The sequence below is a fragment of the Tachypleus tridentatus genome, chromosome 2 (assembly GCF_004210375.1).
Source record: "Tachypleus tridentatus isolate NWPU-2018 chromosome 2, ASM421037v1, whole genome shotgun sequence".
Classification (NCBI taxonomy): Eukaryota; Metazoa; Arthropoda; class Merostomata; order Xiphosura; family Limulidae; genus Tachypleus; species Tachypleus tridentatus.
Window position 1 is genome coordinate 91,663,171 of NC_134826.1, and position 52,105 is coordinate 91,715,275.

Below are 52,105 nucleotides of genomic sequence, written 5' to 3' on the forward strand. Positions count from 1 at the left end.
TACATACATATACACAAACACACACCACCATACCTTGCAAACGAAACATTTTAATTGATATTCAAGAAAAAATATGGCTCACTGTCAAAATTTAATAACGTTACGTGAACTGTGCTATAATGATCATATTCACGGTGAAAATCAGTTACTGCAGACTTTTGCTACGCATTTATTTTCATTAGCCCGTTGCTGATTTGAGTTGAGAAGTCTGTAAAAGTATATATATATATATTTTAAATGCAACAAATCAATAAGAAGGTGGAACATAAAATATAGATTTGAAATGCTGTCTTATATATCCCTAATTTGAAATTCGTAATAGAGTAATTAATAGGTGTGTGGGAAAAAAAAAAGTTTTAGCGTGATTTTTAATCACAAATATAAATGAACTACTAATTAGTAATTTTATTTATGCTTAGTTTGGACTAATTCTAATATGCTCAGAAGCAATATTAACTGACAAAATAATATTATTTTAAATAGTGTCTCATTAATTTTGATGCAGATTTTTGCTCTTTAAGTATGGAGTTGCAAACTTTTACAAATATTTTATTTAGATTTAAACCTATACATAGTGTGTTGCGACTTATTTTAGAAATCAACTTAGAAGCAAATATAAAACTTTTTTTAAATAATCATTTGCATGTGAGTGATTGTAACGCAGTAAAGCAATAATTATATTGTTTACAACTTATGAGATGTTTATTACATAATAGCCTTCCTTACCCGGCGTTGCCCGGGTATTATGTGTTTTCATATTTTGAAACAGAAAGTATCAACAATTTTCATATAACTATACATGTCAAATGCATAAGTGTACTATTACAGAAAAGAAAGGGATATTGCTTTAAAGCATTCTGTGACTATGAATTAGTACGATTAAACATTTAAATATAATCGTTTCCGCCACTGATATGAATTCTAACTTTTTATGTTTTTCTAAACTATTATTATTATTAAACATGTATACCCTAACAATTTGTTATACCAAGCGACAGATGGCACAATATAACTATTTCCTTTTTATTGCTTGAGGGCTATTTTCACAAAAAAATAATATCAATGTTAAAACCTTCAGAATTTTCTTAGGATGTGTGAAAGGTTTCTGGGATCTCAGTGCTTTCCTCTTGGAGTTATGACGCTGAATGACTGCTACACATCACATGTATGTAAGAAAATTAAGTAACCAAACTTTGTAAACTCTTATCTTCTTTAGTATTATTAAGAAGTGATGATCTTACTAGTTGATTAGACTATTAAGTCTAATCAACCAAAGCGTTGCGACTTTAATTATTTAATAAAAAATCTCATTGTAAAGTTGTCACGATATTTTAAGTTCTAAGTTTTCAGAAATAACGATACGTCAGACATTTTTGACGTTAGAATGACGTATTATTGATATATTGTGTTATCTGTCGTTTAGCCAATAAAATGCGTTTAAACTAAAAAAATATTGAAATACTGTTAGAGAGAGGAAAACGCACGTGATCACTGACGTCAGGTGTAATAAAGCAACCAATCATTCGTTAGATGAGAATCCTGACGTCATTTGCTTAGAATGGGAGGTTGGGTGTCACAATAATATTTGTTTTGCAAGCTGATTTTTAGACAATTTTTACTGGGAAGAATGGCACCAACAATTGGAGTAAATTTACGAGTTACTGGGCACTGTAATCAGGGTGGAAGAAAGTATATGGAAGATGCATTTGTTGTGGCTTATCAACAAACTGAAGATGAAAAAGACCTCGAGTACGGCTATTTTGGAATTTTTGATGGACACGGAGGACGCGAAGCAGCTCTGTATGCAAAGGAGCATCTTATGAATCATATAGTGAATCAAAAGAATTTTTGGTCAGATAATGACGAATTAGTATTAAAGGCAATCAAAGATGGTTTTCTAACCACACATTTTGACATGTGGAAGGAAGTTGGTAAGTTATGTACTATACTTGAAACCTAAACCTACTCGTTCTAATCATTCTATGGGACTAACAGAATGTGGTAGCGTTAGCTTTATTCATAGTCGTTGCTTTGGGAACAACGGAACCTATAAGCCTGGGAAAAATACCCACAACTCAACGCGTGTCCTGTTTTTGTTCGTAAGTCGTACATATGTTTTTAGCCTCTCGGAGCGACGTCGCTAAATAAGAAAATAAACGTACAAAAGTGATTACAATTTTTACGAAAACCTTTTAAACTTTCTTGATTTAATTTTTCTTATGGATATGTATTCCGTTTTTAGTTTTACGCCATATCCATTGCCCTATAGCATAAAACTAACATAAACAAAGCTCGACTGTTACAAAGTGTCACAATTAATTTTTATTAATATAGTGATCACATGCTATTCTTGACAAAATTGACAGTAAACTTTGTTTATTGTATTATCGCGTACTATTTAAAACTTTTAATGTTTGTTTGCTTTAACACTTTTAACGTGAAGAACAGCAGGAAAAGACAGTACAGGAGACCATTCAACTCTTCATATGCATGTTTTTTTTTACTAATGATTTACTACTGCAAACAATGTTTGTATAATCAGTGATGTCGAGAAAACCCACTTGTAGAGAAATATATATGTAAAATCGGCTCGTTTGGGTTGAGAAAATTTTTTACATAGATTTTGTATAAGTCATGAGTTTTGGATTTCTGTCAAGTAACTATACTAAGAGCTGCACATTTCATTGTAGAAAATACAGTAACATGGGTTTTACTTTTAATATAGAAAAGCAACAAACAGTTTGGGAACTTGCTAAATGTATCTTAGAATTGCCATGGTTTTGTATAGAATGATCAGAAGTTATTTATATAATAATTTTGAGCACTGAAATGTACATTAGTGTACTTTGAGACTTAAAGTTTCTAGATGATGCATTTATTATATGATATAGTCTTTTTTGTTTCATGTGTTGTCATGAAGCATTCGAACAACCTTTGATGTTTGTTGAGTTTTAGTAAATCTGAATTTAATATGTTAATGCTGTTCAACCTGTTTTTAAAACATTTTTCTAATTTTGTTTAGTACTGAAGATATTTATTCTTTATAATATGCAATGTTTTCGTAACTTTTCTTAATATGTTAATTTCATTACCATTTTACTGCTTCTATAAGCTGAATAAAGCATTCTCATGTAATCGTTTGTTTTTTTGGGAAATTTTATACACAAAAGACAGAGGTCTTGTAATGGATCAAGATGTCTTTAAGTAAGTTTAAAGAATTTTTAAGCTAGTATCCTAAACTGGTCAAGGCTTCAGTGTCTATTTAAACAACTAGATCATCATAGAAATTTTCATGTACATTTGTCCTATAGCATCTTTTTATTTTAATGTAATCTAAACAATTTCATGCATCTTTAGCATGTGTTGCACATGTTGATTGGTAGATAAAATATTTAACTTTTTCTGTATTTTAAAGATAATTGGCCAAGGACATTTTCTGGTTTGCCAAGTACTTCAGGAACAACTGCAAGTGTGGCTTTCATAAGGCATGGAAAAATGTATGTAGGTCATGTAGGAGATTCTAAAATTGTTTTGGGATGTCAAGATAAAGGTAAGTTTGTTTTTTCTTATTTTAGAAAAATTAGTAAGGAGCTAGGTATCATAGTGATGTACAAATGTTTAGAAGTACAATACTGTTTTGTAATGAGCAAGTATGGTTTCTGGATGTTTAGGGTAAATTTGTAATTACATAACACTGTATTTTATATCCCTTTTATGTATGAATTTCTATGTATCATAATAACATAGTTCACTGCATTTATTTTTAAGTGCCATAGTTTTTGGTATAAAATATCCTTAACAGTGTGTATTTTTTTCATTACATATTAATATATTAAGAGTGATATTTTCTCTTCCATGTTTGTTTTTATTTAAATCAAAAGATTTCAAAAATTCTCTGCAGACTGAAACATAAATTCAGCCAAAGAAACTGTAATAGTAGCTTGTAAAATTAGGAACTACTAATATGGAAGAGAAAAACTTACTTTTATGTGTTGGTATACACATTTATTAGCCATTTTATGAGTATATATTCAACTGATATGTTTGTATGCTTCCTCAGACTCTGATAATTGGATTGCTCAACCCCTAACTAAAGACCACAAGCCAGAATCCCCAGCAGAAAGAGAACGTATCCATAGTGTGGGAGGTTCTGTGATGAATAAAGCAGGTGTTGAAAGGGTTGTGTGGAAGAGACCAAGCATTGGTCACAAAGGACCAGTCCGTCGAAGCACTCACTTTGATCGTATTCCATTTCTGGCTGTTGCCAGGTCACTTGGTACAGTACTCGTGTGTATATATATTGTTTTTGTTGTTTTGGAAATGATGTAATTTTTTGTATTTCTTTTAAGTAATTGAATGCTATATTTATGGAAATATTGTTGAATTTATTCCATTAGCTACTGTTTAGAGTTTAACTTAGCCTTATAAACCTCATAATTACAATGCTTATATGCTAATAAAAACCTAACAGGCAATTTGTTTTTCTCGTAAAACATCATGTTGAAAGTTTTGAACACCATTTTGGAGATATGGATGAAACTTTACAAAAGTTTAATGATATTTGTTTTTCACACTTCTTCTGTTCAGTTTCTGGTAAAGCCTGTACTAGTATAATTATTTTGTTATTTAGGAGATTTATGGAGCTACAATTACTTTCAAGGGGAGTTCATTGTTAGTCCTGAACCAGATGTAGCTGTTGTTACTCTGGATCCAAAGAGAGATCGCTGTATAGTTCTTGCATCAGATGGGTTATGGAATATGATGACACCCCAGGATGCAGTGAGAATTGTTGAGGAAGCTGAACGTGAAAATGAACACCTCATCTTGGAAGCAGGGCAGACATTTTTAATGGTTGGTATTATAACAATGAAAATTTTTAAACAGGCTTTGAAGATTTTTTCTTTATCACTAAATTCTGTAGGACAAGTGGACCTAAAATTTCACTCATCCTGCTTTAATTCATACTGTTTTTATATTTCCAGTTATTTATAGTATTTTAAGTGATAATATAGTAAATACTGTGAAATAGCAGGACAAGTAATTCAGCAAAGTACTAAGACAGTGATAAAACAAAGAATATGTGTAGCAAAAAACAAATTTTCATTTTTCTTAACTTCAGTATGGTCTATATAAACTCAATTTTTTCTTGAAATTTCTTTCTTGAATATGTATTTACTTAAATGTTTACGAAATCATGAGCATTTTAGTCATATCCACATAACTTGCACTTATTTCTACATATAACTTAAACAGTTTCCACTGACTCTGACTCATTTTTTCTCAGATATATACTTTCTTCCAGCTGTTTGATGCATTTATTTAGAAACAGGGATATGTGGCCTTTAATCAGTGATGACGAGAAAACCCACTTGTAGAGAAATATATATGTAAAAACGGCTGGTTTGGGTTGAGAATTTTTTTTTATGTGGAGGAGCGAACAATGTTTCGACCTTCTTCGGTCATTGTCAGGTTCACAAAGAAAGAAAGAGGTAACTGACCGATAGCTAACCACATGTTTGAAGGGGGCTGTGTAACTGAGTATAGGAATGTAGAGGGTGTGCTTAAATGTTTGATTATATTATATTATTAATACAGGTATAAAAGTGTTCCTTTCTATTGGTTTATCTTGGGCTTGAGTTGTTGTTTAAGTAAGGCTTCCTTAATTTTGCATTTGTTTATGTTTGTTTCTTTATTTAGTATTTGGGTGTTTTCTATGATTATGTTGTGGTTATTTGATTTGTAGTGTTCAAAAATGTGTGAAGGTGACTTTTTGTGTTTTTTTTAATCTGGTTTCCATTTTTATACTTGTTTCTCCAATATTGAAGTCGTGACAGTTATGACATTGTATTTTATAAAAAATGTTGGTGTGGTGTTTGTCAGTGTATAGACCTTAGTTTTGTGCCTGGTTTTTGAATAAATTTAGTATTAACTGGAATTTCATGTTTTGTTATTAGTTTTTGCCAAATGTTGGTTATTTTTCTGCTGATGTCAGGTATATATGGTATGCAGCAGTATATGGTTTCGTGATTTTTTAAATTGTGGGATATATTTACTTTTGTTAGTTGATTTTGCATGTTGTCTAGGTGTGTGCTTATAATGTTTTCTACGGTTTGTGGAGGAAACTTATTGATGTTGATGAAATATTGTTTTATATTGTCTAATTCGTCATTAATTTTATCTTGTGATTATAGTTTTATGGCTGTGTTTTATTTGGTTTCTTAGTATGTTGAATTTTTGTTTTGTTTCATGTGCTTAGTCCCAAGGAATGTATAGTCCGTATGGGTGATTTTTCGGTAGATTTCTGTTTTAAATTGTGTATCAGTTCTTGTAATTTTGAGGTTAAGAAATGATATTTGTTTGCTTTCTTCCTGTTCACATGTGAAGTTAATGGTGGGATGTATAGAGTTAATGTGATTGAAAAAATTAAATGTGTGCTCTGTAAATCTGAATCCCGCAATCCTGTCATCTACGTATCTGTACCAGTATAGTGGTGGATGTCAGGTTGTGTTAATTGCTTGTGTTTCAACTTGTGTGATAAAAATATTGGTTAGAATTGGTGATACTGGGTTGTCCATGCTTAGGCTATTTATTTGTCTACAGTTGTGGTTGTCGAACATGAAGTTTGTCTTCATCGTGGTGAATTCTATGAGGGTTGCTAATTGGTTGCTGGGAATGTCTATAGATGGGTTAGGTTCTCGGATATAGAGTTCTAAGGCTATCTTGCAGGCTTCAGAGGTTGTAACTTCTGTAAAGAGGGAAATAACATCAAAACTGGCCATTAAGGCTTTATGATTATGTTGATTTAGATTAGACTTGAAATTAAAAGAGTCTATGATGAATGAGCTGGCTGATGTTATATATTTAGAGAATGCCCATGCTATGTATTTGCCAAGATTGTAATTAAACAATTCATATGTAGACATAATTGGTCATATTGGACAATCTTGTTTATGAGGCTTGGGGTGCCGTATATTTGTGGTGTGAGTGAGTCGATCTTGCATAGGTAGAAATAAAGTGTTCCTGAAATTTTGTTGGCTTTTTTCATTTTTAGTATTATTTTGTTTAGTTGCATTTCTTGTGTCTTTGTTGGATTTGTATGTATTGGTTTAAATTTGTTTGTGTCTGTTCATTATGACTATAGCATTTCCTTTATCTGCTTTTAGAATTTTTATGTTTTTGTTTTGTTTTAGGTTTTTAATGGAATTAATGTCTCTTTTTGTGAGATAGTTTTCTGTTTTGTGAAATTATGTTGGTGGTTTTGTGTGAAAATTCTTTGAAAAAAATCGTTTAAGGTGTAGTTTTTAGGTGTTTCTGGAAAATATAAATTTTTAATTTTTTCTGGGAAGTTTGGCTGTTGAATGTCAATAAAATTGTTGAAGTTGTCTTCTTTCTGTTGGTTGTTTTCTTGTTTTATTTTTTTGTGTGGAAAGTATCACAAGTCTCCTGGCTAGGTCTTTTAAACATGTTTTAATTTCTAAGGTTGGAACATACCTAGGTGCTATTGCGAAGTTGAGTCCTTTGTTAAGTAGATGTATCTGGTCTGTGTTTAATTGTCAGTCGGATCTGTTAATTATGAGGTTAGTCAACCGTTTGTTGTGTTGGTGTCTTTTCTGTTGTTTGCATCTTAGTTTTTCTAGTGTTTTGTTGTGGCAAATCGTTTTTTCCATGTCATTTCTAGTGTTGATTTCATTTATGTTTCATTGTATAAGTCCATAAATTTCTGGTTTAATGCAGGATACCAGTTGATGGTCTAGGTTCATTTTTTGTTTTTGTAAGTCATGTAGTTCTTTGTATTTTGTGTTCAACATGGCTTTAAGTAGTTTTTTCTGTAAATTTTGGATAATGTTTGTGCATTGATTAAAATTTTTTGATAGTTTTACCTTTACAAAATTAGGGGTTATTTGTTCCTTTCCACATTGTTGAATGAAACAGATGACATTTCTTCTATTTATAATTCTTTGGTTTAAGTTTCTTAGTTTCTTTACGATTGTATGAGTGTACTGTTAGTAGTGGTGTAAGGTACGTTAGGTCAGACATAATGGTTGAATAGATAAGTACAAATACATAAAGACACACCAAGACTTCTACTACTTTCATATGCATTTATTACAGGTCTGTTAAGATTTTTAGAAATATAAATTTTAGCATGTTGGCTCCCACATAACCCACTGGTGAGTTATGCTTTATTTTCCCTTTGAAGGGCCACTTATTGACTGATACACAATGGCTACATACACACTCTTCCTAAAAATAATAATTGTAAAATGAACAGTAGAACCCTGAAAAGTATCTGCAAAATAGGCCTGGGAGCAAACATGTTAAAGTCCAACCTCTCTATCAAATGTATTTTCCTTTTCTTCTTCTTCTGACAGTATTGATAATTTTTCATATCCATAGTTTCTGAATTCTTGACTGTTATCCTTCCTTGGTCCCTCAGTGTGGTTTCCTGTAAATGTTGAGATTACTACATTCTCATTCAGACAAACTTTAGGGCAAATGTCTCCTTTTTTTATTCATAAGTGACTAGAGGAACTTCCTGGCTCTTCTAACTCAGTCAGAAAGCTTTGCTCTGGTGAGATATTGGTGGAAACATCCACTCCTAAACATAGTTTCTGAATTCTTGACTGTTATCCTTCCTTGGTCCCTCAGTGTGGTTTCCTCTTGCACTTGAAGGCAATTGGGGATATACCCATTGAGATTACTCCACATGCTACTTTGAATTTGTCAGAAGGAGTTGTTTTTGAGAGGGATTTGAAAAACATTCCTGAGTCAGAGATCCTCACTGGTTTCTCCACCCAAGGAGTTTTTGCAGTGAGGCGTATCTCCACTCGCAAAGATTGAAATATGATGCTTACCAGTGTCCTCCTTTTAACATTTACATCATCACATTTACCTGCCACCATCAAGGCAGGTTATCTTAATTGCAAGTTAGGGTCATATATTCCAAACCCTCTCAAATATTTTCAGTGTCAGTGGTTCAGTCACCCGAAGACATTATGTTATGGTTCCTTGACATGTGCTCATTGCTGTTGCAAGGACCACGATGCCTGTGAGTGTGAAACAGACCCTGATTGGCTTAATTGTAATGGGTCTCACCTATCCTACTTTTGTTTTTGTCTTAAGTGGTTGGAAGAAAAAGAGGTACAGCATTTGAAAATGGTTCAAAACATTACTTACCCTGAGGCTTAAAAGTTACTGTCCACCACTTCACCTCGGAAGTATGTTGCTGTACTTTGTTCCACTACTACAGTGGGAGTGCAGACGGATTTCAACCTAGGGCAGGTCAATGGACATAATCCACTCTGGGGAGGTACTGATATTGATGGGAGGGGTCACTCTGTAGAAAGTATGTTCTTAGATCACAACCTTTCTCTCTTCAATACTGGTTCTTATACTTATTTTCATGTGCCTAGTCAGTCTTTTACTGCTACTGATCTCTCAGTTTGCCCCCTTCACTATTCTTCCACTTTTCATGGAGGGTTGACAGTAACCTACGAGGTAGTGATCATTTTCTTGTCATTTTTGGAGAGACTGGCCATGGTTGATGCCACCTAACCCGTGTGCCCCAGTGGAAGCTGGATCAAGTCCACTTCCCCTTTTTCACTGCTCTTGCAGACCTTGATCCTGCCATTGATAGACAACTGCTTGTCAGCAGTGACTGACTGTATTATACAGGCAGCTGATCAGTGTATTCCTAAAATCTTGACACATTTTCATGATATCCTCATATGTGGTGGAATCTTTGACCATGAGCTGACCTTTATGCCACACGTTGAGCAGCTAGGAGTCAAATGTACAAGAGTGCTGAACACCCTCCGTGTACTCTTTTTCACCACTTGTGGAACAGATTGATGTTGTATGCTAATGATATATCTAGCTCTTTCATTTGAAACTAGACTATAGGTTTCTGGTTTATGGTTCTGCCAGAACCTCAGCCTTTAAGATACTGGATTCTGTTCATCAGCATCGATCGAAACTAGACTATAGGTCTCTGATTTATGACTCTGTCCCAGGGGTTTATGCACTTCTGCATTTCAGAGCATGTACATTGTCTCATGAACCTCCTCTACACTTCTGCCATTTGCAACTGTCTTTACTGTATGATTCAAAGCTTTGATTCTTACCACAACATTCCATCTGGGGATATTTTTCTTCCTCAGTGGGCTATGCTTTTCAGAACAGATGATCCACCATTGTTCCTTTTTGATAACATTGCTATATCCACTGGTCAGTCCATTCCACCATGGCTTATTACCATTCCAAATTGTGACCTTTTTTTAAGTCATCTGAGAAAAGCAGATACTCCTGATTGGAAGTACTGTCTTTTATTTGCTGAACATCGTTTGAACCTTCCCTCCATTCCCATTTATACAGATGGTTTGAAATCAGGTAACTGTGTGGATTCTGCCATGGGTTACTGCTGTTCAGTGGTTATACACAGAATCCCCTCTACAGTTTCTGTGTTCACTGCTGAATTATATGCCATTTCTCTTGTCCTGAATCACATAGAAGCTAAGCAGTACTCAAACTACACTATTTATACTGACTCGCGTAGTTCTGTACTAGCCCTGGAATTACTTCACGTTGGTTCACACCCTGTTCTCGCCAATATTCAAGACCAACTGGCCCATTTCTCTTTAACATCTACTTCTGTCCTGTTCTTCTGGATACCAGTATACGATGGTGTTTGCTTGAATGAGCTTGCCTACATTGCAGCTGAGTCTGTCCACTCTGGTGTTATCACTGCTGTGCCTGTTCCATACATAGACTTAGTCCTGTATTCAAGACTCGGTGCCCTGCCAGTTGGCAGTCAACTTGGGGTGAGCAATGTGAAAACATGCTTTTCCAGATAAAACCCTCTATTGGACATTGGCCATCTTATTTCTGTAAGGATCAGAAAGAGGAAGTTGTCTTAATTAGTCTACTCATTATTAATGGTTTTTTAACTCATTGTTTTCTTTTATGTGGGACTGATGCACCAATGTGTTGTTTGTGACACTCAGTTTACAATCGCCTGCATTTTATTGTCATGCTGTCATTACAACTCTCAATGACGACACCATTTTAGACATGTTTTGTCCCAAGGTTTATCTCTAACATTGGACAGTAACATTAGCAATGATGACACTGTCCATTTTACAAATGTTTTTAGTTTTTTAAAGAACATTGGCCTTTTTAATGCTATTTAAGTTTTTTAATTCATAAATTAGACTTTGTTTTTTTAACATTATTAATTTTTATGAATTAAAGTAAAATTGTTCATTAAGAAATTAGAAAATGGCCATGACGTCAAATAACTTGAAATCAGGACTAGAAATGTGAACTTCAGGTGGCTAACGCTAATGTTTGAACTTACCCATCAGTCATCCTGGTGAGTTATAATAATTAAAATTATGCTACAGAAAGTGTTTTAGAACTTGTATTACTTTACTTTATCTCTTACTGCTATAAACTAGATTTGTTGCAATTTAAGTTTTTAATTAAAAATTAAACTCTGTTTTGTTTTACTTTGATTTCTTTTTACAAATTTTAATAATTTTACTTTACTTTTGATTATTTTACCAGTTATTTAGCACAGATAGCTCAGTTGCTTTGCACCATAAAATACCAACCAACCAACCTTACTTGGCTGAAAGGTGAAAATTTAATATTTAGAATGAAATATGTTGTTTCAAGGTATTTTATAAATTTCTCCTTCAGGAAGAATTTAGTGATGACAACAGATTATCAGTGTCAGCATTTACTTGCTCTTTTATGTCATAATATCTTTTGTGGTTGGGCTGAGCATAGGGATTTCCACCCCTTTAAATTCACTATTTTCATTTTTAGTCTGAGATTGTCTCAACATTTTATCTCAGCTTTTCTTCATTTTGACAAACTTTTCTTTCATTCAACCTCTTTCCTACTTTGACCATTATTGTCTTTTCTTCTGTTTAAAAATGGTTTAAATGTCAGACAGCAAATTTGTCCAATCCGTCAGGAAGTATAAGAAGGTTAAAAAACGTCTGTTTTCAACTCACTTGTTTAACCTCTTGTTTTCTGTGCAGCATAATCTCTATCTGTAGTAGCAATGTCCTGCAGATGTAATAGTGTGAACACTGTAACAGATTTACTGCTGTACATTTATTTTAATATCTATGCTTGTTTCTGTTTAGTGTATGTAATGTATATTGTTAAATGTGTACGTTCTCTTAAATTTGTAGATTCTTGAGCATAAGAATCAACAATATATGTTTTAAGTAAGCAGTGATTATTGTATCATCAGATTTTGCCAGTGAATTTTTGAGAATCTTGCCAAACGAATATAAAAGTTAGCCATTGTAAAGCATGGAGAGATAGTTTTAAAATATTGTTGGTCAGCTACTTTCCATATACTGTATGCCTTGCAAGCTATAATTGTAATTAAAACTTAATAATTGAAAAACTTCTGAACTTGACCAGGAACATTTAAAGATTTTGAACATTATAAACTGTTTAACCTCAGAGAATTAACTTCGGATATCATTATTTCTATGAGGACATTAGATATCTTCATCAGAGAAAAGTCAGCTTGTAAACAGCATGAGGCTTGTCATTAAGATAAATGTAACTATATCAACATAGAATTAATTTGCTCACTATGAATGTTCATAAAGTATTTAATTCCAGAACAGATAGAAGATTCAGTATTGTTTGAAAGTTTATAAAATTCTTGTTTATAAACCATTATACGTAATAACCGTTGTTATAAATTGTATTTTTGTATGTTAAAATATATTTGTATTAAGAAAGAAAATTTTGGGTAACAGTCTTTCTCTTTAATATCATAAATTTAATACATATCGGCAGTTAATTAACTTCTAAGTTAAAATTTCCAGTTATTTGAGATTGTAATGTATGTAACATAATGAATTGGAGACTTGCCCGAGATAAATTATATGTAACAATTGATAGTTGCAAAGGAGAGCTTTCATTCCTCTCTTCTTGCTTGCTATCTAGTATATTTGTTGAACCATCTCTGTAGTGCCATAATTCTTCATACAATAAAACTGCAATTTTATAAAGTTCTTTGTTTGGATGAATAATAATACAGCTTGAATATCCTATTCAAGACATTTTCAAATTCATCAAGAGATTTACAACTATTTTAGCATCACAAACTGTTAGTTATAATGTATGTACAATGCAGCATAATTGTTAAATTTCTTATTTTTTTTCTAAATTTTCATTTAGTGTGTCTCTGAGGAGTTTAAAAGCTCCTGTTTTTTCCCAGTATTCACAGCCACCCAAGCTATATTTATCCCCACAAGTTTTTCACCAGCACTTTCTGGTGTAAGTCCTACAGATTCATAATTCTTTCTTTTATGTCAGCCTCATATCTATAATCAAGTGTTACTATATTGGCTAGCTGGTTTTAAGTTCACCATTTTGCCTCTCGTAACATACATAAAATAACTTTTATTTAATCATTATTTTATCAGTTAACTCATCTGGAAAGATATTAATAAATTTGTTGTTACACTTTTCAAAATCTCTAAAGTGCTAATATAAAAAGTATTTTCAGGTTTTGTTACTCGTATAGTTTGAACTCACTTTATCACTGTTATTGCTTTGTAGAGAAAATAACCATGTAAGTTTCCTAAAATGATTTCTTGTTGGTACATAGTAAGCTGTGTTAAACACTTTTTTTTTTCATTCAACCTTGACACTGTTTTGGAGCTGTATTTGTTTGGGTTTTTTTTTAAACATTTCTACTTTCAGTACATTTGATATGTTTGTTATTCTTGTTGTGATGTTTTAGTTTCTTTTCCTTTTTTTTTGCACTGATGCCTTTAACTAAGGATAAGTCTCTGTTCAAAAGTTCTGGAAGTTTGTTTACAAGCTTGTCAAAACAATTCATCATTTTCAATTTTTGCTCAAGGAAACCCTTCTAGTCAACTCTTTCTGACAGTCTTTCTTTTATTTGTGTGAAGTATTTTTTGTGTTTTTCATTTTGTCCCTTTCATTGCCTTTTTCTCTTCTCTTCACTACCACCACCACCACCCTGCATTTATTTTTGAATGTTCAACATTTTTATAGCAGACAGCAACATGACACTTCAGTCTTTGGTTGAGTTATATCTAAAAACACTTCATATATCATAGAAAATAATAAATAATTATGACCATTAAAATTTGGCTTATCTAGCTTTTTTCTCAGTTTAATGTTTATCATGTTTTCTTGAGCATGTAGTCTTAAATTCAGTAGTTCTATTTCTTATGGGAAAATTCACTTATATTGTTAGACAACTAACAAATAATTTTAACTTGTTCTTCAATTAAAAATAACTTCTAAGAACAAAAGGACGAGTGAAATCTTCAAGGCTTGTTCAAACATGATTTATATAATTTTCTTTTCTTTGTGTTTTATGTATAATACTCAAACTTTTTTCTTGTTTTATGTTCTCAACTAGCCAAGACTGTAAAAGCTAGATTGCAGTATGTTTTGACTCCCTTATGATTAAGATATTAGTTTCTGCCATGTTTGGGCTGGGTACAGGTTCTTTCCAGGAAGTTACATTTATTTCTTGACTAGGGATGTTACTGACTTATTTTTATCAATGTCAATTCCAGCAATTGAATAATAGCTCCTAATAGATAGGTTTAGTAGTCCTATGTTTTCTGGAAATTTGTGGTTTGCTGCAGGTATGACCGGTGCAAAAAATGAAACTATATAACCATTGATTAAGATAAATAAGGTTAAACATATATGTAAGAAAATGCCCATTGTCTTTGCAACTATGTCTACATAGCATAGCAGTGAAAACTGGTGTATTTTGTTATCAAATTGAAGATTCAAATTCAACTTCTGTCAGTTTGATACTTTTCACCTTTATGTACATTGTTAGTCAGTTGCATGTGCCATGATGTTTTACAGAATTACACTCAAAATGTAATTAAATAACTTCATTATCAATGCATGTAAATACATTTGACATCAGAATGTAGTTAACAATTTAATAGTTAACAGTTTAATTTTCTTGGTTTCAAAAGCAAATATTTAAAAAATTCTCAATTTTCACTTATTGTCAAGTAATATGTATGCTCTCAATTCTTCCCTTTTTAGATTACATAGCTTCTACAGTGTCTAGCTAGTATAAATACAAGCTATGAATAATGACAAAGTAAATGTACAATTTACATATTCTATCTTCTCCATTTCCTGTGATATTGATATATTCTTCAACGCATGACAAAAGTCAAACCCCATCTATTTGTAACTTTCAAAACAGTTTTCAAAATATGTTTTTATTTCTCATACATTGTTATAACAAACAGAAAAGGCTTTTTTTTTCAAAAATTTTTTTGAATTTGGCTTCGACATATATTAAGCAAATGAGTGATGTGTGTGTAAGTAAAGTTGTTTTTTATTGAAGTAACATAATTTATTTATATTCTATTTATACCTGAGCTTACAGCCAGTGGAGCCTTTCTTGATGGGTTATAGGTGAAAGGCCATCTCATCTCATTTCTTGACCTGCATTCAAAATTTTTTGAACTTCTATTTTATGAATTTATGTCAAGTTTGGTATCAAACTGTTGATTATAATTGAAATTTTCACAATTTTTAAATTTAAAAGTAAATATTATAAAACAGACCTAAACTTTGATTTTTTTTATGTCAAAATACAGTCTGTAGTTTTGCAACATGGTGGTCAAACTGTGCATGTCATTCTCTTTTAGCAAGTTATTTTTAAAAGTTTAATAATAAGTAATTATTTTTACTATATATTGATAAAATTTGTATTAAAGCATATTTTATATTTCATATGTTAATATTATCTATGTTTTAACTTTTAGTATAAAAGGAAATATATATAAAAAAAATCAGTTTTTCTGTGTAACATAGCACCTCATGTCTTGTTGTTTTTTTTATATTTTTTATGCCTATTATATGTGTCTACAGATGATTGACAAATTAGAAATGTGAATTTTAGATACTTGCAAGCTAGAATATAAACTTAGAACCCCCCACCACTTTGATTTACTGAGTAATCAATGTATCTAACAAATCAAATAGAGTGGCACATCTTTCTACTGTTTAGTTCCACCTACTTTTCTTATGGGTATTTTTATAACCAATAGAAAAAACAAGTTGTACTTCACATGATTCTGACAGTTATTTGTAAAGAGCTTGGCAGAGAAAACAGTAATTTTGACAAGACTGTTGAATGATGTTGACCAAGTTGTTGTTTCAAATGGATATTAGTCTTAATTAACCCTTTTACTATAGGTGGAGAGTTAAATATAATGTCATCACATTTGTTGACTTCCACTCAAAATTTGTTGAACTACTAATTTATGACAGTAACTTTGGTATCATACTATAGATTATAGTTCAAACTTTAACATTGTATACGAGTTAATTTCTTTGTTTAAAAACAAGTAATAAAAGAACACAGTTAAATATCGATTTTTGTGAGCCAAGTGGTAAGTTCAATGCAGCAATGGTTAAAATTAGATGTTCGTGACGTCAAAATACTAAGTTTGTAGTTTCATACAAATTAGGAGCTCAAATTACCAATATTAACAAACTAGAATATAAAATGAAAACCTCATTACTTTTTATTTTGCTGAGATATGACTTATGTACTGAAACAAACACAGTAGCCCTGTTCGCCCATATTTATTTTTAGAAATGGTCCTCTGTGTAACGAAATTTTTACTTTTTCTTGTTTCTGGGCAGAAAGTGTTATTTCCCAATCACTTATGCCTAAAAGAAATGGAAAAGACCTATTTTTCTCTTCAAACTTTGCTTTTGTGACCTGGGTAATGGAATTTTCAAATTTACCCATTTACCAGAATATTCCAGGTAGATTCAGTGCTGAGTAGTCGAAAGAAAATTTTCAAGAACTTTTTAGAATTTTCTAGAACTTTACATAGTGATATATATATATATACAGGGACTCACCACTTCAGTTTAGTTCTAGCTGCCTAAGTGAACACATAGACCTATCTAAGGAGGCTTTACTAAGTTTTCCTGTTATCTTTGCCTTTGGGACAGCAGGACCACTGCAGCACACTACAACAGGAAGCACTGGCCACAATGGACCGAGTTCTCTGTGGGGAGGCACAGTGTCAAGTGTAAGCCACTATTGGACCTCCAGAAGGTGTTGTTCCTACCATTGCACATATAATTGGGTCTTATGAAACAATTTCTCACAGCTCTTGATAAGGAGTCTGCAGCCTTCAAGTACCTTCGAGACGTCTTCCCTAAGCTGTCTGAGGCAAAGGTCAAAGCTGGTGTCTTCGTTGGATCACAAATAAAGAAGATCCTGGAGTGCACAGAATTCCCCAAGAAGCTCAGTAGGAAGGAAAGAAAGCTTGGGGTAGCTTTGTTGCAGCGGTTTGGGTCTTCTTGGGCAATCACAAGGCCGAAAATTATGTGGAACTGGTTGAGGCTCTGGTGAAGAACTGCAGCAAAATGGGTTGCAGGATGTCCCTGAAAATCCATATCCTTGACGCTGATCTTGATCAATTCAAGGAGAACCTGGTAGCGTTCTTAGAGGAGCAAGGCGAATGCTTCCATCAAGATATACTGGACTTTGAACGCTGCTACCAAGGACCATATGATGAAAACATGATAGGAGACTATATTTGGGGGCTGATATGTGAAAGTGATTTACATTACAGTTGCAAATCTCGAAATAGTACTCACTTCTAAACATTTTTGTATAATTTTAATATAAATACATGTAAATCTTGATTTACGTTGGTTTATTCAGACCTTATGTAAATGAAAATGTGCAAATTTGCCCATTTTAATTTCTAAATTTTGTTATTCATGTCACAAAAGGAAAGTTTGAAGGGAATAATGGCCATTTTCTGTACTTTTACAACATAAGCAATTAAGAAATAACACGTGCTATCCAGGAACGAAATTTGTGTTGCATAGTGTTATTACTATGATACATGACATGGGAATAACCAATTGACAGCTTAGAATGTCTCCCTAGTGCTTTTCTCAGTCATTTTAACCTATGTTGTTTCAAACCAAGATTTCAAGGAGGTAGGTTGTACCTTTAGTCTGCTAGAGGTTTCATTTCTTTTTTAGACCTAAATACATTTTAGTTAGTAAGCTTAATAAATTGTAGTGGACTTGTATGATATCAATACATTAATTTATAATTTTTTGGTTATTCCTAAAAAAATATTTTGTTTCATATTTTGTTCTGCAGGTGTAAATGACATGATATCCTTCAATTTGCAATAATCTATACACCAGAGCAGAATGTCAGTATGCAGTTCACCTCTTTGATTGAGGATCCTCATCCTACCTTTGCACAGATTTCAGTACTCAGTGGACAGATTTTGAACTTAGAGTGAACCAATCAACATAAGTCCTCACGTAGGTTTTGTGTTGTGGGTCACAGTGGTGGTACTTGAGATTGTTCTAGTTTTGTCCTTGACTATCCTTCATTCTCTCTTCTTTTGGGGATGTTATTGCACTTGGACGGTCATGGTCTGTTTAACAGTTGGGAGAGTTTATTGCATGAGAGAGACATTCTTTTGATATCAGGTGTCAAGTTTCCAGATTGATAGCTCAGAGCTGATCCTTGTGTCACAGCCAGGAATTGGAGTGGTTATTTCTTCAGTTCTTGAGTTTTAGGTGAAAATGGTATGATCTTCATCCTGAGAGGAGGTTTCTTGTGTAGTTGGTTTACTGAGTATGGTCTGCTGCTCTATAGCCACTCTACCCCAAGGGTGCATCCTTGTTTACACACTTTTCTCATTGTGGGATTGAGTTACAATATCTTCCTATGGTCAGGATCACTTTTCTATGACATTCTCTTACACTCAGATGTGCTTCTTGCATTTTCTGCTTTGATAGTCTTACATATCCACACAGGAGAGAAGAGTATATCTGGTTTAGAAGTGGTGTGGTTCCCCTCTTCAGATTCTGAACTGACTCTCTCATCTACAGAGGTATCTTTTGGATGCTTTTGAGAGAATACATTTGTTCTTTCCTCACACTGGTCCTTCCTTCTAATCAGTGTGGGGTTCTAGCTAATCTTGTGAGAGGAGAGAAGTACCATATTGGAAATTATAATTTCTCTGTAATGAAAATGTTATTTCTGATATGTACTTCCCTCCCTTTCTCCCCACACATTTCTGATACTTCTGTTCTCTAACAGGCTTTGAAGTGATGGTTTGATAGAGGATTTACATGTGTCATGTGAGTGCACTATGCTGTTATTGGTGGAGAGCTGAAAGTGACACATGATGGTTGCATGAGAGACAAGTTGGAATCACTTGATTCCAATAGGGGAGAGTAGAGGTGTGGCATGCGTAAAGAAAAATTTGCATATGGGGAGCAGCAGTTAACAAGGGTAGTTAATCTTTTATCATGGGCTTGATCAATTTGACCAATCACATGACTACTTTGTACTTATTTAAAGTCTTTATACTTTTAATACTATTACCTTTCAATTTGTCTAGGAATATATTGAGTATCTTTTTTTACTGGTCTGTGTGCATATCCATGAATATATTGAATACTTTTTTACTAGTCCATGTGCAATGTGATTTTCTTGTTTAGATTAAAAATTCTTTTCTTCATCTCAGAAATCTCAAATTTCTTTTACATAATCTCTTAAAACCTCCTAACTACATTTTAAATGTTTGTTTTGAGTAAAACTTTATATTTTATCTGTAATTATCTCTACCCTAACTCTATACATGCTCAGTCAATTTAACTGAACTCATAACCAACAAAAAAATTTACATAAATCTAAATTACCCTTCTTTTTATTCCACAATGACTTCAGGTTGTAATGTTAAACTACTTTCATTTATCCTAAGTAGGTTCAAATGTGTAACAGTATACATCTATTTGTAAACTGTATAGTTTTAATGCTCTTTGAACCATGTTCAACTATTATTTTTGCCATTATAAGTTGTAAATTGTGCTATCAAATTGCATTACCCATGAGCTACTCTGAGCTGCTCATGTGCATGGCATATGAAACATTTTTATTGTATTATTATTTATTTTAGCTAATCTAACCTAAAAAGATCCTTACTTTTAAATTTTAGTCACTTTTCTAATAATAAATAAAGACTAAATAAGAAAAACAAGAAATAAAGTACACTCCCTTCTGTTTTTTGCTTTCAGCTGTTGATACACTTTACTCTTTTTTATACTAAAGGTAGTAGTGCACTAAATAATTTTTATTTAATTAATTAATGCATCAAAGAACATAGAATATTAATATGCATAAAAGCAGAGTTTTTTCTAATTATTGCAATTTATTAGGCTTTCTAACTATACAACACAGGACTTCACAAGTTCATCCAAACTAGTTGTTATCTTTTTCATAAGAATGACGCTTGTAATTGTAAAAAAAAATATAATTTCTTGTGTTCAGAAAACAACATATTATAATATGTCATTTGATAGATGAGAACCTTGGATTTTTAATTGTTATACATAATGTAGTATTAAGAGAGAACTATTATTGAATCATGAAAGAGATATAACTGGTGGGTATGGCAAGAGGAGTCTGATATTCTACTTGATACCTCTGTAATCAAACAAGATTGAAGGCTGTAAAAATTATGGTTTATCTGAGCAGTGATGACTTTATAGTGGGTAATTTACATGAAATTTCAGACTTATTGTAGAGGTGGTGAATAAAATAGAGAAGAGGGGATGCCTTAAGCAAATACGTCACATTTCAAACACTTGGGGGAATTTAGAATTCTTTTGATATTGCTTTATAAGGTTAAAAACTTAAAACTATGTATACTGTTAAAATATAGATTATTTGCTATGATTTTATGCTATACTAATTGTTATGAGATAAACAAAAATTAGTTTAAATTTTGAATGTAAAGCACTAAAACTTTATGATGTGTGCAGTAAAGGATGCTTGTGCAGAAAGACTTTAAAAATCTGATCTTCTGTGTGTAACAGATTTATAATATGTACTGAAAGCTTATGAACTTTTGTCAAGGTACACATTGTAAATTCAGAATTACACTAAGCATTATTATTTAAAGTTTCACAGAATTGGAATTGGTTCAATGCACAGATGCTGTGCCTATAAAGCTAAGCATAAACATCCCAGTCCTCTTCCAATTATGCCAGCATGATTGAGTAGTGAAAATCATTGTGTTTTGTTGTGTAAGTTGGAATCTAGCTTATGTTGATTAATTTTTTCATATATTTTTTGATCAAAATTCCTATTGTGTCAAATAAAATATATTTTAAATATGTAAAATACTCTTTGACCTCAAACACTTAAGTAAAAGGAACATAAAATAAAAAAAAATGGTTAGAAAATAAGTAATCATTTGTTAACCTTACCAATTGCTAATAAGCATAAATATCTTGTAAAACATGGAAAAATTCGTGGATTTGACCTTTAATATGAATTCCTTCTTGAATGTCAAACTATGATTTTTCCTGTGTTTTATAAGCTAGAAGTTAGATTTGAACCTTCAGTATGCTCAACAAAACACACCAGCCTTCATTACCAAACCACACTGATTTACTTGCAAAGAAGATTAAAGTTTTTCTATATATATGTCTGTGTGTGTGTGTGTGAGAGAGAGAGAGAGTGAATGATGGTCATCTGAGATTATTAAGCACTTCCTCTGATGACCAACTTAATTTTCAAATTGATCAATTTATGATTAGCATCCTGGAATAGACTTATACTCTAAACAGCAGTCCAGTTTATTGTACACTTACTTATTCTCATTTTACACATGTGATTGTGACTCCAATCCTCAACAAATGCAGGCATACTTTCAGGCATCTTCTTTCCCATGTTTTGCTTTTGAAGCAGATGAAGCAACTGATGCACGTATCTTTCATCATTAGGTGAGGTTACAAGTCGATTCCTTGGTGTGCATGAGCTGACCAACACTGGGGCTGATTCTATCTACAACACAATGCGCTCAGTCATGGCAGATCGAGGATTGTTTGATGTTGACTTGGTTGAACTTGCAACTGATGGTGCAAATGTCATGGTGGGAATAAAAACAGGTGTTGCTACAGATTTTAAGGAGGAATGCCCCTGGATAATAACAAGCCATTGTTTGGCACACAGGTTACAGTTGGCAGCTGAAAAGGCAGCAAACCAGGTGCCATACCTTGTGAAGTACATTTCAGTTTTGAACCAGTTTGCAAAAAGCCTGAAATATTCTCCCAAGTTGTGTTGGGTTCTGGAAGAGAGCAAAGCATTGAATGGAGAGAAAAGCAACAAAATCAAGCAAGTGTTCTTCACATGATGGTTCTCTCTTAATGATTCCATCCAAACATTAGTCAACTGTATTGCATCTGTGATAAGCTGCCTGCAGGTTGTAGCAATGGAACGTGATACTCCAAGCCAAGCCTTGCTACATGGTCTAGTCCAACAAATGTCATGATGACACACATTTTGGCTGACGCTGTTGGCATTCTTGGACTTTTGCCAAGATCTCTACAGAGAGCTGATTTATCTTATGATCAGGTTAAAGCAATTATTGATGGGTCAATTCAGTTGGTGGTACACATCCCTGGTCCTTACACACAGACTGCACACCAGGAACTCCCACAAGCTCCTGATGGCAGTGGTTACACTTCTTACAGAGGCCATGACATCAAAGATATTGATAAACAAAGTGAAAAGTGCAGATCAGCTGCTGAGTCATTTGTTGAAGAGGTGATCACAAGACTACAAGTAGCATTCCCAGACACTAACATCATGTCATTGTTTTTCAATATTTAGCCCATGTCACAGCAGAGCAGTATCTGATGAGGATGATCTGAAGAAACTCATCCAGCACTTCTCTCCTTTCATCAATGAGGATGAGGCACTGACTGAATGGCTACTACTAAGGAACATAATAGAACAGGATGCTCACAAAAACAGAAACATGAAGAGCTTCTACAAGGAATACATCCACCAGACCCGTCAAACGTTTTCAAATCTGTCTCAGCTTGCAGCAATTGGATTAATAATTCCAGTTACATCTGTTGACTGTGAGCGGGAATTAGTAGGTACAACAGCATCAAAACAGATGCCAGGAGTATTCTTGTCTGTGGCCAAGATATAAATGTTACTGAACTTATCCATGGAGTCCAAACCTTTAGATCATTTTAACTTCGACTCTGCATTCAGATACTTGGTCATTCACAAAGACAGACATGGGTACCATTCTCTGTTGAAGAAATGTGCTTCGGAACCTCAGGTGTCAACTTCTACCACATCTTTTGTTGAGAATGATTTGGCTGAAGAGCTGCCATTGGATTTATCTACTTACTAATCATGCTACCATATTCTAGTTTTAAGTCATTTTTTTTGTTTCTGTGTTATTTTGAGAAATGTATCTCTATTTTCCTCTTTATCATGTTTATTTTGTTATTTGTTTTTTTTTTGGCAGGGAAGATTGCTGGGGGGAAAAACAAATAGTACAAAACTTAATGGCTTGTAGATTTTCACATAATTACAACTATATTTTACTGGATGGAATTGATGCATATTAAAAGTCACGCACCACAGTTTTTGGTGACCTAAAATTGTGGCTAAACAACTGTCATAGTGGCTAAGAGGGTTATTTTTCTAGTGGAAACCCAGAGTGGTGTGTGTATGTGTGCATGCATAGTGCTCAGGTGTTTTATATATATTATGGTATACTAGTATGTGTGAGAGTTGCAATTCAAGTCTAGTCTTATTACAGGCTGTACTTGGCAAGTAGGCCAGACTGGTTAGAATGAAAACATTGAACATGATTGGTCAAGATCCCTAGGTTACTGTTTTGTTTAAACATTTTATGTCATAGACAGTTTGTTTTTTAAGACACTATGTAACAATAGCATGGTTTTGGTTTATTTATTCCAGTGTAGTTTTGCCAGAAATAAAGTTTCAAAAACTAGTTGAATAACAATGCAGAATTGCCAACTAAACATTAGTTGTTCTTTTTGGAAATAAATAAGATATAAAACATCAAAATTCTAGTAATTATGTTCTCTTTAGGTACTTTGTATATCAGTATTACTATAAGTGGATCTTTTTGAGGGTCTATTCATTTTTTTTCAAACAACCAGTACAACATTCCAGACAACTTCTGATTCATATCAGATTGTCCGAAGAACAACGTGAAAATTTCCTTAAAATCGAGCCTTGCAATGTAATTTTATGAATATCTTTAATTGAGAAACTTTGTTGTTATTGTTATGCTGTGGTTATTTTTTCCAAACATAATAATTTTTAAAGCTGCTTATTGTAATGTATTTCCAAATTTTACTGAAATTATGAATGAAGTGAAACATCTTTAGCCTAAAGTTTAATAGTTTCTTGTACTTGATCATTGTTAATTTGGGATAAAATTTGAAAGACATTTTAAAATTACACTTAATAAAAATTGTTCAAGTAAGCAGAAAAAAATTATAGCTAGAAGTACTTCTATAATTTATTTATAATACTGAACAATTTTTCTAGATTTCATCACTTTACTGTATTACATTGTTTGAAAATCTAATTTTTTCATAATATGTAGGGTAAGCCTGTTAGTAATCCATCTAAACTGCTGGTGGATAGAGCCTTGAACCGATGGTACAGTTTGAAAATGCGTGCTGACAACACAAGTGTTATCACAGTTATGTTGGATCCCCCTGGACCTCCTAAATGTGAGGTTCTACTTCGCCAACGAATGATGCAAAGATTACGACCCCGTGATGAACAAGCAGAGGTTGTTCCAGATAGTATGAGTAAGATTTGGAAACAATAATTTTTTTAAAACCATTTGTTTACAAAAACATTTTAACAATACAAAAGTATGATATTTATTAACTTGTGGAAAATGTTAGCATGGTATACTACTTTTTAACTTACAGTAGTTTTAACTATCTCTTGCTTTTAATTATTATGTACTAAAGAAAACTGGAAAAGTAGTTTAAATTCAAATGCTAGTGATTACTGCCTACTTTCAATGTTATGGTAACATAGTTAACACTGAGCCTACTTCATCTGTGGCCACTGGAGGTTTATCAAATGTAGAGGGTGTTAGTGCCATTGTTTGTTGTGTGGTGGATTTGTTAATGTATTCATTGCCTCATTTCCCTGTCCCTAGGTTAGGAATGCTTCCACCTCTTTCTGAACCTAGCTGTAAAGACAATGATTTTGATTGGCTCTTTCCACCTCCTGGGCTTGAACTAGGCTCCTCTTTACCTATAAAGGCTAATGTTCTTTTTCCAAATCTTGTTTTTTTTTTTATAGGGATCTTTAGGACATAATGCTCTTCTCTTTATTGTTCATTTTCCACATTCTTACTTCTTTGACTTCCATATGGCTCCTTTTCTTCACCTTTGAAATATTTAGTAGTGTTCCTAACTTGGTTTGAAGCTGTCAGACAACAGTCCTCCCTTTGCTCCTTAGCCTTTTGTTTCTAGAATTCTCATGACTCCATGCACACATTTCTTGACCCTATGAACTTTCTATCCTTCTCTTTACCTAACTCTCCTCTTCTTACTTCTTTTCTTTGTTCTTTCTCCTGTTGAATTGCTGTCACATGTCTTATAAATAACAACCTCTTTAATTGGCTCAGACCTATGGGGATGTGTATGTTTTTTGTTTGCAGACTTCTGGACCCCATTTACAGCTGTATGGTTATTCATTCCTCTTCCTACACAAGGCTTTTCTCATCACTTGCTTTTTGTTCTCTTCAGACTTCTTTTCTTCTTCCCAGTCTTCAGTATCTTGAGGCTGTAGTATTAGATATATTGGATGAGAGAGGGTCTTTAGTTCCTCTCCAAGTCTTCTTTTTTCTGGTTGGTCATTACTGTTCTTATACAAGGCTTTTCTCATCACTTTTTGTTTCTTCCTCTTTTGTTTTCTTTTCCTCCTCCTTATTGTTTTTGATCTCATGAGGCTGTAGTATTGGATATTTTGGATGAGAGAACCAATGAGAAGGTCCTTTATCCCTTTACAGGTTTTTACACTTCTCTTTTTGTTGTCCTATAGAAGACCAGAGACTAGTGTCCCATCATCTACCTTTCTTTTCTCAACTACTGTCTAGTGGTTCCTCAGTTCAAGATGGAGGGGTTTCTTCCTCTCCATTGGTCCTTATCTTTTATGGATGACTACGGTTGACATCTTAGGTTTCTTTCTTCATATTCCAAATGTCCAATCCTTCTAATGCTGTTTATTTTTTGTCATTCCATAGGAAGAGAATAAGCTATCCATCTTCAGTGTCATTTGGGCACTTTCTATATTCAACTGGGTTTTGAGAACGTTTTTCACCATGTCCACAGTCTTGGACTTCATTTCCATTATCCCTTTCACAGCGGATACCCATTTGAACTTTTTTTCTTTTTTTTTTTACATGTTGCTGAGTTACATATACAGTTTAATTAAACAACTTTACAATCAGTGTATTTCAATGAAGTGAACATTATATTGTATGGTGTAATATGAAGTATTTTGTTATCTAAATTTTAATTCCTTTATTTCAAAAAGAACCTTAATAAATACTTAAAATTATACATTTTTATGTTGCATGACCCATGAGTTATGAAAAATCTCAAATTTCACACACTATCTAGACTCAGATAATGCCATTCCTGTAGATATGTCTAGACAATTAAGTATGTTTCTTTCCCTATTGACATACACGTTTAAAAGTTCTGTGGTTGGTGCTGTGTCCACCTTTTATACATATACTTTAGCTTTATAACTTGCATGTTGTTGCTACAAATGTTTATAGTTACTAGAAAGAGCTTATTTTATATTAGATAATTCAACAATAGTTACTTTGAAATTGGTACTCAGTTGTTGTGATCATGTAGATGTAACTACTTGCTTTATCTGTGATAGCACTCACAGTTTTTTCTCAGCTGAACATGTTATAGTTAGAAAGATAGTTAAATTGTATTTAAACTTACTTTTATACCTTAAATAATTATGTATTATTTATATTTTAAAATCTATAAATGAAATGTTTAAACATTTTTTAATATACATCATACTTTGTATCAGTTTTCAAGCCTTAAGATCTTGTATGAGGGGAAGATAATTTTACCAAAGGTTTGTGTATCTCTGCATAAAATACTGTGATTACCCCAAGGGTGGTACCCAGATGATTATTAAAAGGTAAAGGACGGGAAAGTAAAACATTAACAAATTTTCTATATGTGAAAATAAAAAAAAATCTGAAATCATGAATGTAAGAAAAGGAAATATTAGGAATGGTCACCCCATCCTGAGGTCTTTCATTGAATCTGTTCCCAGATGAGCATGCAAGTGATTGATACTTGTGTTACTACTCTCAGTTCCAAACTTTTCTTCACCAGTATCTTTACCAGTTGCTCTTACTGTGGTTGTCCTCAGTTAGGACTGGCTTCATCTCATAAATCTTTCACCCAAGAATGTCTTCACTTACAGGATTTGTCCATTACCTTGCTAATCAGTTAGGTTTCCCAGCCTTTCTTTTATCTTGTTTGTGTTATTCTCTGTTCTGTGTCTATCAACAAGTGTGGTGTGTTTTTTACCCTTGGTTCATCTGCCATTCTCTCCTACTTATTGTTGCCTACCTTTCAGTCTTCTTACCTCGTAGAGTCAGGAACAACAGAAGCTATTAAATTCATTTGTGTTGAGATGGGGTTTTCTGTCAAATCACACTTTACATGGATTTTATTAGAAAAAGGTAGCACCAGAGGTGGATGGATGATGTTTTCCCATTTCACTGGTTTGGAATGGTCAACTTGAAGAGTTACTCATCAAATGTGCAACTTCTCCAGAAAGAATCTCAGTAGACAGCACAGTTTGGTAGGGAGTAGGATAGGAGTAGAGTGTCCGTGTTGGTGTAGTGCAAATCACCTCATATAATGTCCAATACCTGTTTTTTGGTGGTTTGGCAAATTAGGTGGGGCAGAGTGTTCTTCTTCTAAGATAGGAAGAGACTTTCATCTTTGTTTCCTCTTAATGTACAATGTGTAAATGGTACTACAGGATGCATACCAATCTGTACAATCTGATCATTGTCCTAGCCACTCTACATCTCGTGTCCAACTAACTGGTTGTGTTGAAAATACTTGGTTGGCCAAACACTTTTTTTGCTGATTCTTGTGTCATATTGGCTTTGCCTTCCTCCTTTCATACTTAATTTTGGGTGAAGAATACACTCTGCATGAGTGTTATTCCTCTGGTAAGCTCCAACTCCATGGGCTTTCCCTTTCAGCTGCCTTCTATGAAGGGAGGTCATCTAGGATTATGCAACTGTACTGATTCTTCCACCACCTTAATGTAGAATTCTAGTTAAAATTTTCCTTGCCTGAAAATGTATTTATGATAAATACCTCTTTGTAAATTTCTCCCAATTATCAGTACACATTATTTGTTCCTCATTTAAGAATGAAGTTAATTTTGAGTGCAAGTGGTCATGGGAAATGTATTGCCCTTCTACTGTTAGAAGGCTATTGTCACATGATGATTACATCATGCACTAACACAGTTAGGTTAAAATACATTTCTAAGGAGATAGCTCAAAGCTAGAGACATTAGAAAATCTTAAAGAAAGATATGTGAAGATTTATTATGTACAAAGAGGTAAGGAAAATATTAAATTGTATATTCAGAATATGTAGGAAGACCCCAACAATAAATAGTGGAATTAAGTGCAATATTGAAATAATTTTTTAGTTAAACTTTCTTTTATGTAATTCCTATGTTATCCATTTGGCTTACTTTTTGTCTGTAAAATGATGCATAGTTCAACAATTCTTACAATAACTCTGACCTTTCTTAACATATGTGCACAACAGTTGGTAAGATTTTGTTAAATATTAAATGTACCTTGTCCACAAATAATGCAATTTTAAGTAAATAATTGTTATTTTTGTATTGTAGTTATTTGCAGTTAGACTGAATATATTAAGTATTATCATCAATAAAATGTTTAAATGGAGTAAAATGTTTAAAATTAAAAATTGAAAAAAAATGTACACACGTTTTAATTTTTGTTAAATGATATTAAAAGATTTTTGGTTATGTTTTTAATTGTTAAGTTTTAAAATTTTCACCTTGTTTAATTTTACTGTTTTAGTTTCATTTCTTATCCTGCAGCATTATTACTTCAGAATGGCTGGTATGAGATACATTTTTATTTCAAGTGGGTTTCTTTTCATCAAGCATTATTACTTATGTCATATCTCAACAGGCATTTTCGAGCAGTATTACAGTATCATTAGTGATTCTTTATATTTAGTTAGAATGTTGAGACACTTGTGTAATACACCAAGCCTTATGAACTGAGGCAGTTTAGCTTCTATTTAAAACAAAACAAAAAACTTTCTAATATGCATTTTAAAACATGAATAATTTATAATTAACTAAAATTAAAAACTATAACCTAAATACAGTTTAAATCTCTATCTAACTAACATTTATAGGTGAGAAACAGTACAAAGTGCTAGAAAAGATGAGGGGCAACAATACTAAGAGTGGTTTCTGTGCATCAGTTTGAAAATAACTACTAGAAAATTGTAGTGTAAAATTAGCTCTTTCTATTGGTTGTGAGGATTTAGTGAAATAGTTTTGTGTGCGAGTGTAGCTTCAATCGAAGAGTTCCACTAGAGATTTTCCTTTTTTGGAACATGACCTAGGAATTTGAAGGGAAGATGTGTAAACAGAACAATTAACCAGATAATGAAAAAAAAGGAACAAACTTTATAATGCTAATTTCATTGACATGCATTGACATTAAAGTTACTTTATTAAATTTTCAATGTAACTCAGTAAAGTCTTTTGACATGTGCAGAAAGGAGACACACATAGGGATATTAAAAATTAACCAGTAATTTGTTGCAAAAATAGTTCAGAAAAAGTGTTTAAAAAATAACTAATGGAATAATGGTTTTCTGTGATAGTTCTAGGATTATTAACTAGTTACAGATTTGATGATGTGTTTCATATGAAATGTGCATTATGTACTTCATTAGCACATGTTAATTCATTAATTGCCATTGTTATATGTTTTAATTACATCCACTTTTTTTTGAGAATTTAATACCCTCCTTCCATGAGGTATCTAATTATAAAACAAAATCAACTAAAAGTAGTGTTTGGGTAATCTAAAAATTTTTGTTTGAAATGTAACATTATGTGTATTTTATTTTATATAACTGTATTTTGGATGATATGAGTGATTCACCTCTTGCGTGGAACTAATATAATGAAAGTGTACATAAATCACTAGAATACTGTTTCTTATATAATATATAGTTTTAACATCTTTTTCTGTTGTGAAGTGCTTTGTTAAGTTTACTTAAAATTAAGTTTGGCTATCATAGATAAAAGATTGAAATAGAAGCATTCTTTTTACAGAATTACAAATTCAGCAGTTTGAAATAGAAGTAAAAATTAGACAATTCTATGGATAGGTATAAATCATAAATTATTTATTTTGTTATGATTAATTCATGAGAGTTTTAGCTAACTTTCTAACTTGAAATTTTAAGAGTCATGCAGAAAAATTAGTTTAGATTACATTTTAAATTGCTGTTATTTTTAACAAGCTAGTGAATCTTAATTGATTTTGTTTTTCAGTTTGTCCTTGTACAAGGTTATTGTGTGAAAACCTACTATTTTCACAACAGACTAGGCCCAATATATTTCTTGTAATAATTCATTACTTTTGTAAGTAATATTCCATGTTGAATTAAGAAAAATGTTGCCTTGATTCAATGCTGTCCTCAGTTGTGGGTTCTCAACATATTTCACTCTAAATAATACAGAAAAATGTTTCATCTTGTTTGGATGTCATCATTCATTGTGGACTCTTGACACATTCTACTTTGAGTAAAGAAGAATGTCTTGTACAGTTTGGATACTGTTCCTCTTTGTTGACTTTACACATACCATATTGGATATCTAAAATGCCTTGTATTGTTTGAATAATGTTGTTTTCCATTGTAGGCTCATGAAACCTTCCACATTGAATACAGAAGAGTGTCTTTTACTGTTCCATTGCTTGCTCCAAAGTGGGCTCACAACATGTACCATACTGAATATTAAAAAATGTTATATATTGTTTGGATATTGATAGTAAATTTTTCACAACTCTTTATGAATTTCATAAGCATCTTATGATACAGAATTGATCTATACTTGCTTTTTAAAAGGTATCCACTTAACATATGAGCCAATATGAAGGTTTGAAACAACTATTTGTGGAACATTATATCTGTGAAATGTTCTGTCTCAAAAAGCAAATAACTTACCATGGGAATGTGTATGCATTTTCAAAGTGTTCATTTTGACTTTCTTAAGTAAAGAATGGAAACATGTCAGTATTCCAAAATGAATGCACAAAGACCTAAATAAGGATTTCAGTTGGAGAATTATATTACACAACTTAAGATTTTTTGAGTCCAAGCTGCATTATTTATGTTCTAAATATTTTTATTGTGTAAGCTTTACAGTTGCAGGTAGTGCAGTTTTTTTTGTTCGTTTTTATAACTCTGTAGTGATCTTCTACAAAGAAGTATCATGTATGATGTAATATAAAATGTAGTAAGTAATGGATCTGTTGGAATTCTGAATACAAATTATTAGTACTTTAATGGTATAAACTGTAAAATGTATCTAGTTTTTTCTTTTTCTAAGTTGTAAGTAACTGATGAATTTTAGTAATGCACACTAGAAATGAGTTAAAAAAAGTCAAAATTTATTTCAAAGTTACTGTAAAATTTATTCTGCGTGGAAATTTTAATACATGTTTTTAGATTTCACCAATGTCAAAATGTTGGTTAGTTTTGATTTGTAAGTAGGCTCACTTTTAAAAGATTGTATTCTCAAAGCTTTGTTTTTATGAAATTGAGTTTTTAAAATAAAATTTTTCATTAGCCCCTCTAGCTGATAACACAGCTGATATGAAAGTGAAGAAAACTCCAGAACATAATTCATTCAGGGATTTCACAGAAACCTCAGATTTTATCCAAGATTCCAAATCATATCTCCCAAGACCTGTTGTTCTCTCACCAAAAAAGGTGGTAGTTGTGAAGCATGAAAGATCTGATGCCTCCAAAAACAATTCTAACCCAAACATAAGACATAATGCTGGATGGTCATCTCATCCTTTTAGTAGGACGAACCCCACCCATGGTTACTACAAAATAAGCTGTTCTTGTCAGATGCTTGGTGCAATTGCAAAACATGTTTATCCCTCAGCAAATGAAGCTCATCCTCCTGGTAGCTCTTTAAACAACATACTGGAAATTGTGGATAAAAAGTTGAAAGCATTTGTTAACAAAGATGAAAATTCAAAGACTCTTGCAGAGCATGATAATGAAGAATCTTGGAAACCTTTACCAGAAAAGCCATCTAACCTTTCCCTTGCTAACTTGGTTAAAAGCAGCAGAACTGTAGGAAATCCTCATGCAGATAACCAGGTGAAGAAAAACTGTAGAACAAACAGCATGGTTAAGTTGTGGATGGACACACATAACAAGCTCTCTGAACAAGAAAGCCATGCAGGAAGTGCCCATTGTAGACCAATTGCCACAACCATTATTGGCATGAAAAGGAAATTATCTGCTGAAGAAAGCCATAAATTTATACCTCTGAAACACCTCAGACCTCATAACAGAGAACACATATGGACAGGAAAACCTCTGTCTAGTTGCAGAATGATAAACAGAAACATATACTTGCATTCCACAAGGACACGTCTTCGCATTCGCAAAATCAAGGTATAAAATAAGTAATAAATGGACTCCTTTACCTGGTTGCCTTTACTAACATTTATTTCATTTGATGAAGTAAACCAGTAAGTAGTGGTGTTATGATAAATATAATACTTAATAATAAAGTTTTTATAAGCACAAACCATCAAAATTATATTTTGTTAAAAACTTTTAAACAAGAATATTATTTTTAATGAATTAGAAATATGTCATTACCAACCTGCTAACAGTTATAGCCAGAAAAATATCTTTTAAAAACAATTATTTTTTCTTTCTTTCACTGAAATGGCTGTTAAATACTTATATTTTGTACATAAAATGGGATTAGATTTAGATAGACCTGAGAATGTTTTGCAATTTTAAAGAGTATAATTAATTTAGTAATCTGTGAATGTCTATTTATTAGTTGTTGTTGTTTTTTAATATTTAAATAATTGTAATGAAATTAATATTTTGAACTTCCATGCCATTACTTTTAATTGTTAAACAAAAAACAGTTTTAAGAGTTTTTAGTTTAATATTTAATGAAGGACATACTGAACTAACTAATCCAAAAATAGAATAATAGTAGCCTTTATGGGTGAGAAGTTTTAATTTTAATTTTAAGATGTTTCAAACTTATAGTTTCTGGTTATTATTTGATACTATGATGACCTGATACTGTGGGGTCAAAACATTAGAATTATTAAAATAATAATTTGTTCCTGTAAAATTTAGTTATTGTATTTTAGAATTAATTTTTAATATAGTAATGTTAGTAAGCTGATTTAGAATTTCCTTCTTATGCATCTCGAATTGAAGAAATAAGATAACTATATAGATAGATATATAAATGTATTTCTCTAAAAAGTATGGTCTGTACAGGTTTTAGTAAAATGCATGAATGGCATGAATTGTAGTACTGCAATTTTAAAATGATTATAATAGTGTTTCGGTCTATAGAGTTCTGTTCCGTCTGATTACTGTAAATACTTTACACAATTATCTGAAGAACAGTTGTGTATTATTCGATTTTAGGAGCAATAAAATACTTCCTCCAAAATCTTTGGTCTTTCTGAAGTGTTAAGTATTTGACTCAATGATTGCACATTCTTTACACAAGTTAGTTTTCTCTTTTCTTTCATTCTGTCTCTTTTAGGCACTTTTAAGCTCAATTAGAGATGGACATTTTTTCCAAAAATAATAATTGTTAGAACTTGATTCATATAAGCCAGATACTAGGCTGTTCAGGGAAAATGAAAACTCAGTCCATTGAGAAAGGGACATCTTACATGTAGTTTCAATGCCCAAGAAGTTCAAGAACTACCAACAAAGAAAAAGATTACTGCTGACATCTTTTTACAAGATAAGAGCACATCAAAAGTACAGAAATCTCCTCAAATGACATCTGAAGAGAAAGTGAACACATACATGGCCACTTCCTCTCTACATCTACAAGGCAACCCCTTGAAATTTTAGGCAGGTAATATCCATATGTACCTCCAGCTTAGTAGACTTGCAGTTAAGTATCTGATATTTCTTGCAACTCTGTAAAAAGGTTGTTCAGTAACGAAGGTTATATTTTAAATGTGTGAGCCTCATTAGGTTCAGAGAATGGTAACTTGTTAACCTTTCTTAGCTGCAATAGTTAACTTTGAGGATTTAAGCATTACATTACTTATATTTCTACTTTGTAATTTATAAATTGTGTTAGTTTCTGTACCTTTAAATAAATTATAAATGTTCTTTTTTCTACATTTTGTTATTGTTGTGTGTGTCACATTTATGACACTTTAAGACATTAAAGTTGTTGTGAACATGCTTTATAAAACAATTAATACTGAATTGTCTGAAATAAAACATTTGAAAAAATGTACGTACTACACAGTATTGTTGCAAAAAGTTATTAATAAGTGAATATTTTATTATTTTTAAATTTTAAACACCTGCATGTATTAATTTAGGATTAAACAAGTAACTTAATTCAAAGTTACTCTGCCTGAATTCTGAAAACAGGATTCCAAAACACATCTCTGTTTTATATTTTTAACTTTGCTCATCTAAGCATTGGTCCCACTTGCTCAAGTCTTTTATGCCCCACTTACATGTTCTTGGTGATATTTTTCTCATGACATTCTCTACCTATGTCAATGCTCACTCTATTGTGGTACTGTATATGCACTTCACTCAGATAATATAATCACTTTTTATTGACTGTTTTGTCATGGTTTTCTCTGATGCAGTACTGTGCCTGGTTATGTTATTGATTATGACTTTGGTGTCATCTTGTGGATTTCCATACAGTTATGATTTTCTAAAAAAAACAACCAAAAACAAACAAACTTTTTATACACAAATTCCTGTGTTACTGTTGCAAACATGAAGGCTACTCAGACCTCCCTCCCCTGTTCCACTTCTGTTATCTAGCATTTTTCAATAGTCATGGGGGGTCACTCTCTGTAAGTTGATTCACTGTGAGATGGAGATATATAACTGGTCTGGAGGTTCTGACATTACTTCTCTTGGTGACCCAGAACATTTTGGGGAGAATTTGGACTTTGTTTTTCCAATAGCTTCTTTTACTAGGTCAGCTTCTTACAAGATCAATTTGAATCAACTACCTCATGCTCCTTCAATTAGTCACTTGGGTTTGTGAGGTTTTGAGGCTTTCCTTGGTTGCATTTGAGTTACTCCATCCTTGAAGGCAGAATGATCAAGGAGAGATCTATTTAGTTTTCCTCCTTCAAGTGATATTGCTGTTTGTGCTGGGAGGTTTACCACCCAGTTACATGAGGGAATAGCTATGATTTGTCTCCCATATATGTTGATACAGCATGCTTTGGCTTATCACTGCCAGAAGAATGTCTATTTTGATTCCCAAATGCTGGATTCTCATATGGTCATGTGGGGTTTCAGACTAGAACCTGTGATCAGTTTGAACAGATCATATATTTGTTCCATTCATCTAACTCTCACTACTGTACTGAGATATTTATTTTCTATCCAACTTGTTTGTGTGAAACCTATCAGCATTCCCCACATCCATTTATGAACAAGTTAGACCCTTTGCTGACTCCCAGAATGGTCAGATTACCAACCTCTGCTCTATTTTTTTGATTTCCTGGCTTGTGTGTTGTTTGGACTTATTAGATAGAGATGTCTTGTTGGAGAGAGTTCATCTACCTGCTGCTGCATTCCACAAATTACAAGAGGCTTGTTTTCTCCATCCATTGTTGTTTGAAGTAGTTTCAGTGACATTGGAATCAAGGATTGATGTTGTTCATTTACATACTTTATTGTCATCCTTGGCCTGTTAACTTTCTTTGGTTGCAACTAGTAGTCTGGGTGTGTCTGCTTGTAATTTTTCCAGTCTCTGCCTTCAGATCCTCAATCTGTTCCATCCTTATCCTTGCAGCTCTTCTTCTCCTCAGGTTGGTTGGCTAATGCCAATGACACTGATGACTGTCCAATACCAGTAGGGTCTGTGGATGCATGGTTACATAATTTTCTGGAAGTCTGGACTTTCTTTACTACAAATCCATAGGTTTTCTAGATTATGGTGTCAGGTTTGTCATTCAGTTGACATCTACATCTTTATTTTCCTGATCTGTGGTGTTGATGCTTTCACCAGATCCACAGAGTGTGGCTCTTTGTTTCCAAGCTGTTGATCAAGGGGGTGATAGAGAGAGTCAGTCCAATTCTTCTGGGTTTTATTCTCATCTCTTTTTTTCTCTTCGTAACCATTTCTGGATCCTCCTTGGAGTCCTTTCTCAACCTATGATGGCACTTTTCCAATGTCTCTGGAAGGCCAAATTCAGTGTTGCTGCTGCACATCGTCACATCATGTGAAGCTAAGTCTTCTCACTGATTTCTATGTTTTTTGCACAATGGTCAGGTTCTGTCCTTTGGGGTAGCATCTGCATCATATGTGTTCTGCATAGCAATATAAACTTTCTCTTGTCACCTTCATTGGGCCTGTGCACACATCATCATGCAGATGACTAGCTATGTCTATCACCATCTCATCAGATGGCAAAACAGCACATCCACATTCTTCTTTTAGAAGCTACCAAAGCTGGATTTCTTATCAGAACAAAGAAATCTGTTCTATTGCCAACTCAATACACTGTCCATCTGGAGATCACTTTTAATGTACTTTACTCAAATCAGGCTCAGCTGACTCCAGGCTATCGAGAGAGCAGTCAGACTCTTACATCTCCTTCTCCTATTGTATGGATGGCTCTCCTATATTTTTGGGATGTAGGCATCTCTTAAATCTCATTCCTTTGGGAGGGGCACGTGTAGATCTGTCAGTAATCAGTGCACAACCAATGAGACATGACCTCCAACTAATCTTTTTACTCAGGAGCAACATAATAGATCTCAAGAGGTGGTTGAATTGGAACCATGGTGTTGTTGGTATTACTTTTCTTCTCTTTCATTTCATGGTTAATCTTTTCATGAATGGGGAGAATATATCAATGATTAGGAATTCCAGGGCTTATGGATGCACAACAGATCTTACATTTTATGGGTGGGTAACAAAGAAAACTTGCACGTTTAAAGATGTACAATGTTTGGAAGAGGTTTTATGATATAGGAAGATAAATATTAGGTTGAGGAATAATTTGTGAGCATTTTTAAATAATTTCATTCAAGCATTACATGCAAGACTATACAATACTTCAATGCATGAACACATTACACCCAAAACATTTATTATGATACTTTATTTCATGTAATACCTAGGTATATAGTATGCATTGTTTTAAACGAAATTGCAAGAAATTAAGTGCGAAAAGCAGATGGTGTCGAAAATGCTCGATTTTGTCCACTTGACATTCCATTTAATGAGCTGAAAATGAAAGCAAAAATTAAAGACATATGAAAATCAAACACACCATCTATTAGAGCAAAAAATTATCTACCAAATGACATGAAATATTTTGCGAAAGCATTTCATTTATGAATATATTTTTTTAACTTGAAAAAAGGCTCACAAATTATTCCTCAACCCAATACATAAACAATTTGCATCAGTAGAGAATTATTAAGTAGTAAGATATCTTGTTGATGTCTGTTTCTTTGTTTAAATGACATTGTTTTTACTTTTCAATAGATATATTATTATTTTATTGAGATGCAATGTTTGTAAACTAGAGTTCTGTTATTATGTTTATCAAATAAGGTTAGTTAAATTTACTATTTGGCAAATATGGTTGGCAAGTGAAAAATACTCTGACTGAAATCTTTATGGAGTATTATTCAAAAAATGTATAATTTTGATTTGTTTCAACTGAAAACAATATTAACTTTATTGGTGAATGGTGATCATAAAAGCTAAAAATGTTATTTTATTTACAGTGGATTAATGCAAGACTACATATTTAAAAAAGAAACAAAATGATGATTGCTTAGTGGTGATGTTAAGTTGTTGTTAGTGATTCATTCACCAAGTATTATGTTTTTGTGAAAATAATTCTGCAGACATAAAATACAATCCAAATAATTTGTGAAAACAACATACAGACACCTTTTTCTTCCCTTGCTTGTGAGAGTAGGAGGCATGTGTGTACTAATCAAATACTGAGCCCCTGATTACAAAACACCTATACTCCCCCAGCTTTAAGCATAAATGCAGTTCTTCCATGCATATAGACTTATACTACAGAAGACTGAAATCTGATGAAAGTTTTATACAAACCTACCTTTGAGTTTTGAAGGATCCAGTAGTAAAGTATTAATATAATACCCATTATGTAAGGTAACACAAAATCGTATTACAGCTGTTCCAAAATAATTTAAATGTGCACAGTTTTCTGTTGAAAAATAGTTCAACACAAGCCTACTGTAACAAGTGTCATCAAAATTATCCTTTAATTATTGGACTGACCAAGAACAGCAGCTAGTGTTAACAATAAAGCTGCTATACTGGAATATGATACACTGGCAGTACTTTAAATTCATCTATTTTTTGCTATTGCTTTGTTTATCTTATCTACATTTATGTTTGTAACTGTTGTAAAAAAGTATCTTAGAATGGCTTGTATGAGTATTAACACTTTTATTAATAATGCAGAGAATAACGTTTTGATCTTCCTAGGTCATCTTCAAATTAATAGAGAGTTTGCAACTGCCTGTTGCTGTACACATCTTAAGGATAAGAGTATAAACGGGTACGGGATTGTAGGGGGCATTGCAGTTAGATGTTAGGTTATTAATTAGTATAGGTATAAAGGTGTTCTTTTATATTAGTTTAATTTTGGTTTTAGTTGTATAAGTAGGGCTTCTTTGATTTTTCATTTGTTTGTTTGTTTCCCTACTTAGTATCTGGGCATTTTCTATGGATGTGTTCAAAAATATGTGAATGTGTTTTTTGTGTTCTTGATCATATGCACTAATAACAAGGATCAGTGAAACTGTGATAAACTATGAAATAACCATGTTTATATACAGAAGTAGTTACAGTGAATGAGTTTTATTTCCAATATACACACTTGACATGTATTCCTCAACATTTAATCGACATTTACAAAATTTGAATGTAACTTTACCTGAAGATGATTCAATATTGTGGATTGAAATGTTGTAACCCTAATATCAAATACTGGCTAAAGTATTTGGTCAAAAATATTTTTCTTTAAAAGGTAAGAAGATAATGAATTAAGGTAACTGTAAGTCAAAATTATTCAGTAGTTAATGTGTATTCAGCTGGTTAAGTTAATGAATATAGGATTATCATGGATGAAAATTGAAAGGATGGGACTGGAGCACCTTGAAACTTCTACAGAATTTTTTGTTCAAATTAGAAGACATTCATTTAATCAATCAGATGTTTAAGAGTATATGACCCTTGTATCTGTGTATCTGAAAATTAAACAATTTATTAATTATTTGAAAACAAGTTCTATCTGGTTAAATGATGTGGAGAAATACTTTAGTTATTCTTAACCATTTGCTATCAACATACTTTTAATATTAATTTCTCTTTAATCATTCTTTATATTTGTCATTTTCCATTTGTTTTTCACTCTAATCCTGTTGCATTTGAGAAGCAACTAACTATAGGTTTTAAGAAAAAAAAAAGATTTATTGTTAAGCCAAATTTTTGAAAACACCTTTCAGACTTGTAGGCTAATATGGTTATCAAAATCTTATAGAAATATCCATTTTCTTTATAAAATTGCATAATCTAAATTTACTGCTTCTATATGTAATAATACAAAAGCACAAAAAATGTATCAAATGAAAATTGTAAAAACTTAACATTTAGATTTCATATTATTTTTGTTTAAATGAACTAATTTTCAGTAAAATTTTGCTGCAATTTATTCACATCTGGCAAGATGTTTAAAAATATTCTTATTTTTTGGTTCAGTTTGGTTGTTAGCACACAAGTCCACAATGAGCTAGTTGTTATTTGTTTGCAATGGGTATCAAAACATGATTTTTAGCATTGAAGTGTTGAATTACCTGAGTCACACACTGATGTTTTGTTTTTGATAAAATTATATTTTAATACTAAAAAGACTACATTATCACTCATAGTACTACTTTAAACATTTTTTTTTTATAATTTGAACAACAAAATAACATTTCACATCTTTTCCTGACTAATCCTCACTCATTTACAAAATGCTTAGTTTTACTCTTGTGTTTAAGACGTTTTCTTTCTGTAAGAACTCCTGACCATAATTTGTGAACGAATCGAAACTTCAAACTCAACTATTATATGTGACTAGAATATGTTTTACAATTTGAATTGATAGATGTCATTTTAGGGAAAACATGAAATTATGAAAAGTGTACACAGAATATTACTTTTAAAATGTTTGACTAGTTCTACTTGTATAACTACAAAGGGAAAAACAACCTTAAAGTGTAAATTTTTGCCATATCAACAAAAATATGTTTACCAGATAAAACAAACATGACTAAAAGTTGTGTTACATAAATTTGGATAAACTTTTAAACATATCTATCAAATACCTTAAGATTAAAACAATTTTGAATATATAAATCAGCTAACTGACAAACAATAAGATATACGTTAAATGTTCAGTATAATTGTCCTTGCACTTTATACACAAAAATTAATACATTATTATTGCATAAAGACAGATAAAATTGCACTTGATTAATATGGCAAATATAAACAACTATAAATACCACTGAATTTTTTACTTACAAGTTTCTTACATTGAAATAATACAAGATCAATGATTGAACTGATATGTATATGTAAAATTTAAACAAAATCTATTCAAAAGTTCATTAAAGTTGTGACATTAAAGTTATCCAACAATCTCATAATGTTGCACATCCCTGATATATAGATGTTTGTTTTTACTAAGTTTTATTAAAAAAAATAAATGTAAAAAAGACAACAAAATATGCCAAGGAAATTCTATTCTTAATCATTATGAAGCAGGAACTTAACATGAAAAGTATCCCATCAAACAAATAAAATCATACTATTTGAGCATTTATGATAAGTGACAATATTTCAAACATAATGAATTTGACAAAATGTTATAACATTATTCCAATAACCAAGTTAATTTAGGTTACTTTAAGCTGAAGTAAAACAGCCTCACAACCTTGTATATAATATTTCAAATAACTGTGCTTAATATACACGTACGTTTTATCATGTGGTTTAACAATTTCAGTTTACTATCAATATTTAATTTGACCACTTACATTAGAGAATTATGTCTACTTTAAATCTATAACATGGGTTAATGATCATTTCAACATGCACTGTTATGTAAGTGGACATTCCCACTTCACTTTGCACAAAAGAAAAAGAGCACCAACTGTTAACAACAGAATAATAACACGAACACTTCTAACTTTGGGGGATTACTCCCAAAATTTACATTTTATACTCAATAAAATGTGATTTAACAAGTAATAAGATGAGTAGTTTAATGAAATAAACTCTTTATTCTCCTTCCAAAATACACCTCTTTCTCTTACTAATATGAAATTTTGAAATGGTTTTGGGTAATTTACTCTACCCCAACCTCCACATACAGCTGTGATTGAACCAACTGCAGTTTTTAATTCAACCTGTATTCATTACAAAAAAAAAACTTCCACAAAAATAAATAGGGTTTATATTTATAAATATTTCATTTCTTGTTGCAATGGTGACTTATGATCTTCCTGTTTTTCAAGGGTATGAACATGGAAGGGTTGATACTGTTTTTAATTTTTTAACCCTTGAAATCTATTCTGTTTTATGATGATTCTTAAATTACACTGGATTATGCCTGTGAGATTTTAACTTTATCACTGTGTTAATAAGCTGCTAATATAAAGTTCTCACACAGTGAAGGAAAAATTCTAAAACACTGCAGTTGATTATAAATTTATTAAGTTTTGTAACAAAATTAACCAATTTTATTCTTATTTGAAAATTACCATATAATTATGTTCTTATAAATAAAAAATTACATACAAGCACAAATTTTGAGTAAGATGAATTTACAGTTAAACAATAAAACTGAAAACAAGATATATATATATATTCTTGCACACAAAACTTAATTATATCACTTGTCATAATTTTAAACAAAATGTTACATAACCCAAAGAATGCTATATATCTCATTCAATGTTTTCTAATCCACACTGAAATTCATTTGTTTTTTTACCAGTAATAAAACCACACCTGTGCATGGGAGTTCAGCCAAACTTTCTATTTTTTGTGATGTAAAAAATTGTGCTTATACAGTTATAATGCATCTATCTGTAGTATTTAACATTTTTTACATAGACTATTATTCTGATGAAATATTAGCATTTTCTTGGCTTGAAATAGTCCCACACCACCTGTCACATAAGCATACTTGGTACTTCATGTGTTGATTTTGGATTTTACAAATTAGAGCCTTCCTTTCAAACATTCTGTGTACAAGTCTGAAAACATGTACATTGTTGGGGGTCAAAGTGTGCATGCCCCAACCTTTTACAGAACAACATTTGATATTATTATGAATTTGATGTCAGAATTATCAGCTTTTCTTGTCACCCTACTTTGGCTGATCTCATGAAAGTTCATGTTAAAGAAAATCCTAGATATGCATTTAAAAGGTTCTACAGTGAAAAGTATTTTATTCTTCACATGAAGATTACCTTGCACCTTGACTGGTCAGAATACGAGTTAAATTGACTTCCTTAAGATACAAGTAGTAAATTCATAATTATAGTCAACATTATTTCTCTAATATATGGACACAACTTTGTACATATTTAGTTAAAAACTGTCATGGTACTGGATCAAAAATGTGGGTCAAACAGGCAGAATCTTCAATAACCCATTCATAAATATCATTTGTTTTTGTTCTTAAATACCTTACTTGAACAAGATAAAAAAAAATACTGTATCATACTTGAAGAGCTTTTCATCTATAGGTTCATATATCTACAATAGCAAGGTTAACACCTTGTTGGTTTACTAACTTAATGAACTAAATGTCGAGATACAGTTTTTTAGTTGACACTATAAGCCAATGTGTTGAATCTAACTTAAGCCTAATTACAATCATTTTAAGCCTAAGCAGTTGGAACAAATCTATAACTGTATTTACCAAATAAAATTATAACATAATTCTTTGTCTAGTGCTGTAAACCAAAATGCTGAATATGTTTATTGTGTCTACTTAGTTAGTTTAAACTTATATTAATGGATCTAACTGGCAACAAATATAAGCCTAACTTCTCAAACATGGTTACAAATCAATAATAGCTTACAACTTTGGCTCCTTTTTAAAACTTGGTTCCAAATCACATGTATGGTACAATCACAGATACTGAATAGATCTACAAAATACATGTAATTTTCAAGTGCTTACTTAAGTACAAGTCTCTTAATTAAATTATATTTTGGTAGTACTTTATTTGAAAAAAAAGTATGTACCAATAGACTCATAGGAATGTGCAAGAAAAAACAATTTCAGGAATGACTTTTAATATCATAAGATGATTCTCCACCTTATTTTTTTGAGATTTCTTGGGTCCTTGACAATCAAACAAATGCTGGAGAATGAGCGTTTTGATAAAATTTCGAAGTTCTTTAATCACTATAGTACACTTGCATCCATACTTTTTATTTTCTAATTTCTGTTCCATAGTGAACAATCATCTGTCAGAGATGGATATTATAAGCCTTTATATGCTTTCCAGTGGCACATTTGAAATAAATATGTATTTATAAAGGACTCAAGATAATAAAAACATAATTGCAGTGATAGATAGCATACATCTTATTGTCATGAGAAACATGCCACTCATTTTTTGCAAACTTGCATGTGTTACAACAGATAAAAAAGAAAGACTAATTTCTTACCAACAACCCTGAAATGTCACATAAATATTTCCTTGAATATTCTAATATTAAAAAGATATTCACTTGATAAATTATCATGCTTATTCTTTATTAAACCTTCTTTAGCTTTAACATCTTTTCTTAATAAATAAATAAATAAATATTTACATATCCTGGGCAAGTGTGATACTGAAAATGTATTAACGCTGTTAATAAACGTAATTTACTCCTACTTCTTGCTGATGTTAGTATATTTTGATTATACTTTATTATAAGATGAGGAAGGCTAGTTTTTTTTTTAGTGGAGAATATGGTGGAAGGGATGCAAACCACTTTCTAGCACTTGTAATTAACACACAAATGCTTACAATAATAGCACCAGAGATGCTCCAAACATCGGGAATTTCCTTAAAAAAGAGAACTTGCCATAGAAAAGCAAAGATAATGTCTGCTGCTGCACGCACAATGGATACAAATCCAGCTTGTTCTATCTGGAGAGCTTTAGTGAAAAAAATTTGTCCCAGAAAACTAAAAAGACCTAAGGCAACACCTAGGAATTGGCCAATACCACAAGGTGGCCATGAAAAGTTCCCAAAGACAGCTGTACTCAGGGCTGTCACAATTACCCCAACCCATCCAAAGTTGAATAATATGACAGAATGGTGAATTTTTTTCATCTTACGAAGTACAATGTAAACACCAGAAGCAAATACAGTTGAGATGAGGGCAGCTCCCACTCCATATAGACGGATGGAAGGTGGAATATCTACAGATGAATACTGACGAATGATGGGAAGCTTTGTTATCAGTAACACACCAGTCATTGTTAAGAGAACTGTTATCACTTGAAATAAACCACAGGGCTCTTTAAGAAAGATACGAGCAAATATTGACACAAAGACAGGGACACTGAATACAATTACTGAAGCTTCTGCTATAGGGAGGTAATGAAAAGCAATAAATCTCAGAAACAAGCTAGTAGAGCCCAAAATGCCTCGTACAACCAAAAAAAATCGTTCCTTGCTGTTTCCAAAAAAATTCTGATGATTATTTATCACAAGAGGTAAAGAGAAGATGAAAATTCCAAGAAATCTCAAACAAGCAAGTTCTCCAGGGTACACTAACTGTAGATATCTCACAATTACAGCACACAGAGAGAAAAAGATACAGGATATAAAAGCATAAGTTAATCCTTTATATAAACTGATTTTGTCACCACATTCAAAACATTTCTTCCTATTTCTTGTTCTAGAAACGAGACTTGTTTCATCCATATCAAACCTGAGATTGGGTTCTGACTCTATCTCATCACTATCATCATCACCCTGGATGTTTGTGCCTTCAGAACATTTATCCTGTCTTACAGAATCAGACCCTGACTCTTCACTTTGGACAGCACGTATTAGTACAGACATAATCTGGTCTGTTTTCCCTTGTGACTAGTAAACTTCCAGCTGAAAAATATTATGCAAAGAATTAGGATCAGTGTTACTTGAAATATAAATATTCTAATCACTAACTCACAAAAGAACTGGGTAATGGACAATTCACTGTTTGACATATCTGGCTACTTTTATGTCATTTCTGCACAGAATCTTTTTTTTTCTTCTTCTATTATATTTTCTCTTTCCAGTAAAAACCATCAAAATTTTAATTCACATCCAGTTTTCTACGTAAACTTTACAATAATATAATAGTTACTTTAAGTTTCTAAATTTATGTCTAGGCGTTTTCAAGAATGTAGAAATAGTTCATATAAATGAACCACAGAAACAGACATATATTTTTGTTCCAATGTAAATACCTAATATTAATTTATTAGACTTGCCACAAGACATTAGTATCAGATCTATTACATTTTTAACCACTACATTCTTCCTCATATTAATGCTTAGTCCATGACACGTAAGCCTTATCATAATTGTTACTGTTGTTATTATGGCTAGAAAAATGATGAAAAATATCAACCTTGAAACTTCAAACACCCCTGGTGAATTTGAAGAATATGATACTTTATTTTACAAAGTAACACTGTTAAGAGAAACTTCAATCAAAAAATTTAACTGATCTTTTCACACAAATATTTTAGCTTATTTATCTGTTTTAAAATTAATTCACAGTAATTAACAATGACAGCAAATATATTTTACAGAGTTGATAAAACACATAATACCACTTGGTCTTTTTCAAATCTTCAAACACTTAATTTTATGTCTCAGATTTTACATATGTGAGAAAAACATTTTACTTTAACAGGAGTTACCAAAAAACTTTAGTTGTCTAAATATTTTTAAATATTTAACATTAATCTGTTAACAAAACTTAGGATTACGTTTAGTAAAATATTCTTTTTATATGAAGCATGATATTCTTTGATAGATTGTTTAGGCAGAGTATTCATGATGAAACTTTGTAAAATGGACAGCAACTGCCTGTTGTGGAGACACAAGTGTAGAGGATGACATGTTGAAAGTCTTCTGCCTTTCTTCTTCGAGTAGAGGAAGACTTTCAAAATGTCATCCTCTACACTTGTGTCTCCACAACAGGCAGTTGCCTTCCATTCTACAAAGTTTCATCATGGAGTATGATATTTATTTTAAATAGAAAAGCCATTCAAAATGCCTCATGGATGATGATAATGAAAATATTATTCGTATAATTCAGTTTAAAATGATTACTTATTCAAAGCCAACTGTTGGAAAAAATTAAGAGAGTGACTGGAATGATACCTGGGTTGGTAAGTTTGTGATGCGAGGACAGTTTAAGGTCTCCGAAATTGTTTTCTCTTAAAATAAAAAAACGTTAGAAGGGATCTGATTGAGGTGTTTAAGACTAAGGTAATTGACAGTATTGATGCATCATTTATTTTTATTTTTTCTACTTAATGTCAAGAAGGATAAGACTAGACAATATAAATATAAATTTTGGTAGGTTTAAATTATTCAATCACACTCGTTTCATTTTTAATAAGTTACAAGTTAATTCTGTAATCTTATTTAATACAACAAATGTAAAAATCACATAATTATTAAATACCATGTACTATTACTTTTCCTTATTTTTCAGTATTACTATTAACAGTAATGTATTATATCGTGATTACAAAGTTATTTCCAATCAACTTTCCCAGTGTTTATTCCTACCTTACTAACGCCGGAGTTTCTTCATGATATTAGATATTACTTATTTGCGTCACACCCCTATTCATATACTTTTGCCCTCTAGTGTGTGTCTCTGAAAGTGTTCCGTTTCAAAAATAAATAAAATTAAGAGTAACAAATATTTTGAAGTTCATATTTCATGCTGTGTTGTAGCCCACAGAGTGTATAATTCTCCTAGTGATTCATGATATGCGCATGTTTTACTGACTCATAAACTGCAACATTAAGTGTCCCTTATGTGATGTCATTTCAGTGTCTATTGACTGACTGACAGCGAACACACACTACTGTGATCAGTGATGACGAGAGAAACCCACTTGTTGAGAAAATTTATATGCAAAAACGGCTCGTTTGGGCTGAGAAAACACTTTTACATAGAAAAGCGAACAACGTTTCGACCTTCTTCGGTCATCGTCAGGTTCACAAAGAAAGAGGTAACTGACCGGAAGCTGACCACATGTTTGAAAGGGGTTGTGTAACTGTGTGTCGAAATGTAGAGGGCGGTATTAGATGTTTGAATATATAATTTTATTTATTTTATTTTATTAATATAGGTATAAAGGCGTTCCTTTATATTGGTTTATTTTGGGTTTAAGTTGTTGTATAAGTAAGGCTTCTTTAATTTTGCGTTTGTTTATGTTTGTTTCTTTATTTAGTATTTGAGTGTTTTCTATGGTTATGTTGTGTTTATTTGACTTGCAGTGTTCGAAAACGTGTGAAGGTGACTTTTTATGTTCTTTGAATCTGGTTTCCATTTTTCTACTTGTTTCTCCAATATAGAAGTCGTGGCAGTTATCACATTGTATTTTATAAATAATGTTGGTGTGGTGTTTGTCAGTGTAGTTTTTACATAGTATAGACCTCAGTTTTGTGCCGGGTTTTTGAATAAATTTGGTATTAATTGGAATGTCATATTTTGTTACTAATTTTTGCCAAATGTTGGTTATTTGTTTGCTGATGTCAGGAATATATGGTATACAGCAGTATATGGTTTCGTGGTTTTTTGATTCGTGAGCTGTATTTACTTTAGTTGGTTGATTTTGCTTTCTGTCTAGGTGTGTGCGTATAATGTTTTCTACGGTTTGTGGAGGAAACTTATTGATGTTGGTGAAGTATTGTTTTATTTTGTCTAATTCATCGTTAATTTTATCTGGTAAGCATAGTTTTATGGTTTATTTGGTTTCTTAGTATGTTGAGTTTTTGTTTTGTTTCATGTGCTGAGTCCCAAGGAATGTATAGTCCAGTATGGGTGATTTTTCGGTGGATTTCTGTTTGAAATTGTGTATCAGTTCTTGTAATTTTGAGGTTAAGAAATGATATTTGATTGTTTTCTTCCTGTTCACATGTGAAGTTGATGTTGGGATGTATAGAGTTAATAAACTCAACATACTAAGAAACCAAATAAACACAGCAATAAAACTATGCTCACCAGATAAAATTAACGATGAATTAGACAAAATAAAACAATACTTCACCAACATCAATAAGTTTCCTCCACAAACCGTAGAAAACATTATACGCAGACACCTAGACAGAAAGCAAAATCAACCAACTAAAGTAAATACAGCTCACGAATCAAAAAACCACGAAACCATATACCGCTGTATACCATATATTCCTGACATCAGCAAACAAATAACCAACATTTGGCAAAAATTAGTAACAAAATATGACATTCCAATTAATACCAAATTTATTCAAAAACCCGGCACAAAACTGAGGTCTATACTATGTAAAAACTACACTGACAAACACCACACCAACATTATTTATAAAATACAATGTGATAACTGCCACGACTTCTATATTGAGAAACAAGTAGAAAATGGAAACCAGATTCAAAGAACATAAAAGTCACCTTCACACGTTTTCGAACACTGCAAGTCAAATAAACACAACATAACCATAGAAAACACTCAAATACTAAATAAAGAAACAAACATAAACAAACGCAAAATTAAAGAAGCCTTACTTATACAACAACTTAAACCCAAAATAAACCAATATAAAGGAACGCCTTTATACCTATATTAATAAAATAAAATAAATAAAATTATATATTCAAACATCTAATACCGCCCTCTACATTTCGACACACAGTTACACAACCCCTTTCAAACATGTGGTCAGCTTCCGGTCAGTTACCTCTTTCTTTGTGAACCTGACGATGACCGAAGAAGGTCGAAACGTTGTTCGCTTTTATATGTAAAAGTGTTTTCTCAGCCCAAACGAGCCGTTTTTGCATATAAAAATTTACACACTACTGTGGTTAACACAAGTAACCTCTCAAGGCGGTCTTCGGCCCCCTTTTAGGGAAATAAGAACAAATACCAAGCGGTATATTAAAAACATTAATAATTAGTTACCTAAATTAGAGTTAACTTCATTCAAAGAATTAAGAGTAACGTGTATCGATTATAAAGATAAAATATTACATACAAACACATATATATATTACGCATACATCATATTACTTAAAACCAAAAAGACCGCGCTTCATACTTTGAGACCATGGTTTGCATTATAAGAGCAAAAACCCAATCACACTATACAAACGAACAAAAGAAGTAGCCCAAAAGTTGACGGTGGGTGTTGTTAACTAGCTGCTTTCTCTCTAAATATAACAGATTTTCAAAATTGTTTGTGGTCCTTCAGTAGCTTCGAACAAGTATATATTTAAAGACGTAAACCAAATGAAATTGCTCCTTGAGAAAACTTTTATAAAACTATGAAAATTTATTATGATACTAGTATGTTTCATGTTCAGTGCTGTTTGTAAATTGTTATGTACTTATTGTACATATTTTGGCTCTAATATTTAAGAATATTTTAATCTAAATTCATCAAATTAATATAAATTATAAAATTAACCATTTTCACTATTTGTCTAATTCCAGTGAACCTGGTTTGTCTTGTTAAAATTGCTAATTTTATACATGTAAAATAAAATCGCTGGATGAATGAATGGACGAAGAAACAAACCGCAAATCTTTAAACAAACAAACAAAAAACTAAAATTTTCGCACGTAAAATAAATATAAATTCACTAAAGGCTTGTTTGTTTTGAATTTCGCGCAAGTAGCAACTCGAGGGCTATCTGCGCTAGCCGTCCCTAAATTAGCAGTTTAAGATTAGAAGAAAGTCAGCTAGTCGTCATCACCCACCGCCAACTCTTGGGCTACTCTTTTACCAAAAGCTAAGTTTGAACTTGTTTGATTTCATACTTTCGGTTAAAGTTATTCTAACAATAACTGGAAGCCAAATCAAACGACAGATGGAAATGATTGTAATCTTGATTGTATTTTACTGTATATTATGAAGTACAGGTAAAAAATTAAAAAAACAAATATTTTGAAATACAATAATAATATAAGAAATGTGTTGACTCCAATGCAAATCTTCGCATCAGGCTGCCTTTCTATCTAATTACCAGTGTTAAGGAACCCTAGTTACCGTACTCCTTCACACACACATGGAGGTTTGTGGAAGCAGTCGCCTGGCCTCTGTTTCTACTTCAAACTTCTTTCTTCTAGGTTAAAATAGTAATAGTAACAATGGCAATATCTTGGAATGCTAAGAATAATTCCAATGTCTCAAAAAAACGGAAACCTTTAATTTCTTAAATAAATGCTTGGATTTTACATGCTATGCCCTACTTGTTTAATAAATAAAGACTGATTGATGAAACTGATTGATGTTACTATAAATGTATAGTATGTATGAGTTTAATTTCATTTTTATCATTTTATCACTGCCTCCAATTTTGATGGAAGAACTAGCAGAATGGTTGTCATAAAATACACGAATGCTATGGCAAAGGTCTAGTTCTAATTTTATTTTTGTACAGTGCTAACATCAAAGTTAGAGATTTAAAGGAATGCGACCAATTGACAGTCTCCATAATAATGGAGCTACCAACCATATTAATCAATTTAACTCTTTTCTTTCATAAAAATAAATAGTATCAACAACAACAAAAAATCTTCATCACAGCCTTACCCTTATCACTAGTGCTCAGTAACCTTTACATGGAAGAATATGAAGATAAAATGACAGTTGCTTTGAGAAATACATTTATAACATCGCCACATAAGCAGATAGAGTAATTGTTCAATACCCAAATGGGTGCCACCTCATGCTGTTTGGCTGTCTTAGAGGAGTATGGGATAGATACGATGACGTCATAATTTCAGGAAGTAGAACCAGGTGGTGCATTGCTAGGTTGCGATGACACTTAACAAATGGAATCTGTTACCAGAAAATGCGTTTTTGCATTATCTCATTGTTTGACTGTTACACTCTCGCATGTTGTTAGGCCAGAAACCAGGTTGGTATCATGAGTATGCAAACAGTTTGTGTAGGCAAAGGATGTAAATGTAAAGAGTAGTTATCTGTATTTTTAGTGTAAAATAACAAAAGAACATTTTAAAAACTGATTAGAAACTCATTTTTAGAGCCGTATAATAGTTTTTGAAAATAAATGTTTGTATTATAATTTTTCTTTTAAAATAACAGTGTCATCTAGACTTAGTATTTTTGTTTTTGTTCTGAGTTATGAGTTGGTTGTAATGTTATACAATGCCGTTAGAGCTTTTTTACAGTCAGGAAGCAGGTACAGTTGTTGACCATTAAGACATAAAATCGTTAAAGCATCAAAACATAAAAGATAAATATCAACAACTGATTAATAATTAGACTTAGTGATCGTATAGGCTGACAATGATTGAAATGTGATCGTTAAAACCTTACTGTAAGTAATATTATGTCGACAAGTAGGTATGATATAGATCAACAATGTTTTCCATTAGAGCGTAAAACCACTCAGAGCACTGTGTCTATATATGCAGGTATATATGCGATAATCAGAGCTGGGAAAGAAACTGATATATCCCACACCATCAGATAGATTATGTCAACTACGTAGATATTTTAGTTTAGTCAA

At 32.2% G+C, this 52,105-nt stretch overlaps 2 protein-coding genes across 6 annotated transcripts; one reads left to right on the top strand and one right to left on the bottom strand.

Moving 5' to 3' along the window:
* Positions 1 to 1,068: 1,068 nt before the first annotated feature.
* Positions 1,069 to 33,730, top strand: LOC143244522 (uncharacterized). Of its 3 annotated transcripts, none has more exons than XM_076489365.1 (6): positions 1,069 to 1,165; positions 3,416 to 3,550; positions 4,061 to 4,276; positions 4,631 to 4,851; positions 24,507 to 24,717; positions 31,850 to 33,730. In XM_076489365.1, exons 2-6 carry the CDS (start codon positions 3,496 to 3,498, stop codon positions 32,698 to 32,700), a joined length of 1,554 nt encoding a protein of 517 aa, XP_076345480.1. In that variant the 5' UTR covers positions 1,069 to 1,165; positions 3,416 to 3,495; the 3' UTR covers positions 32,701 to 33,730. The 3 variants fall into 3 exon arrangements, with proteins under 3 accessions (XP_076345480.1, XP_076345479.1, XP_076345481.1); XM_076489364.1 differs by lacking the exon at positions 1,069 to 1,165 and adding an exon at positions 1,529 to 1,931; XM_076489366.1 differs by lacking the exon at positions 1,069 to 1,165 and adding an exon at positions 1,982 to 2,099.
* A 6,428-nt stretch (positions 33,731 to 40,158) lies between these two features.
* LOC143244523 (solute carrier family 35 member G1-like) lies at positions 40,159 to 51,320 on the bottom strand. Of its 3 annotated transcripts, none has more exons than XM_076489368.1 (2): positions 51,163 to 51,320; positions 40,159 to 45,456 (listed from the first exon to the last, which is right to left on the bottom strand). In XM_076489368.1, the coding sequence occupies exon 2, from the start codon at positions 45,415 to 45,417 to the stop codon at positions 44,272 to 44,274; it is 1,146 nt and encodes a 381-aa protein (XP_076345483.1). In that variant the 5' UTR covers positions 45,418 to 45,456; positions 51,163 to 51,320; the 3' UTR covers positions 40,159 to 44,271. The 3 variants fall into 3 exon arrangements, with proteins under 3 accessions (XP_076345483.1, XP_076345482.1, XP_076345484.1); XM_076489367.1 differs by lacking the exon at positions 51,163 to 51,320 and adding an exon at positions 47,146 to 47,802; XM_076489369.1 differs by lacking the exon at positions 51,163 to 51,320 and adding an exon at positions 47,039 to 47,107.
* Between the last annotated feature and the right edge of the window lie 785 nt (positions 51,321 to 52,105).

Excerpts from the sequence above, each read along its gene's own strand:
- LOC143244523 (XM_076489368.1), bottom strand. The coding sequence starts at position 45,417 with ATGTCTGTACTAATACGTGCTGTCCAAAGTGAAGAGTCAGGGTCTGAT.
- LOC143244522 (XM_076489364.1), top strand. The coding sequence starts at position 1,628 with ATGGCACCAACAATTGGAGTAAATTTACGAGTTACTGGGCACTGTAAT. Across the intron at positions 4,852-24,506 it reads CAGGGCAGACATTTTTAATG|GGTAAGCCTGTTAGTAATCC; the intron begins GTTGGTATTATA and ends CATAATATGTAG. Across the intron at positions 24,718-31,849 it reads GGTTGTTCCAGATAGTATGA|CCCCTCTAGCTGATAACACA; the intron begins GTAAGATTTGGA and ends ATTTTTCATTAG.